The following is a 72089-nucleotide window of genomic DNA, read 5'->3' on the forward strand; positions in this document are numbered from 1 at the left end:
GGGGTTCTGGTGACCAACAAAGTGAACATGTGCCAGCAATGTGTCCCTGTGGCACAGAAGACCAACAGCCTTTTGGGCTGCATTAGGAAGAGCATCATCAGCAGGTCAAGGGAGGTGATCCTTCCCCTCTACTCAGCCCTGGTGAGGCCACACCTGGAGTGCTGGGTCCAGTGCTGGGCTTCCCAGTGTGAGAGAGACATGGAACTGCTGGAGCAAGTCCAGTGAAGGGCCACAAAGATCATAAAGGGACTGAAGCATCTTCTGTCATAGGAGGAAAGGCTGAGAGATCTGGGACTATTTAGCCTGGAGAAGAGAAAGCTCAAAAGGGATCTGATCAATGTGTATAAATATCTGAAGGGAGGGAGTAAAGAAGACAGAGCCAGACTCTTAGTGGTATCTAGAGAAAGGAGGAGAGGCAATGGACACAAATGAAATATAGCAAATTCCATTTAAAGGTAAGAAAAAAATCTTTTTACTGTGAGGGTAGTCAAATGCAGGAATAGGTTGCCCAGAGAGGCGGGGGAGTCTCCATCCTTGGAGATATTCTTGTCCACCTGGACAAGATGCTGAGCAACCTGCTGTAGCTGACCCTGTTCAAGCAAGGGGGGATTGACTAAATGATTTCCAGAGGTGCCTGCCAACCCCAACTGTCCTGTGATTCTGTGTGATTCTGAAATGGAAATGAGAGAGACTTAAAGAGGACAGAGTCCTATTAGGTCAGGTTGTCTTTGCATGTCTATGTAAGTATGTTCATGTAAAGGGTAATCAACTATAAAAAACTTTCACAATTTTCTTGCTTTTGTGGAGTCTTTCCATTCACACAGCTGTGGGCTGAGAGGCTTTAGAAATTGGTTCAGCCAGTTTTCATATGTCTGAATGAGCAGATATCTGCTTGTAGTGGGTTGGGTAGATTGAATTTCTTTTCAGACATTGTAATCACAAAACTACCATGAAAATTAATAGTATGTCATTGTTAATCTCAAAAAGAAAGAGGAAAAATACATAATCACAGCAGGAGAAAGAAAAAAAAAGAAAGAAAAGAAAAATCATAGCCTTACATGAGAAGTCCAGTAGTGCAGATGAATGACAGAAAGAACCATGCTGTTCTTTTTGGCTCACAGTAACCCTTTCTGCTGGTTAGAAAAAGACAGGAGAAAGACTGAGTTTGTGATACTTTAAAGCCCTTACAAATGACTAATCCACCTACCAGCCTTATCAAGACAGAGAATGAGGTGCACCTTCTTTAATGTCAGCTCCCAAGAACTATACACAAACAAGGAAAGCTTTATTCATGTAAAGGGAATATATTCGTAATTTAAGATAACAAATAAAGAGGAATCCAGTAATTTTGGAATCAATCTATTTAACCTCTTTTCCCCAGTATCAAAATGTACTTTCAAAGCAGTTCTTTCACCACACCTTATTATCTCCCCATTGAACACTTTTCACAGGCAGGAGATGGACAATTTTAGTTTTTCAGCGTTGTCTTCAGTGTGGTCTGAAGCTTCTGGGTGCTGCCTGCTGGTACTACTCCCTAAACTAGCCTAATGAATGATACTAAATTGCTTGGTAAGCCATACTCAACCAAGCCAATTCCATTCTCCTTTGTGTCATACCTGACTGTAGATTTCTGTATTTTATCTTCTTTGGCTCTCACCGGAAAAATGATACATTTGTGAGTATTTGGCAATTAATAACCGCTTGGATCTTTCCTTCTCCATTGAAACTCAGCGTTATCTCCTTCCCCTCAATATCCTCCTACCACCAAATCATGTTTCTTCCTGTTTACAGAGACTGCTTAGGTTACATGCTAGGACTCGTAGGCAGCTTACGCAAAGGAAGCTCTGTCTGATATCACATTTCCATTCACAGCAGACACCTCTTTCTCCTGTGGTTTGAACCAGAGTTTGGGGAATGCTTAGGTGGAAGCTGCTTCAGCTCCTCCCTGAAATCCTACAGCAGGATTAAGTACCTAGTTCTCTTAGGCTAATTTCTGTAAACACTTATGTATCTGTCTAACACTATGTGAGTAGTTCCACTGAGACTCATAAAATCACTCATAGGAATAAAGTTAAGTGATGGAGGATCAGGGTGTGATGTAGAACAGGAGGGTATTCAACAGTTGTTTAGATCCTCTGATCTAGAGGGGACGGGTGTCAGGTTATGCCTCTTCTCAGTGGCCTGGTGAACTGCTTTTTCTTTTCTAGCATTGTATGCATGTCAATTCCTCAATTATGACTGCAGAGACAGGTGCTGAATTAAATACAGAATATTTTCTTTTTACACTTAGAGTTATATTAAATAGGTTGCAAAAAACAATTACTGAAGCTAAGCTGAACTCAGTAGCTATCTGTTTTATTTAGGGAAGTAACTAGTAAATTTAAAATAAAAAAAAATGAAATAGGTACTAATTTTCTTATTTTTGAATGAATGAATGAATGAATTTCAGCCTCAGACAAAGAAATGGTACATTGGAAATGAGCCAGACTACTTAGTCATATGAAATTCTGAAGAAACTGCTGTATAAATCTGCTGCTAGTTGAACCAGGAAAATGTGTTGACCACATAGGAATCAGATATCAATTATCTCCATATGTAAACACTACATGTAACATTCTTCTGCCTCAATGTCTTTTTCTCTCCCTTGGCAAACAATATTTAGACTGGCTACTTATTAATTTCCATATACATATAAATACTAATATACACACATATCATTCTCTATGTATGTATGTAGTGTATGTATAGCATTAGTCAGACATGCTTGGACTTCTAGTTCAGTGGTGCCATTTTCATCTTATAACGTTTACTGTGTTATCTTCATCAATGTATACGATTTTGGCCTGATATATAGATAACACACAATCATGAGAAAACATGAAAATTTATTCCACTTTGAACTCCAGGTCAAGTGGTATAAGGAAGAAAGCGGTATTATACAATATCCTTGCACAAAAGAAATTGTAAGTCTAGCAGTAACTAAGGAGCTGAATTTTTTGAAAAAGTATAGAAAGTTTGGAAAATTGGTAATGAACAATGATGTTATAAAGAATAACAAATAAGAAGAAAGGAAAGACATAAATAACATAGATAAGGGTAATATATATCTTAGAGTACGAGCAGTATTATACAGCTATTGGCATCAATTTAAATTATTTCTGAAATGTCCAGCATGATAAAAAAAGTTTAATATACTGGAATACTGAAAAAAATAGAAGCAGACTGTTAAATAAACTTTGAAATGTACATATACACTCATAGACTCATCTGCTTTACTAAGAAACATCCTTTCATCTCTAACATAAAATACCTATGTAGTTCCTCAAATTTCTCAAAATGGTATTAAAAGATACCCACTTTGAAGTTTTCCCTTGCCAAGTGAAGACAGCTAACAACTTAGCCACCAAAAAAGATAAACATGAGGTCAGAACAAAGACTGTACTTTTTTTTTTTTGAAGCACTGGATATGAGGCTTGCATGGAGTTGTATGTTGAAATTAAAGGGATTTTATTATTAAACTGAGGGTGCTGAAAATAGCAATGGGTACTGTAATGTTTAGGTGGTAAGATGTGTAAACTGAGGTTGGTTAATGCTGGCTCCACTAGTGGTTTCCTTGATTTGAAATGATTGTGCTGATGGGAAGTGCACTTGAGCAACCTAACTGTAAATGAAGACTTTTGGGGGTTTGGGGATTTCCTTAGCTTATTTTTCTTTTTTTTTAAGGCTAAAGAAAAGTATTTCTCATCTCTCAACTTTTAAGCTCCTACTTACCACATGAAGTCCTCCTCTATGCTCACTGCACTCCTTCCCCTTTTACTTTAAGTTACATCCATTTCCATTCTTTGTCTTTAGTAATTTTCCTTCGCTTCACTCAGATATCTGGAGAGATACCATTCCTCCCTATTGCCACCCTTTGGCTTTCTCCATGTAATTTCTACTTGCTAAAAGTGCTCAAAGCTCCCCGTGATCTTTTCTTATTGTCTCCATTCTACCACTAAATAGGTAGCAACATCCGGATTTGTATGTAGAGCTGGGTTTTTTGAGTGTCATGGGCAGGATGAGAAAGAAGCCTGAAAAAAGGAGGAGTGTGGAAAGTGGAGCATGGTAATGGGCACAGACCTTAACCTGTAGGAAACTAAGCGGCTGTAGGAAAAGTTTCATCTGTGGAAAATGGCACTGCTACTTTCCAGTTAATAATAAATAAATAAATATATAAATATATATATATACACACACACATATCACACAGGAAAACAAAAGATCGTATATTTAATATTAATTTAATATTATTTAATATTTCATCCCACTACAACACCATCCAGTGGAGGGCACCAGCTAGGGTGAAGAAATCCCAAGCAGAATACTATTAGAATATTGATCACAAAACATCCATTCAAATCTTCAGAGAAAGACAGTCAGTATTTTGCTCATCAAAGTCATTTTGCAGCAATACTTTATTACTCTTACTTCAGTTACAGCTGGGCCTAGTAGCCTCAGTCTATCAAGGCTTAATATTTAATTACTTAAATATTGTTTATGTTGTTAAAATGTCTGTTGTTATATTAACTCAAAAAACAGAACAAAAATTTTTTTGGGGGGTTGTTTTAGTCTGTCATGTCAATACAAATGTAAGATATTTTAAAGCTGTTTATACTTGATATTATTTTTGGTATCAGCGAGCTGTCTTCATTCTGAGTGAGGTTTATACTATAATCCTAAGTACTTTAAAAATATGCTAGTGGAAGTTAGCTGGCAGACTGTGCAACATCATCTACTATTAAAATACAATGTAATATGCTATTCAGAATAATTTTATTCTTAACAAAATGTCTTGAGAAGGCTTATTCATATTTTGGGCTAGAAAGTCATTAAAAATATATTCAAATGTATACAGCAAAGCTATTATCGGAGTTCAGAGACTTAAGCAGTTCTTGCTGAGTCAAGCATTCCTGGAAAGGAGGCTGATCCTGAAAACACATCCAACATTCAAATATAGCTGCACCAGCAGGTACCTCTATAATTAAAGTCTCTTCATTCTTCAGTCAGTATCCCTGTCAATCTCTTTAAGTTCTGCTGCTGTAATCATAAACAAGAGAAAACAAGTAAGTATTTAAAGTTAGTTTTTCTTGCAGTAAACAAGAGGAGCAGAATAAACCTCATCTAAAGTTGAAAGCTACCAACTCATGGAATGTGAGTTAGTTAAACTTACTATATATTTTCTCCACTTTCACAGACAGAAATAGGTCAAAATAAAAAAAATGTGCTGTAAGCCTCCCAGAGAAATAGTCCATCATGAAGCATAAAAGAAAAAAACAAGACACATCTTTGTGCTCTATACATGCACATCCCATTTATAAGCCAGAGATTTCTGTCTGAATTCTAGGCAGGAGTTTTACAGCTGTCCTGACCATTTATTTTTATTATTATTTTTTTTTTTTTAATGAGGAAAATGTATATTAGCCTCAGTGCTTCCAGACATACCATTGATCAAAGATTAACATATGTACAGAGATCAGGAATGCTATAATTATTTCCTTTGGAGACCTTAGGGATAATATGACTGGACAGGACATTTACATTCCTAGCCAAACATACCCAAACATAGGTCAAGTTAAATGAAGTTTGAATTTCAAGAGCCATAAAATAGCCTGTTCAGCAATAAGTGGGGGGAAAAAGAAAAAGTGTCTAAGTAATCCTATACTGTTATTAAATTAAAAAAAAAAAAAGTGTTTAAGTAATGTTTAGGTTGTGACATGAACTGACAAAAGCCAGAAAATTCAACATTACGCTGACACCTCATGCCTTGCTCATGGCTTAGTGAAGAGAAGGAGAAATAGATATTACAGCATGAACTGAAGACAGTATCAGCATCAGTTTTGAATTTCCTGACTTTCTGTCAGCTTGCATCACTACGTTAGTGTTATTTAAACATAAGTTTCCTTACAGTTTAATTTTAGGGAAAGACAGACATTGCGAAGCAAACACACTCATTCTGCCCCAGAGACCAGAATCATTTTTACAACTGCTTTTGCAGATAAAATGGTATTTAAGTGATTTCAAAAAGTGTATTATTTTCTAGTAAATATATTTTTTCTGTAGTAATTTCTTAGTTATTATTACAAATATTGTTTGTGGAATTTACTTCTTATGGCCACTTATAGTTTATCAGGTAAATACACATTTTGGTGCAGGATCAAATTTTCTGTATTTGCATTATTTATGCATTAGTTTATAACTGTTCCTGAAGAAGTGATATTGCCCACTTATGTAAATCTTTATTACTTCTTGAATTTATAGGCCTTATTGACCACAACCTATTGTGCTAATCCATCTGTCACACATACCTGTTAAGCCACAGTGAAGCTGTGTAACAAAAATTCCAAAGAAATTTAATAAAGCAACTTGTTCATTCCCGTTTTGTTCTTCAACCAGCTTCCACCCACCAAATGCCTACACTTGCTATTCTAAGCTCTAAATGAAATGTTTGTAACAAGCATGAGCTTTATTTAGTCATATGGGAAAAAAATTCATATTTCACATAATCTACATGATGTTTTAACATCTCCCAGAATTTAAGAAAGCCAAGAAATTACTTCCCCTCCCTTTCAAAGCATCAAGTAGAAAGCCACACAGTTTGTAGGCTAACTACATTGTGCACAGATACAAGAAGTTTCTTCTGTCCTCCTAGAAAAGATCCTGCATGCTACCATCATACATCTCTGCTGCATTTTTCTTCCCATGTTCCAGCAACTCTTTAGTAAGGTCTGTATGAGCAGACTAAAGAGGGGCAGGGTGTTTGCTCGAGCAATGAGCCGGGCTTTTAGCATGACCCTGATGCTCTTCTTGTTCAGGTGCATCTAGCATTATCTCAGACATTCCTGGGCACAGTTTGGAGAACAGAGTGGGCCTGGGATCATTCCCAGTGGGCATTTTGGGGGTGGCCAGCCTGTTTTTTGAGAGAAAACAATTTAGTTGTATGGATGCAAGCTGTACTGTGGAATCTGGCCTCAGAGAGAGAGAATGGTGTATCCTAGTTAGTAGTATAGATGTAGCCTATATGTGCTCTCTCCATATAATTTTCCCTTCTTTACCTCAAACATCCACATGTGAAAAACAATTTCCAAGAAAGTCTCACAGGAGATTTTCTCAATTTTCCTGTTACCAAATCTGAATACCCTAATCTCTGTCTTTATAGAAATATATAGACTCATAGAATCACAGAATACTGTAGGTTGGAAGACACCTTGGGATGTCATCTGGTCTAACCCGGCTCAAAGAAAGCCAATTCTGAAGTCACATTAGGCTGCTCAGGACCTTGTCATGATATTTTCTTTGTATGTTGATCTTACAAAAAGAAATTATTTTATTCTGTTTGAAAATATCTAGACAAATTTCACTACCAAAGAGTAAACACTACATGATGAATCCTTTTGCTTCAGAATAGACTAACAACTTCACAGAAAGAACTACATATGTCTGAAAAATTCAGTTAGAGGAAAAAGTGCAAAACCACCCAACAGTGCATCACATAAGGACCAGAAAATAACATGCCTGAATTTACTTGGTGTGATAGACAGCTCTCTCTGAACTCTTCAAAAAGCACTGAGTGCCTCAAGATAGAAAGGGAGGGCAGAGGTCTCAATCTCCGTTCTTCCTTCATACAGTCAATGCCTCTGGCGTGGGGGACCAATGACGTCCTATGATGTGATGACACAAGACGTGTCCCTCTACCAAGGAGAAGCATGGGAAGTATGCCAGGTGCTCAGAAGCAAAATGCTTATTGGAGTTGTTCCTGGGTGATACCGTAAAGACAAAAATTGTCCCCCAAATTGTCTAATGCAATTCAAAATTCCATCATGACATTGATATAAAATATAGAATTGATCAAACATTTTTCCTCAAAACCAAAAATATGCCCATATTTGAAAACATATATTTTAATGACAGATGTGAATTTTAGTTTTATAAAGGCTTCCCCCGTCCCCGTCCCCGTCCCCGCCCCCCCCCCCCCCCCCAGGAAAATATTATTTTCCAATCACAAAAGGTATTGAATAGAGTGGAAAGAATGTTTAGCTTGCTCAAGCTCTTTGTATCATAGAAAAGAACAGTGTTAAAGAGAAAAAAATAGTTTTTCTCTATATGTACTTTCTCCTGGATCATCCATCCAGGATGATATGCCTCAAAATGTATGCCTCAGAATGTATGCCTCAGAATTCCTGAGACTTTTTATTTACAGAAACAGGTGCTGAGAAGCTAATGGGACTCATGTAAACCCAGTTGTATACAGTATCATAAAATTAGGCAGATATTAGAAAATATTTAAATGATAATATTTATAAAATGAAGTATACTGAGGATGCCACTAAATGCAATCACATTCAAAAACACAAATAATATCTTTTTACTTTCCCACACAACCTCCAGCATGCTAGTAGCAGAATATTTCACAATCTCTGGCTTTTCTTTTTTGCAGTTGGTCCCAGCAGAAGCACTTTGATTGGTATGTAGTTTGGGTATTCGTTGTTTCTTGTAAACATTTTATTGTTGAGCAGCAAGGTTGAAGAAATTAGCTCTTAATTTGAATCAGAAAGGAGTTTAGATGATCAGATTCTTCTACCTCTTAGAACAAGAGATTTCAAAGCTTATGAAAAAGCTCATGGGGACTTCATGGGACTCACAAAACTGATCCTGTTAATTCTGTGTGTGTGTGTGTGCACATGTGTGTGTGTGTGCATGTGTGCGCACGCATGTGTACACGTGCCTGCATGTGTGTGGACTGGGGGATGAACCAGTTTCCCAGAACCAATACTACCAAGGTAACCAGTCCTGAATGCTTAGATACTTGTCCTACATGACTGAAATGATGATGGGTTGATGGTACTGGTTTGCTTGTTTTCCAGTAAGACTATTTGAACATCCAGAGGCAAAAAGAAAATAAAACAAATAAAAAGGTATAGATGCTGAAGATCAGTTCAAAAGTCTGAGGACAAATTCTTTTCATGGGAGAGGAGACTACAGAAGAGGCAAGCTTACCCAGCCTGCTGCTGTTCTGCTACAGTTACTATTGCAGTTTAGTTTGGACCAGTCTTATCCGGCTGCTCTTCATCCAGCTGCTGATTTGGATGAGTCAAAGAGGAAGACAGGAGTAACTGTATATTTACAGTAGAATTAAGTAATGTAAAGTGGCTTCTCCAGAACTGGCTATCATCACGTTGACATTGGCTAAACATTCAGTGAGGCCAAAATGGGCAATATTTGATAATCTGTAGGTGTTACACAACAGAAACTGGAAACAGCTGAAACATCTTCATTGCAAAATCAGTCCAGCACCACTGGTCTCCCTGCCCTTCCAGCATTTCAGCAAGGAACAAAAGTGATAAAAGTGCTTGCCTATTTGGGGAAATTTATCATGAAAATTGAGTATGGTCATTATATCAAACTCTTGAGATAGTCACTAGATGGGCAGTGTGTTTACTTCATATAGTATACAGGTTTTACCTCCTAAACATTTCACTGGGTAAATGCAAAACAATTCTAAATGTTTCTAGCAACTTCTTTAATGTTTTAGTAAATTTTTTGATAATCTCTTTGGTTTTCTGTTATTTATCATAACACCACATAATCAATCGCCACGCTGTATTATAATTGGCAGTTATTTTCAGAGAAATTACATATTTCCTGATTATTACCAGTTATTCTCCATTTACAGCTTGCAAAAACACTAATGGATTCATCTTAACAACGTTTAGAAAGCTGAGAGTGAAGAGTTTAGTCCCACTGAGGCACAGAGGCTCTCACAATGGTCAGTGAGGATTTTCCCATTCCCATTTCTAGACTCAGTGCAGACAAACAAGCTATAGTATATTTAAAACTGGAGGCCACAGATTTATTAAATCTGATGGAAGAATTACCCTCAAACTACTAATGCAGCAGCTCCCATGAAAAAATTTTCTGGCTGCCAGCTTCTCCAAATCTCAGGATGAAATGTGAGGGCTACAGCTCCTCTGTATCCTGAAACTGTCCAGGAACATTTCTTTCTCTTCCTCTCTCCAGAAAAGAGAACAGATAAAAGGAGAAGGATGGCTCTGTACTGCATGACCCTTGGAGTCATCCATTATTAATTTGTAATGTCATCTTCTAGTCTCATGCTTAAAAAGTCTACAAAGTTCTAAGGATTTTAAATAAAACTGCATTCACCATTTGAACTAACAGCTTAAATTAATTTAAACACCAAGCAAAATAGAAGGAAAATGAAAGCAGTTTCTAAATTATGGTCCTAAGGGAAATCCAGAGTCAGGACAAAAGATAACCTCACATCAGAGATATGGAAAAGACTTTAAGAGTATCCTAGAATATGACTATGCTCTTCTGTTATCCCTGCTGCTTCCCTCCCAGCAAGATCAGGAACAGACGAAACAAACTCCAGGGTGAAACGTATCCTTGCCTTGCTCACCACAAAGTTGTAAAAGGAAGGAAAAAGGATGAGAAGATAAAGAACCATCTTTTATGCCACAGTACACCTAGAAGAGTAAAGAGGAGTCAAGGAATCACGTACCAATTTGTGCTGGTTCAGATAACCTCCTGCCCATTTTGGAGAGGGGTATTTCTATTACTCCTAATCCCACAAATGCACCCTGACTAGCTAGCAGAGTGCCCGTACACTCAGCAAGGTAACATTAGTTATGGAGCTGCTTATGTGTTTCAAGGAAAGCACTTGCTGCAATTCCTTGCTGAATCAGGCCCATGGTAAACTGGCGCTTATCTGGAGTTGCTGTTCCTTCTGGCATATTGTTTCAATTCCTCCTTCAAAAAAGAGAGGGAGAAACAAGTGGCTCCCTGCTAGATAAGTAACAGATCTACTCTGTCAGAAAGACTGTCTCAGACCTCACAGACAGAGCCAGTCTGGGACATTCTGCAAACTTTCCTAGACACTATCCAAAATACATGGTGCCCCGTTTTTCAAATATCACACCATTTATCTGTGCTTTCTGGAAACATTTCAGACAGACACACAACATACCAAGATGATTGCTACAAAATGGAATATTCCTTCTTCCTATCTAAATGAAAAATGGTGGCAGCTCTTTCTTTGGAGCAAAATTAATGCTCACCAGCACACACATGCAGGAAGATCAAGTCAAAGCTCAGTTTACAAAGTGAGTGCAAACATGGGAGTTTTGCATGAGGAAGGAAAGGAGAATGGAGCTGATATTTGGCCAATGTTCACTTCTAGAATTAGGCCTGCAATTTTACATGCATATGTAATTTTTCACGTTATTTTTCTATGCTTCAACTGTCAAGACATTTTTGGAGGCTACTTTGAGAAATGTAACCTACAGAACAGAATGCATGAAATGGAGCACAAAAGGGAAAGTTTCATGTATACTTAGGCTAACTTCTAATTTTTTTACCAGACTTCATTCTCGTTACTGTACATTGAAAATTTGTATATTAAGGCAGGGAATATTTCAGTAATGTGTCAAGAATTTTGCTTAATTGGGATACAATTAAACAAACAAACTTACTTTCAGCAACTGAATACCAAATGCTCAGAATACTTTGTGTAAGTAGAACTTAGGAAAAGGCCCTGTTATTAATAAATGCAACCACCACGCACTTCAGTTTGGAAGAAATTCACAAGCTATCCAGCCTTTGGACAAACTTAGTAATGGAAAAACCTTATGTGAAAGTTCTACAAACACTTTTCCCTTATATTCATTTTATTAATTTATTTATTTGTGAAACAAGATATCATATTGGAACTTAATAATTTATTTCTCATTCAAGTAAAAAAATATATATATATTTTAAACAGACTGCTACCTTATTTTTAATTGTTACAACTAGAAAATGATTAAAACTAAAGTAAAACACATGGAGAGGGTGTGGAAGAGCTTTCACAGTGCTTAGCTCAGGTGTATAAGAGGGGACTCTGGTATCCTTAAGCCTTTTACATAGTCAGTGGAGAAAAAGAGAGAAACTCTTCCCAGGGAGTGCTTCAGAAGAAGGATTAATTTTAGTGTTCTGAATTACTCTCTGTCAAAGACCCTTAAAGAAATTCAGAGAAGGTCAGCAAGGGTGAGAAATGCTCAAGGAATGAGTAAATAAGCTAGGACTCTTCAACATGGAAACAACTGGCTGAGGTGTGAATATGGCAGAGGCCTATGAAATCTTGGGTAACATGAGGAGGGTGAAGGGAGATCAATTTTTATTTGACTTCTCTACTATATGAGCTAGTGATCATCACCTAACTGAACTAGCAGTTGGCAAGTTCAAACACTGACAAAAAAGCTGATTTCTCACCTCGTGCCAAGGGAGCTGTGCAACTCTCTGCCACCAGAGGTGAAGGCTGCAAGATGTTCACACATATTAGAAAGTAAAGTGGACAAGCAAGTGAACAAGTTGAGAATGACTTTGTGACTTATGAGGCTTACTACTATCTCTGGCTCAAGAAGTCCATAAACCACAATTTACTGGAGCTGGGAGGACATACCAAGATAAATATCAAATCTGTCCTTGTTCTGGATTATACTCTTCCCTCAGCATCTACACCTGGCCATTGCCAAAGAGGGCTGAAGGGACCTTGGTCTAATTCAGCATGGCTGCCCTGTTTTTACATCTTATATTATGTCCTTCACAAACTAACCTCCTAATATAGACACCAGCATTAAAAGCTGAAGGTTGAAGTCTGGGTAAATCCTCTGCATGGGAATAGGTAAAACTCTTGTACACATGAAGACAGAGAACAATTGCAATAAATTCCTCTATGAAAAGTTAAACCCTGAAATTTTAATTAGGCCGAATGCACTCTGTTGCACTACCCTGAAGCAACCTTGGAGGCCAGCTGGCATCCTTTTAGTGACCTCTTTACTTTTATTGGGGAAATACCTGATGCCAGTTCTGTATTTGGAACATCTTTTCTTTGCTGAGTCAGCCCACACATGTTGGCTGAATCTGTTTTGGAGGAACTGGGAGGGGAAACGGGATTATTAATCTCATCAGTCTCAGTCCTGGCAAACATGCAGAGAGGAAGTAGTTACTCTCTGGAAACTATTTCTCTTGAACTTAAACCTGAGATGTCTAGAGAGTAAGAGGACAGTTTAGGACTCTCTATTTTCCTGTATGGCTGGAAGCCAGGCTATGATCCGGAAATAAGTTTTAACACTGCCTTTTCTCAGATAAACTCCAAACTTCTGCATTCAGAATTTGGCTGAGTAAGAAACACATTAAGATTAAATGTTTTACATCCTTGAATTTAAAAGCAGGATTAAGTTGAAATTAAATAAGACTTTTGTTTTGTTTTGCTTTGCTTTTTTTCTCCCTGAAAAGATAATGATAATACATTTTACTGCTCCTGAGACACTTCATTGATAAAATAATTTCTGGTGGCTTCCTTCTGCGTAGCAAATAGGACTTGAGAGAGCCAATAGCGCTGGGTCACATCTTGAACTCTGTAAGTGCATTGCTACAACTTTGGTGAGTTAGAAGGCTGTAGTGGTTAATCTGAATTTAGGAACCTAGTTCCATAGTTAAGTATTAAAATCCATCTCCAGTGATAACAGTTTCAGCTGCTTATGACTAAGAACTTTTCTCCTAATTTCTTGGAGAAAGGGTGATGATTATTTCTCTCTTGGTCAACCATGATGTTGTAGGATATATATTTGTGAGGCAAAAGTTCTCCATTTTGAAATTTTGGGACCACCTGTACTCCCTGACTATTCTGAGATTTAACATTTGCATTGAGGCACAGTCAGCTTTGTATCCAAAGGAGAAAAAACTCATTAATCCTGAATAGTAAAATTATATTAAAAAAAAAAAATGGAAACCTGCTAGATAAAATTGTGAAAAACTGCCTTTTTAATGAATAGTTGTATATTTTCAAGCATTCTTTCTATAATCATCTGTTTTTCAAGCCAGTCAATTCAGAGGCAGAGAGACATTTCCACACATGCATCTATAATGCAATTTATCCCATTCTGAAAAAGATGTCTAAGAGGGATGGGATGATCTGCTCCAGAAGTGCCTATATTTTCCTATTGACCATGGAGGGACCCTGACTCATTTAGACTCAATATCTAGCTTCTAGATGGCTGAAGCAAGGAGAGGTCCATTCTTATCCTGGTATTCAGTTTCATTTTCAATGCGAGTCTTTCTGTTCCCTCAATCTGACATCCTCACTCCTCCTCAAAGCAGTAAAGTCCTCAGCTGTAGAAGAAAATCCCTCCATAAGGTACCAGGGAAAAGATTTTGGATGCCAGACTGTCTACGACAGAGATGAATCTGAAACGCTTTGAGGTGAAGAGTCCAGTTTGACCTATACACAGCCATGGTGGGACGTTCTCTCCAGCTGGCCCTGCTGATCAGGCAAAGACAGTAAAAATGTCTCCAAGATTTCTTCAGCACAGAGCTAAAGCTGAGAGTCACCGGCTGCCTTCCAGGGATTTTTACATGAATGCAGAAGAGCAGAACAGGCTGAGGGCAGAGCTGAGCAGGACTTGGCTTATGGAGAGTTAGAAAGGAGTATAGTACAACGTGCTGGAGAAATTATGACAGTTTTTCTGCAGGCAGCTGTGCACAGGCAATCTGTCAAGGCTGTTTAATTACCAACAAGTCTATTTTAGCCCCTGGATTAGCAGGGACAGGGGAGGGTCTTTCAACCGTGGAGTGTGTTCAGTCCTGTGTCTCCAGAAACCATTATGATTTCCTTCTAGCAGTCTCTGGAACACACTTTTCACCTTTGACAGTTAACATGCAAACCCATAACTGCATTATTTAACCTCTTTCAGGTAGAATCTCCAAAATCTCTGTGATTTCATGGGCGGCCCTTCTTAAATTAAACTGGGTGTTTCCATTTTCCATTTTACTGAAGCTTCAAGGAACAGTTTGGAAAGTGTTGACATCAAGAAACAAGCTGAGAGCAAGTGGTGCATGCTTCTCCGTGTGCTGTATATAGAGAATGACACCCTTTTGCTTTATGGCATTGTGTGTTAATAAAATTATGTCAACAGCGTCAATAAACACTGTAAACCCTTTCTGAGCCTCATGATACATGTAAAAAAAATAAATCCTATAGATCTCTCACATTGGCCAAGTTCATTTCTGGTATCATGTACTTCAAGACACAATTAAAGTATTTTTTTATTATGCAAGGTAAAAAACAAAGTGATTCTAGCTCAGAGCTAACTATGAATGAGGTTAATGTATGGCAAGCTATAATGCTAAAGAATGAACTGGCAGTTGTACTGTGTGGGCTTTCTCCCGCTCTGTGAGGCTCACTCGTTGGAAGCCATAAAATCTGGCTGGTATAACAGAAGTGTTTGTAATTAGAGTTAATGGAGTTAGTTGAGACCACAGGAGGGGGAAAGTAGCTTTGATCCCAGGTGGCCTCATAGCAAGAAGGCTCACAGCAAGGGAGCATTCTGAATTGGAAAATATTAGAGGCATTTGCTGCAAAACCAAGAAGTCACTGCTGGAAAAGACCTAAGAATATAATTTACAAGCAGAACTAATTTAGTTTCTCATCTCTATCTCTTCAACATCCTTCTCTCCAGTCACAACATTCAAAATAAGGCTGTTTTTGTTTTTGAGATTTATTTTTTATTGAAAATGCTAACTTGTTCTTACAGTTTTTAAATGGTTTTTGTCAGGAAAGGAAAGGGTAGGATGAAGACAAATCATTCCTAAAAGTGTAGCGTCACATTCACTATTATTAATAATCATATAACACTCTTGCTTCATAATTAGTAATTGCTCTATCTCATAGCTTTGTGGGGTTTTCTATTACTTGATGTCATGCCATTATTACCAAGTGGACACTTTTAGAAAACCTGTGAAATAACTACTGTACTTAATGAGTATCACACTGAGATTTCAGCTCACTCAAAAGTAATATTTAGAGTATCTCTATGGTGTGATCATTCTTTGTAACAGATTTTAGGAACATTACCTAAGATATTTAAAATTACTCATTACTTAAAGACATTATGATTTACACCAATAAACTAAGTGATCATTTCAGCACAAGCAGATAGGAATTCTGTTTGCAGGATGCATTTTTTCATAAAAAAAAAACCTCCGAATTTTATTTACACTTATTCTTTTTTATCATCCCACACAGTGACTGAATGATTTTAAAATCTATCCCAAATTATTTTAGAGTAAAAAGAAAAAAAAATCAGAAGAAAGAACAAATTAAAGAAATTTGACAAAAACTGGGGAAGGACTTTGTCTTTAGCTGAGGACTAAGGCTGGAATTGGAAACTGTTGAGATGGAGGGACATGTATTCCAAATAACAAAATCTATGAAGACAATCATGATTCCAGCAGTTTTTCAACATCAGTACTTGAATATTAAAGCAAAGGGATGTAAAGTATATAAAGAGAAAGTATGCTGAGATACTTCAAACTGCCTCAGGTTCATGGAAGATTTTTTAAAAAAGGAAGGTGACTTTTAGTCAGATATGGAGATATATGGGAGAAGACCAGCAGGCATGAGCTAGTCATAGATCTCTGAATTTATGAAAAGGGAATTAGCAGGCCTGGGCTTTGAGGACCTCTCAGATGGGAAAATTTTGAAAAAAGGGTCCACAACAATCCTGCCAGAGGAGATGAAAATGTGTACAGTTCTTAGCAGAGCAAAGCTGATGTTGTACAAGTGAAGATATGCATAACTGCTGGAAAAAAAAATACTTGGAACTTAAAGTTGCAGGTGAACCCATGTGTACAGGCACTTTCCACAGGGAAATAACATCAGGCTATATACTAACCAGAAGCAGACAATCATAGGATCATGATGGGAAGCTGTCAGGAGTGATTCAGGAGCACAGAAAAAGGCAGAATGGGAAGTCATTCGGAACCACCAGCTACAAGCATGGCTGCAGGGCACATGGCCTGCGTAGACATGGCAGAAGATGACTGTGCCCTACTAAGAAAGGGTTTAATACATTTTATAGTTTCAGTAGCTCGTTATTTGGTTAATCCAAAATATTGTTGAAAATTCCTGCTAACCTGCCAGAGCTCTGAAAAGCACTAATTTGCTGAAAACAGTTCAAGCAAAGTTTGAGGCTTGGAGGTGCTTAGCACTTAAAGGGTGGATTACACATAACCAAATAAAATGTTGGCTCTGGGAGGTGGGATGAAGGCAAAGGGAATCTCAGTGCAATTAAATATAGCATCTTGAAGAAGCTTGTATAATTTTCTTACACAGACTATTGTCATTCTGTTCTCATGCTGATCTCAATATCCTGCATTAGCAATAGCGATTTAAGTATAAATATTTCAGCTTTATATTGAGTGTCAGAAGGCGCAAGGAAAAAGATGGCAAACAGGCTGATCTCAGATCTCTGCTAAATGCTCTAAGATCTCCTCTGACATTACACCACTGCTGTCACACACATACAAAGAGATTTATGTGTCCATCCAGTCCTTTAACTGAATTTATTAAAGATGGTATTTCCGTCTTAGTGAAAGTGACTGCCAGCTGAGTCCATTCCCACACTTGAACAGCATTTAGCAAAGATAAAAAGGAATTTATCAGTAAACTATTTTTCTGGTTTTCTGTGCACCTTTCACTCCCCCACCCCTTATTTTTTCACCAAATATCAGCATTCTCTATGGAAAACAGTCACTTCCTTTCCCTCTGATTAAAATCAGCAGTGAAGGAAGGCAGGCGGGAGAGGGGGGAAAGGAGGAAAGAAAGAACCATCCTACTGCACTGGCGAAAACCTGAGAATGATCAATTAATCTTCTGTTTTCAATCTGTGAGTTGTGCTGTCTCAAGCCAATAGTCTTTACTTGTACAAATAAAATAAACAAGTTACAACTGATTGACTGTGCTGGGAAAAAAAAAAAAAGTGGGAAAATGCATCAGCAGAAAGTTTAACAATGACAAGCAACCCTTGGAGTAATTAGATAAATTTCTGGGAAATCTGAGATTCTCCAAACATTTTCTTGTACCCAGTGTTCTGATTCCAGCACGCCTTATGCACTATGGCTTTGATTACAAATGAATCAAGGCTCATCTTTTTCTTGGGCCACGGCAAGTCCATTCCCAGCTTTTAAGAAAGGAGGGTTTTTACATGCTAAAATCATCTGTGATTTATTGCCTCATGGGCTCATCTGGGTTTAATTTTTTAGTCTGGCACCAATTCCCTAATTGATTTAGTCAGTTCATTCCATTTCTCAGTCCTGAGACTCCTCATCTGTAAAATTGGAGGGATGATAAACATATAAACACATCAGAAGCCCCGACAGTAACTTACTGGAGCTCTTGTGAAGATAGTGGGGACATAAATCCATGGTCTCAGAGCAACGACGTTACCCTGCAGTACCTTGCCAAATTTAGTACCCTTTCACTCCAGGTCTCTGGATGTCATCAGTGAGGTAATGAGTGCATGTTCCAACACACTGAGGTGGGAACATTCTGCAGCTTCTTGCTGCTCATATCTGTGCAGGAAAATGGAATTCCACCATGTCACCACCTGCCTGTGGTCTCCCCTCGAACAGCGCACCTGGCTCTATGCAATTACCTTCTACCAGCTGATAATGTATATTTGTAGTGCCTGATTCCAATAGAGATGACAGTCATGATGGAAAGAATAACTATTTTCCTCATGTTTAAAAAAAGTTTTCATAGGTGATTAAAAATGACCTGTAATTTAAAATAAATACAGTTTATTTCACCTGATCTCATGTTCACTGCAACTAAGTAGGGAAAAGGAAAAGAAGAAAGGGTAACAGGTGTTGAGCTGCTTCTCTGGCCTGCCATTAAACAAAAAAAAGAGTCCTTCTGCAGAAGGCTCACTGTTACTCATTTGCTTTCCAAGGAACTCTCAAGGCAGTGAATAAGCCAGGAGACAACTCTCCTTGCAGGACAGAAGTTACCAGCCTGTGCTTGGCCAGCCCAGAAACCACCTTATATTTCTGCTTCATGGCCTGCTTTTTTTTTTCTCAAAACAAAAAAATAGCAAATGACAAATTATACATATCAATGAGAATGCGAGATAAATAATTTTTGCAAACATTGTATTTAAACCATTTGTAGACTAATGCAGTTTTTCAGCAGTAATATAGGAGACACCTTGAAAATAATATGACAGCAGAAATGAGAGCAGAGAAAATGTTCTGAAAGGGCTGAAAAAAGGTATTTGTATTTGTCCCACTGTCATCCCGATTCTTCATCTTTTTTATTTCATGATTTCTTTCAATACTTTAAGTACTCAGTACAAAAGCACATAGGAACATTTTCCCACTGGCTCAGGGAACTAGAAGAAAATGATGGCAACATTACCAGGAGATAATAAACAGCACAAGTACCAGAAAGGCAGACAACGGCGCCAGTTTACAGACCGTAAAACCTGCAGACTGCTGTTCTGATGTCTCTGACAGGAACAAAACTTTCTAATTTCTCTCACCAATGAAACAGTCTTTATCCCTGAGAAACATTTCCTGAGATCACACTTTCAAGTATAAACATTATTTTGTATCCTGATAGTGGGCAGAAGGAAAAATTCCTTTTATTCTAGAAGATAAGAAAATAAGCAAACATAACTCTTCTAATCATTTTTTCTTTACATGCCCTGGATTAGAAAGAATGTAGCAGATGCTTTTTCTCAGTTACTCTTTATCAAGAATATTACATACAGATGTATTTTGGAAAGTTTATTTTTCTTTCAGTTAAAAACAAAAAAATGTTCCCTCGGATGGGGAACACCTCTTTCAAAGCTTGGCTTGCCAAAATTTTAGTGGTCACTGGGGAATTCTAGTGCATGAATTCTTAGTTAGGAAAGAAAAAAAACCCACTATATAATCTTTGTCTGAAAACGCGCAGAAAAATTCAGAAGTTATTTTCACAGCATTTAATGTAGTGAGAACTTTTATTTTCATCATGTGTCTGATTCCCAAACTTCTGCCCATCTCAGATTCATTTGCTTGGTGCAAGTTCATATTTATCTCTCTGATGTATTCAATTAAGGTTAAGATTATTTTTATATCTGGGTTTCCCAGACGTGTCCTCTTTTTCCATTACAGAGCATTGTCTGGATGGAATTTGATGTTCCTGAATATCTGTCTGACTTCTGCATGTCCAGGTGAGCAATAGATGCCAGGGAGCTGGAAATGCCAGATGTGCCCACTGCAGGCATGCATCAGCATGGCAGCAAAGAATGGGGCTGTTCAAGAGATACTGTGCCTGTTGTGGGAAAAGCATCAAACAGGCTGCACTCAACCCAAAAACTGTACAGCCCCCATGCAAGACACCAGTACTTCTGCAAAGTATCACACCTATCGACCCCATCTAGCGAGCCCACCAGACCTCCAACACTGTTTGGGTCAGAGAGGCCCAGCACTTCCTGGATGTTTGAGGTATGCTGTATATGTGCTATCTAAGTAGGCATGTTCATTTCTTTCTGGGATGTCCTGGGTATAAATGCGGTGGCCATATCTAAGGGGGCAAGACATGGTATCTCAGTAAAAAGTGACTGACTAGTGGGGAGATCAAATGGCATGCCAAAATCCTAAAGGAAGTGTGTGGCAGGGTCAGAAGTAGGCTGCCTTCAACTTCTAACTTCCAATAGATCCCTACTGAACACTTTAATCACACAGTAGTTACTAACCTGAGTGCTGCAGTCTTTGTGTCTTCAAGCCATAGGGTTGAAGAAGACATCTGTCAAATGCTTCACATGCGGTTGTACACTTTTAGTACACAGATATCTGATGACTGGTTCTATCAATTCTTAAAAAGCACAGATTTATGTCAGCTCCTATTTAGAAAGCTTCCCTAGAGTCATAGAGGAGTATTTACCCTTTTTAGACTATCATCATGAATAAAAGGAAGTGCATTTACATTTATAACAAGGAAATGACCATTTTCTAGTACCACATGAAAAAAATAAACAGATCATTTTTGTTTGAAGACTATTTTAAAATTCATGAGTCCCAGGGTGTTCTAGTGGCCTCCTTCACGTGTGAAATTATCTGAATGTTGTAACTAAGTTTTATTCTTCTTGGAGTAGTATCACTTCAAAGAAATAATGTATTTTAAACATTCTCCAAAGAACATTGCTAAAAATGTATTCTTCAGGACTTTAGAAAAGAAATATATGTTAAAACCTTGTTTCAATTTGTCTGAAATATGATTTTTTTACTGAAAAGTAATTTTGTTTTTTTAATATTAGTAACCATTGCTTGGTATTCCTTTTCATTAATCTTTTCTTATTTCAAGGATGTGAGACTGGATGTACTTACAACTAGTTCCTCTCTCCCCTTGTCCTCCAGCACACATTCACAACACAATTCATTCAGTGAAAAGCCTTGAACTTTTTTTTTTTTTTAACAGAAGGAAAGGGAGAAAAAAAAAAGCAAAGCAAAGCATTGAATTCTCATCTCTCCTCACACACTAGGAGGTAAATCCTGTCTCAGCAGTGGCCAGCCTGTTCTAAACTTTGGTAGATAATTCGAGTAGCGGCAGGCTGCACAGACTTGCTTCTCTAACTGTTGCTTTTTATACAGCTTTTCGAACTTTATTTAGAGGGCATCGGGGAGAACAAACCACAGTTTTTATTAGCTCCCACCTTACAGCAGCCCAGATCCATTCAGAGCTCTACTAAGTCAATTAAAAGTCTTCTTTTGATATCAGAGAGCTTTCAGTCTAAGGGCCCATAGAGAAATATGCTGAATGAGAAATAGATGGGAATGGAAGATGAAAATAATTACTTTGGAAAAATGTGCAGCTTGTTTTATGACATTTTTATAGGCCTTTCTTCAGAGTGAGAAGTGAGCAGCTTGACTTGTGATTATTGTTTTGGCCAGCCTAGAATCTTGCACTGAGAAACTGCAGGAGCTGACTTTCAGGGAACTGTAAATGTCATAATTTTATTAATTGTTTTAACATGTGTTTCTTTTACATGTCTGAAAGCAAATGTAATTGAAAGTTGTGGTTTCTGTGGCATTTCTGAAAATACAATATGACTAACACTGAGGACAAAATCCTATGGAATATAACGTGGAGGAGAAGCATTTATATGAATGTTAACTCTTTTAGTCTGTTTTACAAATTTATGAAAACGTGCAAAAAAATATTATTCCAATTATACTTTGAAACTAATTTTAGTGTTTATTGGATGGATAACACATCCATTAAAATACATGCTATAAATGTTGTTTTGACCCTTGTGAAAAAAGTTAATAGAAATAAAACCATGGAATTCTGTAGAACTTGAAACATTCCTACAGGAAGTGTTTAAAAAACTATATCGGAGCAGGTTTTCATTTGCCTTTTATCTTATGTGTCACACGTAGATGATTTCTCAAAATACATCACAGCCAAGAATAAACCAGGACTTACCAGAGAATACTGTGCCTAGAAAATACAAATAGTCAGAAAGGACATTTCATATTTGTCATATTTAGCTGTCTTATGAAAACATATTTTACTTGTTGTTCACTTATTCTCTCTTTGCTGTTTTCATAGATTTGCTGTGAGCCTAGTTCTCTGTACTCTTTCACATATAGAAAATAATCAGAGAAAACATCTTTTTTTTCTGATTTGTGCTATGGTGAGAATTGTGGGCTAGTGAGTAGTTATATGCTTCAGAAACAAAAACGACTGCCTAACAACAGCATGCTTTCTTTAGAAAAATCTCCCATGCTTCCTGATTTGTCTGCATCAGAAATGTTGCAAAATAATTCCCTTTTCTGATTACACACTATTTCTGCTTTCTAACCATTGTATCCCAGTCACTTCCTCAAGCAGGGTGTAAACAATAAACATCATAAAGAAGTATATTAATACATGAAATCACTAATATTTGCAAAAAGCAGCTTCCACACAGATAATTAAACACCATGCTGAGTAAATATTCAAGCAGTACTTGAGATTCTAATAGAAAGGTAGGAGAAGGGTCACTGATTTGATACTCAGTAGGCATGCAAATAAATTGTAAGATGGAGATACAGAAGAAATTACAGAAGAAATCCTTAGGAACAGGGACTGTCTTGTTTGTATAGCATCCATCATAGTGGAATATCACTTTTACCGGGAGCTTTAAGTGCTTCAGCAACATGAAGAAGAAGAATAAAAAGAATAACAGGAAGTATAATGTGGGCATAGTAAAACTGACAGTACCATGCAGTGATATTCAGCAGTGTTCATTCTCCTTTCAAATGGAAGAGCTTGGTAAATAAGAATGTAAGCTCCTACTTTGTACTAAAAATAGGAAAAATAAACTCTGCAAATAGTTGAGAATAAGAAAATTACTATATGATGGAATATTTTGACCATTAAATCGTGAAAACATGTCTGTGACATACAGACAGTTGTTATCAAATAAAAGAGGGAGTATCTTAACTGTATACTTTGCCATTTGCCATCCAACAAATGCAATTGCTTGCAGCAGGAAGTGAAAGACATTTCAGCCCCTCAGCCCCAGTCCCCCTCCCCACTCTGGAGGCAGGCACACAGCCAGCGTACTGAAAGTCTCAGGCTAGCTGTGTTAAATTGACAGCACATGCACAGCATGACTGAAGAGCTTGAATAACTGTGTGTGTATGCAAAAAGTCTCTGCTTTGCAAGTTCTTTGAGTTGGGTCCCTCTGCACAAATCATGTGGAAGTAGTGTGCCCATGTGTATATCCCTTTAGAGTCTATGGATTCCTGAATATAGCCGTGGTAAGGGGTTCACAATCAAGCCTGTTTTGTTAAGTTTAACAAGTCCTGTTTTTCATTATGGTGAGCAGTTCCTTACTCTGCTTTTTAGGCTGGAATTTCACATTAGCTGTTCTAAGAGCTACCCATCCCACCTCCCCTTCTTTTTCTTCTCCATTCCTGGCAAAATGATTCCTCTGCCTCCCTGGTATTAATGGGTGAACCAGTTTAAGGAGTTAAACCTCACTGAGCAAAAATGAAGAAAGAAAGAGGAGAGGGGAATCATTTTCTGCTGACTTAGCTTCATGGATCAGCTCACCATGTGGTGAGATGAGGCAAGAGCTGGTGTGAGGGAAGAAGAACGGGCACACAGTCAAGAGCCTTGGGTTGGAGTGGGGTTGCTGTTTGGTGGCACAACCTGTCAACTCAACTGTAATGTGAAACCTCACTTTGGCTTTCGTGAAGCAACTTGGTAAGTTGTGCCATAGTATGAGACAAGCAGGCAGAACATGGTTTTCAAAAACAAAAGGGTTCACCTTTGAGGAAATTTCCAATGATTGCTCTTTGGCACTGAAGAGAAAATACAAACTCCTGCTGTTCTGAATTTTTCCTGAAGAATGGTTCACTGAGCCCTGTTTTGGAGTTAAATGTTTTTTGTACAAGAATAGAGTACCACTCACTATTGCTAAGGCAGCTTTAGTGTGGTCTTTCTTCTTTCAAATGATGTCACTGTGTGGAAAACAGTGGATATAGGCTCATAAGTGTTGTAAAAGTTACAAAAAAACACATAAATCTGGAAGCATTTTGCTTATTCTAGCAATTACAGAGCAATACTAGAGAAGACTATTCTCCTTTCATCTGTGAAGGGTTTAGGTAACAAATTATCATTACTCAGATCACCAATGAAATGTGAATGTGCTTAGTTTGTTCTAGTAAGCTTGATTTTCACATCTTTCCTGCTTTTGGAGAACTGCTACTAGTTAAGTCTGCCAGGGGATTAAGACAATCAGAAGGTTTTCTTTGCATTAATGAAAATGCCAGTAAGATACCTCTAATATATCACTACTGACATCCAGAAATGTGACTGAAAGTTAAGGTAAATTACACCTTCAAATGAAGGCTGAAAGAAAGGAGAATGTAGCTGTTTTATGTTGGAACAGGAATCTAATAGAAAAGTGCAGGATATAGGTCTACTACTACATTTTAAGATTTGTTTCTGATCATGCAAAAATGATGCAACAAGAGATTTCCCTGAATCTTGCCCCAGACTTTATTCTTTGATCTAGTCGTGAACTTTACAACAAAATAAATGCTGAACCTCTAGGCTCTTCCAAACTTGGCAATTCAAAATCTGGGTCTGCAGTCCAGTTTTCCAGGTTGATTATTTAGTTTCAAACCATCTTAGAAGAAGGTTTGAAAGAGATGAGCATGAACCAAAACTATAAACCTGTGCTTGGACCCAAGCTGATTAACAGTTCATACTTGGTCTAAACTTTTTCCTCTTTTCTCCCCTTATTTATCAGCACAACAATGACAAACTCATTTGGTTTCTGCAAATGAGAGTTCATTCATAGCTCTTTACCTTGTTCCTACAGCATACAGTATTTCAAGGCAGTCTCCCACCCATATATTAGACTGATCTGGCAGTAATTATAATTTCCAGGTTTGGAGAAAATGAGGTGCATTCAGCCTAATATGGGTAAGCCTACAACAAACTTTAAATGTTTTTTGTGGAAAACACTGCATAGTCCCAAAAGAGAACATTTCTTGAAATCTGGATGAATGCCACTAGGCAAGAAGATCTTCCAAAAGCTATCATATTTTTGGTATAATCAAAAATAATACTCTTATGAAGTTATTGAACATAATTCTATGGTGTAGGACCACAGTGGAATGAAAGAGCCTAGCTTCAATTGAATTTAAACGCAGCCAAACAGTATGTCACAACCAATATATCCTATACTGCACTCACAACCAGTTAGCATCTTTTTTATGCCTCATCACAGCACGTGCCTCATTTGTATTTGCATCCACCTTGCCTGAGAAAGGCACGCCTCACAGGCTGAAAAGCAACACTGTAAAATAACTGAGTTCTTTACATACATTTAGCCTGACTATCTCCATTCTTCTTGGCAATATCAGAGCTCTCTGGTTTAGATTAATTTCCCCAGTTACATATAGCATTGTGTAATTAAGTGTTTTAACTTTTTTGGACTGAGAGTGAAATAAGAAAACAACCTATATCCCCATTCCAAATGTGTGGGTGGTGCAGGAAAAAAATATCTCTGTTTTCACTGGGACATGCTTTGCCTTGCCCCAGACCCTTTCTTAATCAGCCTGTAAATGATTGATCTACACATGCAGCTGCACTATGTTTCCTAAGCCCAGGAATATTAGAAGCTGACGTGGTGAGGAGATTTAATAACCTGAATGAGTGGTCTAAAGCTGAACTGAGTAAGATGTTTCTACTCCCTTGCTTCTCAAATAGCTTTCTCCCATAAGGTAGCACCTTCTGTGCATTGGTAGCCCTGCAAAACTGAGCAGAAGCTAAATCCAAAAAAGGACCAGGGTGTTGATGGAGCAGTATAAAAAGTCAACATTAGCCAAAGAAAGCTAGTGTCATCCTGTAGTCCATATAAGCAAAAAGACTCTTCCTGGGAGGAGCCCAAAGTCAAGTTCTTTCTCTGAAATGCTCTGTGGAGGAGCCAATCTCCTGCAATTGGCTATAAAGGGAGCCTAGGAAAACAACCTTCTCTATCTTTTGGAAATTGCCTTGAATACTGCAACATTAGTATTAGGTATTTTTATTAGCTTAGGTATTTTTAGGTTCTTCTGAGTGGAATATTGAACCATGCAGTAGTGTGCTGACTTCCTGTTTTGGTTTTGGGAGAATGTGGGGTGAACTAGGAAAAATGGCAGAGGGCTAGCTCTTCTTTAAAGAAAAAAAAAAAAATGTTCAGAGTTGGAAGCAACTTCCTTTTATAAAGGAGAGGAAGTTCTGATACAAGCATCCTGTGAGCCAGTCTCTATCCAGAGCAGTTTATGTATTTCACATTAAAGAGCCCTTAGGAAAGGTATCAGAGCTGAGGTTTTTTCCTTCTTCCAAGCAAGTTATTCTAATTACTAAACTAGGGTGTCCTGCTTCAACTTGTGCTTTTTATTCCTGCCCTAATTACTTCAGAATGATTTTCAGCACAGTGTAAGAACTTCAAAATATCTTCATATTCTGGCATCAAGCCAGAATTCCCTAGTGGTTTTGATATTTTCTGGGAATCTAGAAGATGTGGATTCCCAAATGCAGAGGGGAGACTTTAATCTGGGTTTTCAAATCCATCGAGGAGTGAACTGATTACTAGATTACTGTATAAACATACAAAAAAAGTGGAGGTGTGAAGTGCTGCTTTCTCTGAAGTTGTTAAAAAAGAAAGTGCCATCACAATAATATTTGCTCAGGATCCTGTTCTAATAGTTCCACATTAAGTGTACATCGATACTGACTCTGTGAAAAGGCAGGTTTCAACAATTGCCTGAAGAATGACTCTGCTTTGTCAGTTAATGCAAACAATAATTCATCAAATAAATGTGTAGCTCTGCTAGGACTGGTTTGGATTAAAATCATAATGAATTTTTGGAAAGCATCCTTGGATAATGCATTCTATAAGGCAAAAGGAAACTGAGGATTATCTAGAGACTTCCAATTCTCACTAATTTACTTAAACCACATAAACATTCCTTCTTAACACTCACAGTGAATTGTTCCAAATTAAAGAGGTCATTTCTGCTTGGAGATTGGCTGTGATTGAAAAATACTTGCTCAGTCTAAGGATCAAAGGGTTGTAGCAGAATACCCATGGATATATGTATAATTTGGCTTGTGCAAATAGTCAAGATATATTGGTTAGGGATTTCACTGAAAAAAAGCCTAGAAAAAATAAGGTTGATGATGGACAAAATATTACTCAGTTGTTAACATCAGTGAGTAAAAAATAACATTAGTCTTATGCTGAGAATGAAAAATTCTACATGTAGCCAATTCTGGACTTTTAATAGGTCTCACTGGAAAACAGAGTCTCTGAGAGCTAAGGTTACCATATGTCCAGGCTTCCCCTGACATGTCCTTCTGTTCCACACAGAAAACTGTTTGGGAAGAAAAATAAGATTGTGTCATGCTGAGATGAACAGTACAGCACATATGTGCTAGAACTGATATTTCCTGGACGTGTCAGGTTCCCTGAACATGAACACATACATACCATAGCAAAGGTTACAGAAAAATGGCAGCTGTACTGTGAGAGACGTACTTGTGATTGCAACCCATTAAGATATGGAGACACAACCTTGCCACCTTTGCCCCTCACTTTTACAAGCGGCAATAATGTTGGCTGAAGCAGCGCTTCTACCTTCCTCTTTCTAAGGAAAACCTCTGAGATATTGCAGGATAAATGGGATGTTGTTCTCCGTCTTGAATCAGCTCCCCACCACCTGTGTATTCTCACACTTCATTTTCACTGTAAAGGCAAAAGTCTGAAACCCCAGAGACAGGTAGGATATTAAGGAAGTATCAACTTGAAGAAGGGGGATACATGTGCACACACACACACACACACACACACACACACACACAAACCCACACATACATTTTTTTAAAGGTGGATCTCAATGACACACGAAACATATCTTATGGGATATTTTGGTATAAACATGGCAGGACCTAGGGCTTCTGTACTTTAAAAAAAGAATGGGTCATAGAGTTAGATCCACCTCATCTGGGTAGGGAAATCACAATTCTCCTGGCCAAACCCTTTCTTATCCTTAGGAAGTCCACCAAGGAAATGCTAAAGGAAATGCCTAAGAACATAATTATCTAAGGACCCCAGCTGGCTGATGAGGAACCTGTTGTTCTTGCAAATGCTAGATTTAAAGCATGACTCTTTCTGAGGTCTCAGGTAGGCAAATAAACACCTCAGATGGGTTTCATCTCACCAAAATTTAGACAGCTACAGCACAGAATCTCTAGACAACAGAGAGGAATAAACACCTCTGAGGGGTGTCTGCCTGGCCTATACTTGGAAACCCACTGTATGTCCATTGAAAACAGGAACATAATCGGCTTCAGGGAAGCCATGTCTACTTAAAACTATAAACAAGCAGCCATACTGTTGATAAGACTAAAATAAAAGAAGATTTCTGACTGCAGGTGGGAAGACAGATGACGTAAAATAAATTCAATATGTAAGAAATCAATTGCATTCAGAAAAGAAAGCAGGAAAACAAAACACAAAAAAACCCAATAAACTTGAAAGAGAAGGCTAAATTCGTAAGGTGGCTGCTCGGATCCCATCCACAAGATCACTCTTGAAATGAGCTGAGGCAGTCTCAGGCAGTTTATGACAAGTCAAGACAAGACATGACAGTGATCCTGTGGACACTGCTAAAACCAAGAAGTCTTCAACCCATGGAAACAGATATATGGTTAGTTAGAATAGGATTCATGGTATGAATGTGCATATGGACAGTCACTTGAAAGAAACCAAACTATTTTTTAGCAGACAAGATCCTTGATGCAGCCAGTCTGGCATCTTGCCTCTGGCAGTAAATCATACCCAGTGTTTCAGAAATAGCCTCCAAAATCTGACCATTTATGTAATGTGAAATATAAGCAAGAGGAGGAAATTCCCTCCTGATCCTTCTGTCAGCCATACATCCTGGATCATCAGATTTTTATTACCTTTATCTTAGCATGAATAACCAATAATATTGTTACTGGCAATAAGATTAGCCTGCATTAAAAAAAATCCCGTTATTGCAGTTAACTCTGACCTAATGGTGTCTACAGTGTAGTATCTCTTTTTATTTATTCTACCTTTATCTGCCATTAAAAAGCAATACACTTTTCCTGTAATATCAAAAATGGCACATAAGGAAAAGTCACTTACAGAAAATTTGCTTTTTTTTTCTTTTATAGTCAATGTGACCTCAAACATGGTATGTAATAGATTCACAAGCAAAAAGAAACATTTCATCAAATGTCACTTTTCTTCATCTGTATTCTGTATGGGTTAAAGAATGGCTGGGTCAGCTTTTTAGACCAATTCATAATTACCATACATTAATCCTTTTGAGCTCAGATTCTGAGCTGAGTGGATGCTACAGCTACCACAGAGTAGAAAAAGAATGGGGGAGGTAACAACGTCCAAGGCTGAAATAAAGACTGAAATTGCAAGCAAAGATATTTTTTGTAATTGCTTCACAAACAAAAACTCCTGCTCTAAATAGGCGCATTATCTGTAAATGTGACATACAACAATTGCTGGTCTATAATGCTTTAGTTCAGTTTTTCTGGTTCCTAACAGAAAAGTACTAATTTTCTCTTACCATATCTGAGTCAAAAGCCAGGCACTACCCTGTCCAAATTAGCTAAATTTCTAGTCCAAAAAAAGGTCATTCACTAATTCTATCGCACCAGTTTACTGGATATGTAATACCCATATCACAGACACAATAATCCATGTAGCCAACCCAGGGAACACATCCAAAGTGTCTTCAGTGCCTCCAGAAATTCATTGGATTACTGAAAAGATGCAGTATTATGGAAAGCACAGGCTGCTTTTCAAAGGAAAGGAAAGATATTTCTAAAACCAGTAAAGTTGTGTATTGAAATGAAGGGTGTCAGAATTTCCAAAATAAAGCAGTTTTTTAACTTTTCAATAAATGTTTCAACATTGCTAATGTTCTTCCTTTCTTTTTCTCCTACTGCTAGAATTATCTATTAATTTCTCTTTCAAGTATTATTTACCCCAAAATTTCATTTTCAATGAATTTTTCATTCAGCCAAAAAATTGCCTGTTTGTACAATTACAACACTATGCTCCAAGTAAGGTCTGAATTTAAGATTTTTTTTTCCCCCCACAAAGTAAATAGGAAATTTCTTGCAACAAAAAACACATACCTGTACTTTGAGGTGCAGATAATTTGCTTTAATCAAGTTACCCACCACATGGAAAAAAAATCAGTAATGATCAAGTATAATGATTTGTGTGAGTGAAGTTGAGGAGAAGGATGTTATTCTGTCAGGCAAAGTGGACACAAGTCTTTAACAGTATTCTATCAATCTGATGAGAGGTCAATCAAATCCATGTTTTACATTTTCCAGACTAATCTAACTTTGCCATCTCTTATCATATAGAAATTCTCATGCCTTTAGACATATTTATCACCCTTGTTTGGTATGTCTCTGTCTGCAATATTTTGTGTAGGTAAGGTGACAGGATGTGATAGGTGGCCATTTTAATAAGAAATGCAAAAGCATGAACTTTTAAGAAGCTAAATGACCTTTACGCATATCTTTCAGCTAGTGATTTGGGATGTGGATCTAAACCCACTCCTGACATAGATTTTGCAATTTCAGAATCATTAAATAATCCTTCACAGATAGGAATATTTGATTATCAGCCACTTATTTACCCTTGAATTTTGGTAGCTTGAAAATGAATGAAAATGAAATCAAAACCTTTGTCTAGCATGACCAGCTTGTGGCAGTGGGTTTTGCAGAGTCCAGCCTCCCCAGCCTCTCCATCAATAGCACATTTCATAGCCTAGTTTTCTTTGTCTTCCAATTCTTCCGCAGCAACAGGTATGACCCAATTCTGGCGGGATGTGAAGGGAGATGAAGTTTGCCTACAAACTTCCAGAAGGCTAAAAGGTAATGGAGAAGACATGCAAAGTGAAAAAGCATTGTGTTGTTTTAATATTGAAGAGCAATATGTAATCAGAACATGTTCTTCAAGTACAGCATTAGGGTGAGGCATTAACAGTCTTTGCAAAGGTTCTGGAGAGGAAAGACTTTTCTCAGAAAAAAAGCATGACAATCAGTTATTCTTCATGCTAGACTCCTTTTTTCTTAAAAAGAGGAAAAAGAAAGGAAAAAAAAAACAGCAGAGTTTAGTCAGAGAAGATTTCCATATGATTTATAGGAGTTGAAGAACTGAATACAAGTTGCACTAAACTGGATTCTTCAATCTGTCGCTGCCAGTGACGGTGCAGCGTTCTCTCTGTTCTCAGTGCAGTCGACTGTGATATTTTATTTCATACATAATTTCATATTTTGAAATATATAATCATACATCATACATCCAGCAAATTGCCCTGCACAGCACTGAACATGTGGTCTGATCTTGTACTGTAAGATTGCCCAGTAAAGTAAGTAAAAGAGAACAATCTGTGAAAAACTGGGTAGTCTCACTTCATTGCTCTGCTCATAACAGGGAAAAAGGTTTACAATCTAATACCCTTTTGCTCTGGTCTCTGAACACTTCTATGCTCAGTGGCCCCCAAAGTTCCATGAAGCGGCAGGGCTTGTGCTGATTTCATTTGATTCCTTCTGCAAGATTACCTTAGCACATCTGGTAAAAATTAGATAAACAGATTAGTTATGGTTCTGTTTTCAGTTAATTTCTTGAAGCTTCTGCCCTCCCTTGTCTATTGCAGAGGAAAGGCATAAATTTCTGATAGGAATAAAGGTTCTCATTACTGGCCCTAGTTAGGTATTGCACAGCCAGTGTCGAGTCTAATTAGATTTCAAGAACTCCAGGTCCATAATTTGTGACAACGGTAGCGTGTGCTGATGATGCAGCTCATGAGAGCACTGCTTGTCCAATAGAGACTCTCTAATCCACAGAAATATGTCACACACTTGTAGTTTTAATGAAACTGTAATCAGCCTAACCCCAGCTACATTTCATCTGCTATGTAAAATTATTTGGTGGCCTATAAAGCAGGCAAAGTGCTTTTTAAAATAGTCAGGCATGAGCATTTTCCTGGGTTTTAACTCTTTAAAGCCTCTTTTTTTCCCCTCATGATAGGATACCTGGTAGTTATAGCAGGGCTGCTTTAGGACAGCAGATAAAAATGTGAACATACTATTTTCTTTTACACCTTGCAGCTTGCTCGCTGCTCTGGAAAAGAATAGAGAGGCATTACCATGTCTAACAGAAGCCAGAACCCATGAAGCCTGTGAATATCTATGGCCAGGATTGCCACCTGCATAATGTTGAAAAGGACCCTTTCATATTTCCAAAGCTGTGCTACACCCTACTTCATTTAAGAACAGGACACTACTGCTATTTTGCAATTGAGAAAAATGAATAGCAGCAGTAGACAGTAAAGCTTTCAACATCCAGTTTGCCAGGAAGTCACAAGTTTTTGAACTAAGGCCCAACAGTGATGATCAGTGAACCATTACCTGAAGCAAAACCTTTTGTTACTTCCTTTGCTTGAGATTTTAAGGTTGGAGCAGTCAGGAACTCCTGCTTGCACTGCAGATGGCAACCTGTCTTTCAAGAGACACTGGTCCCTCAAAACACCACAGACAGTACCTTTTGCCCCTACTAACTTCTAGGTTTCACTTAAATACCTGATCCTAACCTCTCCAGTCTTCAGCTGGCTGAGGTCAGATTAACTTTCTGTTTACAACATTAAGCCTATGGGCAATATTAAAACAGAAGAACAAAACACTTATTTTCAATTTCCTTAAATTTAGGGTATGGTTTGTGAAAATGGGTGCACCAAACATGAGGATGTATATAGGCCTCACAGTGGCTTTCCTGAGTCTCTGTTTTCACTTGAAAAAGAAACCTTTGTCAGTTCTGAACCATCTGTTACCAAAGCAGCAAAGCTCTGCCTGAGTTTGCACAGAGCCTGAAATCTTAACTGAGTTCTGCTCATCTCGTTCAGGTGCCCATGTTGATGTTCAGTGTACCCTGAGAACAAGAGATGTATAGCCAGGGGAAAAAAAAAAATCTTTATTGCATTGCAGTTCAAAAAAATTGACTGAATCAGGAATGTTAAATGTTAAGGCCAAAGAGGGTGCAGTTGGTTCATCTTTTTAACCTGGGATTTCATTGCTAAAATGTTTGGAATTGAGAGTTTAAAATAAGATGATTAAGTGCTGTCAGGAAAGGGCTAAATTCCCTCCTGGAGCAAATCATGGCACTTTCTAGGCCTACAATGTTGCCAGGCTGTCCCAGCAGAGAATTTGGCATGTGGTGTTTACAGAGTTTCAATGCAGAAAGAGCAAAGGTAGGACTTCTCAGACCCTGTGTAAAACTCCCTGTTCTTAGGAGTTTTACTTGTAATAAACATTACAATGACAAGTACAACTATTTCTGTTCACTAAGTCAATGTTTGCAAAGCAAACAGAGCACATTTTGGGTAGTGAATTTTTACCCATAATTTTCCATGTGAACCCTTGTATACCTTTATATTTGGACTCTCTCTATATAGTTATAGTACAAACATATATATATATACATGTATATATAGGATTAGACAGGTGCTTACTTAAACAAAACGCAAATGGATGCTTAGACTCTTTCTACTGCATTTTCCTTTTTCATTTTGGAATAATGAGTTGCACTCCAGAACATCATATTAGTGTGCACTGGAAAAGCACCAAAGCACTGAACTTTAAGATAATTATAATCTTTATAGTTCCTAGTTTCTTTAGAGGGCTAATATTTTTTTTCTGATTTCAGAAAATATTCTGATTCAGAAGGAGCGCTCTTAACAGTCTTAGGGTTCAGACAGAAATGAATAGAGCCATTTAATTAATTAATTTTTTAAAGAAGTACAAAGATTTCATACTTTCTCTGTTACAGCTGACTTTGGTTCTCTTGAAATTTACCATATCATTTAATCAAATATTGGCTAGATGGCAAGCCACCTACAGCTATCAGAAACATTGTGAAACTAAACTCTTTTGCAGCTGCAAACTGTGGACAGTGAATAAGCCTCTACTGAAGGAATGATTTTCATTACAAAAACTTTTCTGGACTTTTTATATCCATCTGATTGTTTCTGTCCCTCTGTCAAAGCTGATTGTGGTATTGCCATCCGAAGGTCATATGGCTGTGTCCGAGTTAAATAAATGGCACATTTCTCTCTTAACATAAACATTGCACCCCCGCTGAGATGAATGTTGTAGTGTCTGTGTTGTGCATGCTGTGGTTCAGCTGATTCGCCTGCTTTCCAGAACAGGAAATTAGAGTAAGGAGAGCGAAAGTAATATAATCATTTATTCACCTCCCCATAAGTTTTTTTGTCTCAAAATAAATAATGACATTTGACCTTTCTCTGAGACAACATGGAAATTAAGACACATGACAATCTTTCTTATGCCTTACCCTTTAGGCGACTACAACCATTTCTCACAACATGCTCTGACTCTCTTATTCCTAGATAAAAATCCAGCCATAAAAGTAACAAACCTTTCATGTCAGCTCGTAGAGCAGTTAACCCAAAAGTCTAGCAATTTTTTTTTCTTCTTTATCTTGGGCCTAGGGAGAGTTTACAAGCCTTTTACAGGTGGGAGCATAGAAATCTCAGATAGAAATTGCTCCTCTGCTCTGCAAAAGGATGGGGAAGGAGGAGCCTTGCTGCCTGCAGCGTGGATCTCTCAGGCTCTGCGTGCACCGAGGGGTCACAGTATTACGCTGCGCGTAGCTCTAACACGGGGCGACAAAGGAGTGAATCCAGCTGATGAGATAAGGAGAGGCTATGCCTGCAAAACTGTGAAAGCATAACTTTCGATTTTGGGGTTAAAATACTAGGCCCATAGAAAGTACATTGGATAGTATGTATAGGGTGCAGTCTGTGTGCGACTGCACAGCGACATTTGTTCTTCCTGGAAGGTTTCCAGATGAAATTAACATCAGATCTGAGAAAAGACAGAGAGTTGTAGCCTTTTGCAGGCAACTGCTCAGCTGCATCACAGGCTATATCTTGTTGAAAAGCAGGGAAAATCAGAGTGTCAGACTGTATCAATTCAGTCTGTTGACAGCTGAGGACAGGACCCTTTCATTTTCCAAAGAGGCTGCTAATTAAAGCAAAGGCAGTAGGAGAGCAAAGGAAGGATGTATTTTGAGTGCAACTGTACTGGAGATGTTATGATACGAAAAATACGAACTGACTAGAAACAAACAAGAAAACATAGAAAACTGGCAGAGTATAATCTTAGTAAAAAAGAAAAAAAAAGAAAAAAAAATCTTTTTTTCCACCCTCTGACAAACCTACCAACTCTGCTCCCTGTCCCCTTACAGGTTCAGCCTGTTGAAGGGTATCCTGCCCCTCTCATTTCTCAGTTCTCTGCATAGCATTGTGCTGGAGTCTGAAATTTGATATGCTGACCACTGACTCACAAATATACAGTGCTGGTTTGTTTTTTGTTGTTGTTGTTGTTACCTTGCTAGCTTCACAAGCTATTGATGTAAATCTAATAATTCCACAATCATGGGGAAGATAATGTTAATGCAAAAGACAGATTCCTGTCAGTATGAGCTCTAGGTGCTGGAGATCAAGTCCTGGATCTACTGGGTGTACGTCCTAACAAATCATAGTGTATCAGTGTCCTTTTGCCCAGCATATACCCATTGGGGCAGCTGCCTGGCATCTGTAATTCTGTTTCAGTGCAGCTCTACCAGAGAAATATTTGATCAGTTGTGAATGTATTTATTCAAAGAATGGCATTCCCTAATACTGTCTATGGAAACTATTTTAATCACCCTATCAGGTTAAGCTACTGGCAATTCATTTAAAGAAAAGAAATAGCATGTACAAAATATATTGGGTGAAGTTTTCTGGCTTGTGTTTTTCAGGAAGCAAATTCTGGCCCTTAAAGTCTATGACTCCATGAAGAGGGAATGATTCGCCTTCATGACAACACACATATGTTCTTAAAATCACCATAAATGCCTGGCTTTTATATTTACAATTTCCTGAGAACTTGTTGTTCGGTAATGGAATCTCTGTAGATAACCTTAAAGTGAATACAACTCAGTTTTACTTTAGGGCTTATCAGATAGTCTTTTAAAGAACTTTCTGCTTCTCATCATGCACAATTTCCACTCATGAGATATGGAAGGCTTCACAACAGGACTATGGAATTTTTAAAAGAAAGATGAAACAAGCAAACAACAGTAACAACAGATCCAAGCATTTCTTCCTTAACGAAATATTGACCATAAATCCAAAGCTGTGGTATTTCAGACTCTATAGCAGAAAACCCAACCTATGGACTATTGTTGTTTTCAGGATAAAGGTTCTGAGCCCTTGAGATGCTGGACTTTTCAAGAGACATGTAGCTTTACCATGCACTATAAAAGCTGAGAGTGGCTGAGGACTTTCAGAAAGTATTTTGCAGTTTGAAATATTAAGCTCAAAGAAAAAAAGCAAAATGTGGCTGTATTGAAGAGCTAAAGCCAAGAGGGTACAGTAGATTTCTTATGTGCTGAGTTTCACTTGGAGGTTTGAGTTAACTTTGGTTTGGTTGCCTGTGTTAACTAGCTAAATTTTGTTAACTTTGAAATTTCAGCATCCTTCTGCAGAATATACTCATGATATCATAAAGATTTGACATGTGTACACAATAGGCCATTTTCTCCACTTCAGCATAGACTGACCGTAGCAGGGAAAGGTGCAGGGCAAGATTCAGGAGTATTTTCTATGTTTAAATGTATGTGTGGCCCCTAAATTATCCAGTGAATTAGAGCATTCTTACGATTTCTTCTTTGGATTGGCATCCTCTCCAGCCCACTATTAAAATTTTTAAATGCAGTAAGAAATAGTTGCACTTTTGCTTCCTTTGCAGAGCTATTATTTTCACGTGTGGGTACTGAATCCTTCAATCCAACAATCTTCTTGGAAGAACTCCTGTCAAGGTGGGAACTCAGGCTCAGATGTGTCTGAAAGAGTATGACAGCTGCTACAAAACAGGATAGCATGATCTGTCGTGACAGCAAGGTGACATGATAACTAGTTGCTCACTAAGGGGCATATGAGTCCTTCATATATGTCCAGATTGATCAATCCCTATGATTTAAATAGGAAAACTATTACAGTAAGGCATCCTTTAGTAGAAATTTCCAAAGATTCAGATGGCAGCAGCAACATACAGAGCGGAGTTATTCAATGATTGGCCTTTCCACTGGCACTGCTTAAGCCTGAGAACTGCCACACACTCACTACTAGGCCACTGAAAATGACTTTGACCTTTGTGATGCACAGACTGATCTCTAAAAAAATTTTAAACATCCTTAAATACTGGAGCGCTGTCTGGCACCCTGTCACTTGTTTTTTGTTTGTGAATTCCTTCTGCACACTGATGCTAGCTGGACATTTTTCTAGTAAGAAGAGCACATCCAATATTGAACATTTCACTCTTGTACAGAATGTCACATGTTCCAACAATTTTGCTTAGGCCATTTTGCATTTGTCTTTCATACATAAAGGAAAGAGCAGGATTTTTGCCCCCACTATAAAAAGTGATCAAGATAATCCCTTGCTGGCAGGTCCATGCTCTTCTCCCTGCTCCCTGCCCCCCTCAGCTCTAGGAACGAAATGCCAGAATAGATAGCAGAATATTAAACAGGAAAAGCTACAGAGAGGCAGAGCAGTTTCTGCTATGCCATTGCAAACCACTGGAGAACAAGTCGAAGCCCCTTTCATGTACCTGGAGAAGGCATATCTTGCCAAGACAACTGCATAAAGCTAATCAGATCTGAACCTAGGCAGTAAAATATGTGAAGCTTCAAATATATTCAGTAGATTACAATCAGGGAGCGCATCTATTTTGCAGAAGTCCTTTTTTCCTATCTATTTATGCTCCATTAACATTCTATACTTTTCCCTTCCAAAATGCTTTTATTTTCTTGAAATGTCCAGCCTGGGACAAATCCATTAGGAAAAAAAAAAGTCTTAATTTTGAATTTCATCATCTTTATAGCTAAATCAGGGCTTGTTGATGGAAATTTTGAAATTTCACTCGGGAGCAAAGGCCTGAATTCTGGCAAGTATATAATTTTTGTCTGTTAGCACTGACAAGGCTGAGCTTGGCAGTTTTGCACAGCTCTAATTCAACACATGAGCATATTCTGGCATGTGTGGAGGTGAGAGACTCAGTCCTTACAGGCCAGCTTTCCCATTTTAACTGTGAGAAGACCTGAGGGAAAGGGAAGGGAAGGGAAGGGAAAGATTCATTCACATTCTTACTACATAGAACCTTCCCCAAGACTTTTTGAGGCCCCATGTGGTGCCTCTTTGGCCCTGGGACAAGATTATTAGATTTTGTGTACATCTTTTGCAGCCCAAAGCATTGAGAATAACCAAAGGATTATGTTATTACCTAGTAGAGTGGACTTCCTGTAATGTAATGCCAAAGGTCTATGTGTGATGGACAGGAAATGAAGATGTGTAGAGACCTGAAGCAATCTCAGAGAGCAGATTGGATTCAAGGAGCCAAAGTTGGTGAAGTCAGCATCTGCCTGGGTGGGTCTATGAGTGAACCATTTGGTTAACTGTGCCTTGATTTTCCCTGGATAAAACTATTTGACTCACTCTAGAAAGAAGCCATGATCAATCTAGCATATGCACAGTGTTGATGATCAGAGGACTAAGATCCTGGAATGAAACAGGAAAAGCCAAAATGACAATGCAGACAGCTGTGATCACCCAAAGGTGCCTGTTTTGTTCTGCTCTGGACCTACTTTTGCCGGTGGATCATCCTAAATTAATGTGACTGACATAGTCTGGGTTTGAGGGCTTTCAGAGCCATTAGGGAGGATGTGTATCTGAGGCTGATGGGAGTGAAGGTTATTTGGGTGGCTGCTGTGTTACAGACATCACCCACCACATTGTGCTTTGGCCACTTGTGCAGTTGTTTCTACCTGGCCTCTCCTTCTCTCTCACACAAAATTAAGAGTATGCTGTAGCTAACACTTTCTGTATATTAACAGGTAAAGTTTATTAAGAGAGCACAAATTCTTACCATGTCATAGAGTTGAGCTGTAATTTGTGCGGTCAAAACCACAGAAGCTTAAACAAAAATTTAAATCAGAATGAAACTAAATCAGAAATGCATGTGTTTTTAAACATCCTTTTTGATTTGGTCTTGTTTGTTACCTCTCATCATATCTAAATACAATGTTATTTTTCACTTTTTGCACAGAAGCTTGTTTATTAAGGATAAGGTGAAATGCAGGTAAGAAAACAAGAACTTAAGAAATGTCCTGCTGCAGCAGACCCATGCATCTCTATTAAGGTATTCTGTCTCTGGCAGTGACTATAGGAGCTGTTATTGAAGGTTACTTCCTGCAGTCCACTCCCTTACACTCCCTCCGCATCCCCATCTGTATCAAGGACCATACGTTCCTGCCTCATTCTTTTAATATCCATGCATGAAGGCACCTTTTTGAACCTGCTGGTCCTGTCTGCCTCCCTCACCCTCCCGTGGCAGACCTCACACTCCTGAAGTTTACCACCTGTTGTATAAAGAAGTATGAAGTACTGCTATTATTTCTTCCCTTAGCATTCTTGTACTGTGGGATGTCCTACCAGGTTTTGTGTTGCGAGGTTGGTCAACAGCAGTTCCACATCCAGCGCCTCCATGATTTCATGAACATTCATCATATCCTCCTCTACCTGTCTCTTCTCCAAACCTGAAAAGTACCAATTTACTTTTGAAAAACAAACAAACAAACAAACAAACAAGCAACCCCCCCCCCCAAAATGACCTCCCTAACAACAACCAGAAACAAGTCTTTTATGTTTACTGGAAGTGGCATTTATCTCACAGCAGTGTTACACAAATGCAATTTCCTTGATTTCTTATAACTGCTGGTTTTGTCTTGTGTAAAAGGCAGAATATTCAGAGCTATTATTTTCACTAAGATAATTAACTAAATAGTTATATCTGTAATTCAGCAGCAGTTTTAATATGTTCTAGAAATATACAGTATCTCTTCGGGCATTCTCTTCATTTCATCCTAAAAAGTTAATAGTGTCATGTTACATTAGAAAAAATATGGTACAATTATTGACAAAGACTTCATAAGAGAGGATGATAATAATAATACCTGGGGGAAATTTCTGTTTCTCTAAGTACAGAGGCATAAGACATTAAAACCAGTGTGATATTCATTTGAACAAAATAGAAGAAGTCTTTACACTAGAGTATGATCCTCATCAGAGTTTTCTTCCCTTTGTTTAAGATGGAAGTATGCTTTGGGGAAAAGCAAGATAAGATACTGGCTGTGGTCAAAATGTGTGTCAAAAAGGGATTCTAATCAGCTACAGATTTTTTACTTCACTCCCTGGAGCTGGAGTGGGGGATTATAGATTGAGCCTGCTGTGTCCTCACTGCTTCATGAAGAGGAATCTTTCCCTTTAGCCCCTGTTTAACTTTCCAACACAGTTATATATGCGTAGGGGAAAGGTGGAAATACAAATGTCTTCACAGTTCTTAACAAATGTTAGGGGAAGAATTACTGTTTGGACTGATTCAGCATTTAATGTCTTCGCAGTTAAGTAATCCTCTGGAAAGCTTGTGAGGGAGGGATTCAAGCATTGCAGTACTCACTTTACAGGTGAAGAAACTCGGGGCATAGGTAATCAAGGAAATTACTACACAGTAAACTCAGCTGTGAATTACAGCATGCCCACTACTACACGGTAACTTCTGGATGTTGCCTCTTTTCAGGCTCTCTCCCATTCAGTATGTGCTAGGGGAGCTAGTGAGGATGAGCTAAAATGAGAAAGAAGAAAATTAAAGGTTTTTTTTTAAAGATGCAAAAATACCTTAGACATACAGACAGATAATATACCTAGACTGTCAGGCAACATTTTTGAAGATATTTAGCTGCACAGTTGGAATTGATTAGGAACTTTAGTCTCATTTCAGCAAATGACTTTTCCTGTTTTACAGACTGTTCCCAATTTCTAATTTCAGTAAGAAGTAATCAGTCAGTTCTTTTTAAAATTTCACCACATCTTGCCTGTGCACCTTTGTACATATTACTGGTTTCTCTTCTGCATCTTTAGTACTAAAATTCCTTCTTTCCAGCTTGCCAGAGGCCAGATAGATTTGTGGCAGAGGCAGGAGTAAAATGCAGAATTCAGTGTCTAGTCCATCCTTCATGAAATCACCTACTGCATGTATTACGCCTGTATTGTATTCTAAGCATTGTTCATCATCAGTTTAAAGTACAATAAGGTGAAGGAAAGTGTGATGAATGCTTATGGCACATGGCAGGCTATCTTTTGACTTACTCTTTTGGAAAACAATAGGGCAGTCATATTTCTCATTTAATTCTTTGTGGTAGGCATTCATTTAACAGACCACTAAATAAAAAGTGGGGCACACTCATTGCTTCAATTTTAACTGCCTTAGCCAGAAAACAAGCATGTTTCTGCTCTAGTTTCCGTATTTTGCACCTAGAGAAACTATTTTCTTAAATGACAGCTCAGCTGAGGGAGTCTCTTGTTTTGCATTTTTTCAGAAATGTACTCCTTTAACAATTACCCTTTTGAGTGGGCTCCAGTTGATTGGCCCATTTGGAACCATCTGAGGCAATGGATAATTTAATGCTATAGATTAATGTGTGGTTGGTTGTTTTGTTTTGTTTTGTTTTGCTTTCCTTTTCCCAACGGCTACTCAAGATGGTAGCTAAATAATTACTAACTAAACATGAGTTCCTTGTATGACCTAGTTCTAATCTTAACATCTTATCTCATATCAGGCATAGCTTCAACATGGAGAGGCAAGGGGCTGTAGGGAGCAGTCCAATTCCAAACACTGTTAATTACAATGATATCGCTTCTAATGGATTTCATGTTTTTATTTCAAGCCCTGCCTCCAATCCCACCTAATAGAAAGAGATGTTTGTTAGGCCACATGTTTCAAAGATGGACGTTAAATGCAGGATTGCTCAGGCCCAAACCAAAATGATTGAATAGCAGTTCAAAGGGAAAAGGAGACAGGGGAGAAAAGGTGCTCACTGGAAAACTCCAGGAACCAGGCGCTAACACAGTCTGGAGTTCTTATACTAATAACCCAACAACATTGCCACTGTGAAATTATTTTTATCTGATGAGCTTATTCTCTCCCCATCTTGGAATCACTTTTGGAATTATCAGTCTTCAGTTGCACCCTTTTTTCCTTCGAAACCTGCCATTCTTTCTGTACAAGGGTGGATTAGCAACAATCAAGGGCAAAGATCTGAACTTCTGACCTTTTGACTGTTGTACACCAGTCAGGCTCTTTTGCTTCCACTTTCCCCCCTTCAGATTAGTTGGCAATCTTTTTCTTTTTTTTAACCAGTCTTTCAACAGATGAGCTTGCAGAAAGAAAATGTTGCCATAATGGCATTTTAAAAATACCACTGGCAATTGCTGATATGACACTACTTTCAGCAGAAATACTTCTCCTTTCCAGATGGGCAGAAACTTGCCACTTTTTTCATCTAAAAGTTTCCTACCATGTGATGTTGACACACATCACTTTTTTTTCCCCCAATACCATTCGAGTATTTTATTTTAACCCTTTCCCTTAAATATCTTAATATCTTAAAATATAAATAAAAGCCAATGAAAGCCCGCAATAGTTACTCTTCCTATAATACATGGTTTTCCAGATACTTGCATTACAGGAGTTCAGTCCAATGATGCCAGCACTGAATCAGTGCCCCTGATTCTGTAGCAATACTTCTCTTCCCTCTTGAAGTGCTCCAGTATACCATGTTGACTGATGAGATAAGTCTTCCATGTGATGGAAAGGCTATGTTTCATACCTCTTAGAGTGAGGAAGGAAATGAGAAGAGATATTCCACTTTCACTAGAAGTATGCCAATAACTAGGCTATTGTCCAAGCAGTAAAAATGTTTCCTGCAGCTGCCATTTTAAACAAGAATGAGCACTGCTCAGCCTGGCACCTTGCTTCAGGAGGGGAATCCATGCTGTGGATCTTCTCAGAAGAAATCACAGAATGACTAGGCTACCTAATATCCATCAAGAGGAAGTAATTCAGATACAGCCCTTTTCAGGGTTTCCTGTTGTCTTCCTTAGTATAAGCTTTCATGCACACCAATCTCCTCCAAAAACTTTCTAGAGAGATCTTGGGGCTTTAAATCACCATGATGGTGTCAGGTCCTTTTATGACAACTGGCTAGGTATTCTGGATTTCTTTTAATGTGGCTTGGGATCCCAAGTCCTGTTATCACAACAAACCTGTCGCAGGTCGTTTAGGCAGATAAGTCTTGCTTCAGTTTAGGTGATTTTGAAAGTGTCCTGCTTTATAAAATGCCAGGCCTCTTCTGAAAGGCTTCACGCTTTCTGAAGTTGCGGCATTTCAGATGGGATCCCTGGAAACTGAGATAAGTCCTAAAACTTAATGCCTAAACTTCAGGCATTCATTAGAGAGCGTTTAGTAAATTAGTTAGTTACCTGTTGGATTCACTATTTCTTTAAACACAGATGTGTGTGAAGGAATGGACTATTAAAAGGCCTGAGCTAAGAAGCTGGCTGCTTAGTGACAGTATGAGATCTCTTCTGTCTCCACCTATGGCCAGTCAGTCCCTGAAGCTGTGGCAAAGAGAGGTATAGAGGGGAATTTCAAAGTACCCAAAACATCACTCACCAAATATAGTTACTAATTTGTCAACAGTAGTTTGATAAAATAAATTTTCCACTTCACTTCCTTATAAATTGTCAAGAAAGAAAGAGTGGAATTCTTTTATTGATTTATTCAAAATGTCTTGTTATTTTCTCCAAAATTCGCCTTTGGTCTGTATTTCTTTCATGCTAAGCTTATCACTCACTCCCTACCATCTAAAAACTATGATGCATTAGCCACACAGAATTATTTCTGTCTTGTGTCACATATTTCTTGGGCAAAACATCTGACACAGGAGTCCTGAAAACAACACAAACTTAATCTGTTTTCTCCAGTTCCATTCTCAAAGGTCAGGGATCAGGGAAGAGGTATTATCATGTGTATACACCGTTGTTTAGTTTCATACTTTATGTAGCTACACACACAACAACAGTACACATTTTCATTGTGTAAGCACATATGAAAACAAAATTCACAGCCTGCCTTAGTTTAATTGAGCCTGCAATTTGAACAGTGCTTTCAGAAGATGCTTAAGGTCAGCACTCCTTTTTTGCAGATATTAAGCTTGTTTGTTAGATTTGCCGTGGAAAGTGGGCAGAAAAAACCTACGTGGATGAATGTGAAGCAAATGCATTGAAACAACTGGAACAGCTCTCTGTGGAAAGTGCTTTGCTCAGCAGTAAGGATAATGCATTAATATTTCCAGGCTAAAAGGAGTTGGAGAAGAACCCACTTGAAAAAAAACAAGCCAGAATATGCCCAATTACTGGGCCTTGAATGCTTCCAGAATTTTTGAGAAGGTTGTGCTGGTTCACGCCGACAAGTGTTCCTTTTTTGGCATTCCAGCCCTTCCCTGGCATACCAGCCGCATAAGTGTGTAACAGCGTGACTTCATCAGTGGAGGGCACCAGTCCAGTCTTCTCCTCCTAGCTATTTCCCAATTGTCTTCACTATTACTCTCCCAAGAGAGAGCTCTTATAGAAGCATTAAAAACATTTAGGCAACTATTTGAATTGACTTTGAAATAAGGTTGTCCTGTAAGCTACAGAGAGATTAAAGACAATGAAATCATGCTATTTCATAAACACATTGTCATTACCTTTAACTTAGTGCATTAAATTGTGGCAATATATCACAGTGAGACATTTTGTTCCTATTACAGCATGTACAGCATGTAGTAGGAATTTGATATCCAAACCAGACATGCAAAAGTTGGCTTGAAACACCACTATCTTAAATGTATAGTATTCTTTGTGCAGTAAAATGAGTCAAACATTAAAGTGAATAGTGGAGAGACACCAACTGTAGCTGATAAACATGAGCCTGGTTTTATAACCAAACAAATTTGCACAAACAGGTTACAGTAAGAATCACGAGTAGTAACACTGCCAATATTTAATGGCCAATTTCTCAGCCAAATTTGTCAGAGGTCTGTCAATTGCCATTAACTGAGGCCCTGGATGTCCACTCTCCATCCACTGCCTTAGCCTTACATAAGCTACTTCCACCCAAGCATGAAGTGAATTGTGAAAAAGAATAAGGAATCAAGCCCTTCAACTGGGCTATTACTCTGACATATTTGAGTGTTCATCTCTCCATCTATACCACCCCAATAAACAGAGCATCTAAACTCAAGGTTTCTGAGAAGATCTTTGAAGGGGCCATCAGTCCTATGTAGGTCTCATTTACCCCCATAATTTCAGGTAGTATTTTAAGGCTGATGAAACAAAAACTTCACTCTTCCTCATCAGTCTCTCACTTTTTAAGCAGACATGTCTCTCCTACACTGACATTTACAGTGATCATCTTGCTGCCACCACAGATTTCATATATCAAATATTTAACTTGTTATCTCAAGCCTCCTAATCCTTCCCTTCTGTCTTTCTCTTTATCATCAATATTATCTTCAGACGTGAAATGTCAGTGTCCTCAGTCATCTCTTCCCATCCATTGCATTTAAACACAAGGTCTTTCTAACACAAGCCACTTCAGACCATTAAAAGCTCTTTTGTCATCTTTATGCAATGGAAAGTGCATTGATTTGCATTTCACTCCAGCTAAACATATAATTATGAACAAATAACTCATATGAACTGCAATTGTAAATTGAAAAATTTCCATCTGAATGTACACACTTCTTTTAGGCAAATGTTAGAAATAAAGGGTCATCAGTATGGTCAGAATTAAATTCATGTTCAAATCCAAATGAATATTCATGGAAAAAGTTTCCACTGCTCTGTCTAGCAGAATACACAACAGAGTAAAACTTTTCACAGCCATTTCTCCATAGAATATGATGATCCAAATCCTTTTGGAAAGATTAGAAAAACTGGACACAAGTCTCTATATACCTCTGAGCCAGTCCCTGCCAAGGAGCATCTATGGCAGAGTCCTTTGTTCCCTCTCGCTGTGGTTGATGGCCTGTTTCAATTTAGACCCATATCTCTCAATCTCTTGCCATGCACCTCAATAAAAAGCCTGTCGAGTGATCCCATGTACCATGCAGTCTCCATAAAACTAAGTAAGTTTTAAGAGGAGAAAAATCCTCTTAGGACACAAAATTATAAGATACATACTTATGTGACTGACTTATGGTCTGACTTTGGAAAGCAAGGAGGTGGAATAGGGCTGAGGAGTAAATAAGTAGCTGAAGATGATTTCCCAGTGGAATGGGATAGTTAAGGGAACAAATTCATAAAGGAAATATGTGGGAAGTTGGAAATGTCACGCAAAGGAGGATGGTCTTCTTACTCTACGTGCAGGTTATAAGGCCATCAATAGCTTACTATCTCCAGTTCTGATATTCTCTTGGATATTTTTAAAATAAAGTTGACTAGTTGGAGGGCCTTCGTAAAAGAAACGCACAGTTTCAGCCTTAAGTCAGAAGGTTCGTATAGGAATTCTGGATGACCTTGCAATACTTAAATTACATGAAATTTCACATGAGATAATTATGAACTCTACTCTAAGAAATATACCTCTTCTGATTGTGCAAGCTTGTTAGAGTCCACCTGTTCTGTGCTACTATATGCACTAAATAATATATATATGCATATTAATAATAATACACTGAATTTTCCCTAGAAAATACCAGGAGACTGCCATACTTTCAGATGTTTTGTCCTAAATTCTGTTATGCAGTTTTTGAAAAATCAATGCAAAGAACTGAATTCCATTCTAAAAGATTCATTAAAATTATGCTGAAAACCGATTCCATACCTTATTTTACATGTTCAGTTTAGATATAATCTCTGATGCAATATATTCTGTCTATTATCAGCATTTTGCCATGTTCAAAAGTTACTTCTAATTTTAATTTTCATTTCTTGTCCTGGGAGTGCTTGTTCCTTCTTTTTCTCTTTCTGGAGGAGGAAGTACACTGCAAGATCAGACCACAGCAGTCCTGACTTGTAATAACCTCAGCAAAGGAGCTCTGATTTGACAGATCTGCAGCCATAATCAATTTGGAGATTGCATTCATGAACCAGGAAGCTTCTTTGATTGGAGACATGCTTTCACAGTTAATGACTTCAATCCACATAGGAAATTTAACTAGTGTAAAACACTGTGATATGTCTCCTCAGCAGCAAAGGCTACAATGGACATAAAAGATCTGTCCTTTTCTGATTTTTCAGAGAATATCAAATGCAGCCCAATGCCACAGGTACAGTTTCTCAATGGTACTTATGCTCCTAACTCTCTTTGATTTCAATGAGACATAAGCAAAAAAGATATTGTAAAAGTTCTAGGCTGAGGCCTTGTTTTAAAAATACTGAATGGCCAGGATTTCTGAAGGTACCGTATAACGGTTAGGTATTTAATAGTTCTGTAGACTTTCTGTAGAGTTAAAGGAGTACCAAGAGAAGTTGTTTAATCCCAGCTATAAGATTATTGTCTCAGGGAGAATGACTTGCCTTCTGGCAGGCCTCCTTTCTCTACAGAAGGAGCTTAGACAAATAGTTTGGGCCAAACATCTAGCACTGACGCAGATAGGGCAAGCTGAGATGTAGCCACCCTAAAAAGTAAGTGTGAAAACAAATGATCCACCTATAAAGTAAGACAAGACTAAGATCAAACTGTGATTTATAATCACAGTGAAATTCTCTGTAATAAATTGCAGTTTTATCCTTATGGAAGACAACTTCCCCAAGACTGGTCAGAAAGTTTGGAATGGGTTTTGACAGGAAATAAAGAAGCATCACTACCTTGCCTTCATCTTTTCCTCTAGGTGCATGGAACATTTCTCCACTGCTGTAACACAGGAAGCACCCAGACATACACAAGTAAAAAAAACCAAAAAAACCGCACACACACACGTGTGTGTATATATATGTATAAAATATATATACATACACATATGTATATACACATGAGCGCACACACACACACACATATATATATCTCCCAGTAAAGTATTCCATTCCAATGTACACAATTTGTGCAACTGGTTAATACATAGATATTTAGAGATACATGTGAACTAAAAACCTCAGAGAATAGAACAGAAATACTTCCGTTAAGACCTCATTTCAAGGGACTATCATCTCATTTCAAGTTTCAAGACTATGACTCAGACTGCATTCATAGGAAACTACTGTAATGGTCACAAGCTTTCAAAAGAATCCAAACCCATTTTCACAATACTAGATGATGAATCATAGATTTCTAACAAAATCAAGCAAATGTAGTGGTTTTAGATGGAGTTCTTCTTTCAGATTTTGAAGCAAAACTTGAGGATCAGCTGTAAACAAATGTTGGTACAGTCTCTTTCAAACAGGCTGCTAGATTTTAAACAGCTCTGGAACTGACAACAAAAGGAACTCCATCATGTAGAGGGCAATTTTATTCACTTGTGGCCATTGACAATAATTACATTCTCTCAATGGTTAGATTTAGTACCTAGAGTTGTAAAATGTATGAAATGATCATAGACACTAGCAGAAATAACAACAGCACCATCTCTAATGCTATAAAATATGTCTATGAATCTATAATTATTTCAGTTGTATTGAATAAGAGCAGTTTGACTCTTCAATTAATTTTTTTATGGTGAGTAATAAATATGGCTTTCAAATAGTTGCAAAATGCTAATTTTATTAAAAAGTGCTATTCATTAAGCTCTTGAACTGCTTTGGTTATGAAGCACATATTTCTAGAGTTGATGAATTTGATTAAAAACAAAACAAAAAAAAACTTTGAAAAAGTCTAATAACACCAGAACCAAAGAAAAACAATGAAACTCTGCTCTTTTATTGCTGATGAATAGCTTGTTCCTTCCTCACAGCTGAAGAATGGATTTCAGTAACTGGAACCTGAGTGTCTTATTTCGATCCTAAGCTACCTAGATCTGCAGGTTTCAAAGGAAAAGAAGGAAACTATATGGCAGGTGTATTATCCTATACAGCCAAAGGTTGAATTTGTGAATAAAACGAATGCTCTAATGAGCAGCAGTAAAACTCCTGTCTTCCAGTGTCATATTTGCAGATGATAACATGATCCAGGTGCTCCTGTATTCATTGGTGTTGCTGATTAGAGCCAAAGAAAGCCAGTGTAACTTTGCAATCTTTGTTTGCAGTCCCAAGAACTTTTCCAATTTAAAATAAGTGTTTACCTTGACATTCTTATGTCATTTTGTATATAATAACAATAAATGTCATTGCTAACTTCCTGATCTAAGTGCATAACCATGGTACAGACAACATTCTGAACCCATTAAGAAATGAAATAATGAAAATACATTTACATATATTCTGTATACATATACATAGATTCATAAATATCACACAAGTATGTGGATGTGTTAGGTGTACAGGTGTGTATAAATATATATATGAGGAAAACCTGACATTCTAAGTCAATGATTTTGTTTTGCCATTTATTTTAATACTTATAAGTTTACATGATATATTCTGCAATGACATATTATTAATACTGGGCTAGATGCTGAAGTCCTTAATTAACTAATCTCCTATAAAAAACAATTTACCTTATGCCTAAAATCAATAAAAATTAAGTAAAGTTCTAACTTAATTAAGTAAACCTCTAGTGATTGAAAAGATGAGGGCATGATTTTTCTCTAGCGACATGGGAGACACAAAAACACATTTCCACATATAAGTAGATTTAGTTACACCTGTACTGATTTAGTATACTTCTGGGATCCACTGCATACGTGTTCACACATACTGAATACTGGCGCGTAACCTCCCCATGCCTGCGTAAATGTGTAACTTGAACCTACTGAATGGGTATACACAATAGCTTTTATTGAATTGTTTCAGGTTTTCTATCAAGGCTTTGTTTTCCCCCTTCTATCTGAGTGTTCAGATTTCTAGAAGTGGTTCTTTGATGCGTGCTCATAAACACTGAAGGATTTCCCCTCCCTCCTCCTTTCCTTCAATTCCCTCTTTGTGCTTTGAACAGTAATTCAACAACCACCCTTTGTCCATGTTGTATTTACAGCTACACTCATCTCAAAGGACTGACTTATTTATTTATTTAAGCTGGGAGGGGTTGTGATGAGAAAAATGTTTTTTAGCTTTCTTGCAGGCACTGTACAGAGGAGAGCAAATGAGCAGGGCAGACCCTCCAATACTGGGATTTTTTTTCCTGTCACTTTTATTGTTTCCAAACAGCTGATGCACAGTAATGCTGTTATCGTATTTTAGATGTGCCCTCATGGTTTTAGAGGTGAGACTTTTCGTCATAATATTTGTAGTGAAAAAGGCCCCTCTCTTCTCTTTTATTTTGATATTACTTGTTCCTGAACTGGTTTGGCAAGTCAGTTAAAATTACTTCTGTACCCCTGTATATGTGCAAAGTGTTCTCCAGAAATTGGAAACTTTTCTTGTCTGTTGTTGAATGCTCTCATAAAGCATATAACCAAAGCAGTGCTCTCCACCCAAAAACAAAGGAACTGCCCTCCCCACAAATCTTAGTAGAAAAGACCTTAGCAGAATAGATCAGCTTTTGAGGGAAGACAACCTGAGTACCCAAGAGCCTCACATATGGCCCTCTTTCTCCACCACAATATTAGCTTCAAGGAAGATTTGTGGCACTTTATATGTTTCTTTTGTTGAGAAAATTGTAGTATCTTTTTTTTACTGTTTTGTTAGCATGAAGGCTTGAATTATACGGTTTCTAATCTATTTGTCCCTCTTTAGACATGCAGTACTCCAGCTGGCATGAAATCTATGCTTTCTTTTTTACTAAAGCTCTTACAGTGTGTGCCATTAAAAACATTTGCTCCTCTGAAGTGATTACAATCCCAGAGCATCTCCTGCTCCATAAAAATACTATGGCTATTGGCATGATGGACTAAATAGTTATTCTTCAGTAAGATCTACTGTGTCTTCTCTCTGCTGTAGAAATCATACCTTCTGTGAGCTATGGTGATGTTTTCTAATTAAATATTAAAGATAAACCTCCCTGATGAAGAACATAATTATTAGTAGATGTTATTCCAGACCCTTATATTATCATTTTTCAGACTGACATTTCATCATAATAATTCATGACTAAATGTATTCAACTTTACTACTATACAATTGATTCTCCTCTTACTCACACTGTTTTTACACCTGATATATTGTCAGTGTTATATCTAGCTCACAAATATGTAAGAGGATCAGGGCTATAGTCTTTTGCCTAAAACAATATCTATGCAACACTTCTCTGAAAAGTTTTAAACTCAGTAACGCTTGCCCTTGCTGCTATCATCCCTCATCTGATCTAAGGAAATAACATCATTGGGGTAAATTACATAAAAGCTTAAGACCACTGTTGCCAAATTCACCTTATAGAGTTTCACAGAATCACAGAATCGCTGAGGTTGGAAGGGACCTCTGGAGATCATCTAGTCCAACCCCCCTGCTCAAGCAGGGTCACCTAGAGCACGTTGCACAGGATTGCATCCAGGTGCGTTTTGAATATCTCCAGAGAAGGAGACTCTACAACCTCTCTGGGCAACCTGTTCCAGTGCTCTGTCACCCTCACAGTGAAAAAGTATTTCCTCATGTTCAGATGGAAGTGTCTGTGTTTCAGTTTGTGCCCGTTGCCTCGCGTCCTGTCGCTCGGCACCACTGAAAAGAGTCTGGCCCCATCCTCTTGACACCCTCCCTTCAGATACTTGTACACATTGATAAGATCTCCTCTCAGCCTTCTCTTCTCCAGGCTAAACAGGCCCAGCTCTCTCAGCCTTTCCTCATAAGAGAGATGCTCCAGTCCCCTAATCATCTTTGTGGCCCTTCGCTGGACTTGCTCCAGTAGTGCCACATCCCTCTTGTACTGGGGAGCCCAGAACTGGACGCAGGACTCCAGATGTGGCCTCACCAGGGCTGAGTAGAGGGGGAGAATCACCTCCCTCGACCTGCTGGCAACACTCTTCCTGATGCAGCCCAGCATACCATTGGCCTTCTTGGCCACAAGGGCACATTGCTGCCTCATGCTTAACTTGGTGTCCACCAGCACTCCCAGGTCCTTCTCCGCAGAGCTGCTTTCCAGCAGGTCAACCCCCAACCTGTACTGGTGCAGGGAGTTATTCCTCCCCAGGTGCAGGACCCTGCACTTGCCTTTGTTGAACTTCATGAGGTTCCTCTCTGCCCACCTCTCCAGCCTCTCCAGGTCTCTCTGAATGGCAGCACAGCCCTCTGGTGTATCGGCCACTGCTCCCAGTTTTGTATCATCAGCAAACTTGCTGAGGGTGCACTCTGTGCCTTCATCCAGGTCATTGATGAAGAAGTTGAACAAGACTGGACCCAGTACTGACCCCTGGGGGACACCGCTAGCTACAGGCCTCCAACTAGACTCTGTGCCACTGATCACAACTCTCTGAGCTCTGCCGTTCAGCCAGTTCTCAATCCACCTCACTCTCCACTCATCTAGCCCACACTTCCTGAGCTTGTCTATGAGGATGCTATGGGAGACAGTGTCAAAAGCCTTGCTGAAGTCAAGGTAGACAACATCCACTGCTCTCCCCTCATCTACCCAGCCAGTCATTCCATCATAGAAGGCTATCAGATTGGTTAAGCATGATTTCCCCTTGGTGAAGCCATGCTGACTACTCCTGATCACCTTCTTGTCCTCCACATGCGTGGAGATGGCCTCCAGGATGAGCTGCTCCATTACCTTTCCAGGGATGCAGCTGAGGCTGACTGGCCTGTAGTTCCCTGAGTCCTCCTTCTTGCCCTTTTTGAAGACTGGGGTGACAGTGGCTTTCTTCCAGTCCTCAGGCACCTCTCCTGTTCTCCATGACCTTTCAAAGATGATGGAGAGTGGCTTAGCAATAACGTCCGCCAGCTCCCTCAGCATTCGTGGGTGCATCCCATCGGGGCCCATGGATTTGTGGGCATCAAGTTTGCTTAAATGATCTCTAACCCGATCCTCCTTGACCAAGGGAAAGTCTTCCTTCCTCCAGACTTTCTCTCTTGCCTCCAGGGTCTGGGGTTCCTGAGGGCTGGCCTGACCAGTAAAGACTGAAGCAAAGAAGGCATTCAGTAACTCTGCCTTCTCTGCATCCTTCGTCACCAGGGCACCCACCCCGTTCAGCAAAGGGCCCACATTTTCCCTAGTCTTCCTCTTGCTACTGATGTATTTGAAGAAGCCCTTCTTGTTATCCTTGACATCTCTAGCCAGATTTAATTCCAAACGGGCCTTAGCCTTCCTTGTCACATCCCTGCATACTCTGACAATGTTCCTATATTCCTCCCAAGTGGCCTGTCCCCCTTTCCACTTTCTGTATACTTCCTTCTTCTGGTTGAGTTTTGCCAGGCAGGAGCTCCTTGCTCATCCATGCAGGTCTCCTACCTCTTTGCTTGACTTCCTACTCATAGGGATGCACCGCTCTTGAGCCTGGAGGAGGTGATGTTTGAATATTAACCAGCTCTCTTGAACACTCCTTCCTTCTAGGGCCCTAACCCATGGGATTCCTCCAAGTAGGTCCCTGAAGAGGCCAAAGTTTGCTCTCCTGAAGTCCAGGGTTGCGATCCTACTTGGTGCCCTGCTGCCTCCTCGCAGGATCCTGAACTCCACCATCTCATGGTCACTGCAGCCAAGGCAGCCCCCGACCTTCACATCTTCCACCAGTCCTTCTTTGTTTGTTAGTACGAGGTCCAGCAGCACACCTCTCCTTGTTGGCTCCTCCACCACCTGGGTCAAGAAGTTGTCACCAATGCTCTGCAGGAATCTCCAGGACTGTTTGTGCCTAGCTGTGTTGTCTTTCCAGCAGATATCGGGGTGGTTGAAGTCCCCCATGAGAACCAGGGCCTGGGATCGTGAGGCTACTTCCAGCTGTCTGTAGAAGGCCTCATCGACTTCCTCATCCTGATCAGGTGGCCTGTAGTAAACACCCACAACAGTGTCACCCATGCTAGCCTGCCCTTTGATCCTTACGCATAAGCTCTCGACTCGCTCTTCATCCACCCCTAGGCACAGCTCCATACATTCCAGTTGCTCTCTCACATAAAGAGCAACTCCACCACCTCCCTTTCCTGGCCTGTCTTTCCTAAAAAGCACGTAGCCATCCATGACAGCACTCCAGTCACGCGAGCTATCCCACCATGTCTCTGTAATGGCAATAAGATCATGGCCCTGCGACCGCACACATATCTCTAGTTCTTCCTGTTTGTTCCCCAAGCTGCATGCATTGGTGTACAGGCATTTCAGGGAGGTGATCGAGCATGCAGGTTTCCCAGGAGGGGTAAAAGAGGGTCCTCCAGAGCCACATCCCATGCGCACTTCCCTGGCTGCATTCACCTGTTGGAGGCATCCTGACTTGAGCAGTCTTTTGCCAACTACCCTGGCACTATAACTCTCCCCTTCCCCCATCTTTCCTAGTTTAAAGCCCTCCTTACCAGGTTGGCCAACCTGTTGGCAAAGACCCGCGTGCCCCGCCTCGTGAGGTGGATCCCATCTCTCGCCATCAGTTGTTGATCTTCAAACAGGGTCCCATGGTCGTAGAAACCAAAACCCTGTTGCCAACACCAGCGGCGCAGCCAGTCGTTAACCTGGAAAGTCCGTCTCTTCCTCCTCTCATCCATCCCCCTCACTGGCAGGATTGAGGAGAAGATGACCTGGGCTCCCAGACCCTTGACCACCATCCCCAGAGCTCTGAAATCCTGCTTGATGGTCTCCAGTTTGCCCTTGGTGTCATTGGCGCCCACATGAAAGAGCAGCAGTGGGTAATAGTCCGAAGAATGGACGAGCCTAGGCAGTCTTTGCATGACATCTCTCACACGAGCCCCCGGCAGGCCACAAACCTCTCTAGACATGAGGTCAGGTCGGCAGATAGATGCCTCCGTCCCCTGCAGCAGGGAGTCCCCCACAACAATCACCCGCCGCTTTTTCCGGGCGTTCCAGCAGGGCACAGGGTCTGTTGTCCCAGGTACTTCCCTTGCAGCCATGCCCATCTCCTCCTCATCCTGGAGGGCACTAAACCTGTTCTTCAGCTTCAGGTCTTCAGGAGGAGTAGGAGCCTTTCTCCTCCCACGAGCAGTGACCAGTTTCCAGCCTTATTCTATGATGTTATGATGTACCGTTTCACACGGCACAGAGCCCTCTGGCAACTCCACTGCTGCAGGGGGTTGGGACTCCCGAAGCTGCACAGTCTCCGAGAATACCCTGTCTATCTCTTGCTCTGCTTCTCGGATGCTGCGCAGCCTACTGACCTCCTCCCGTAACTCCCTTACCTGACGACACAACTCGCCAACAGCAGCACACCTCCTGCAGGAGAGCTGGCTGCCAGCCCAGGCCTCCCGGAGAGGCCCCAAGCCATTCTATTTTCTATGTCAAATTTCTGCACCAAAGAGTTAAAGAAACTAGGAACCATATGTGATATCCAGTGCCTCAGTTTATACTATTCAGAAAGCAAACCATTTTCCAGAGGTAAAAATTAGGGATTTTTGGGAAAAAAAAAAAGAAAAGAAAAAGAAAAAAACAGGTGGATATCATATGCTGCTCTCCTGTTATATAATTACTTTCTGATCATATAGACAGGTTTTCTTTTTTTCTCTTTATTTTTTTCTTCCTGTCTTTCTTTCTTGGGGGAGATTTACTTGCACACTCAGTAGTTTCCTCTGCCCCTTAGCAATCTAGTCTAGTTCCAGTCACGTAATGGGGAGCAGTTCCGTGCTGCACTATGGCTGTTTGCAGCTCTGTTCAGTGCTGTTCTTTTGGATAAGCGATAGCTTAAAATACTTCTTTTTCTTTTTCTCTGTAATAGACTTGTGTGATTCCTTCCTCCTCTTCCCCAACTTGTTGGCGAATTTTCCTAAAGAGACAATAATGTGATATGTGTATGCATATACTTTGTATATGCATAAAGAAATACTGAATTTATAAAATATTTAGGATCTATAGAACTTGCTATGCATAAACAATGTTACTTGTCTGTGGGAAGAAAGCCTACACTTACTTTTTGAAGGCATACCAGAAATGAACAATGTTTAAACATAAAGAAGAAAGGCTTATTTCTGTTTTTTGAAGGTAGTGTACCTTCTGTGTTCAGGTATAATTTACCTTGTAAATTAACTGATGCTGTTAGGAGAAGAGTTGACTGGCCTCTCTTGAAAATGATCTGCCATGACAGGGCGCTATCTACATTATCTGTAGTATGTTGTTGCTTGCCTTCATGAATGACTGCTAGCCAGCACAGACTGAAGCTAAAGCAGGGCCCAGGCTCACATTTGCACCTAAAAGCTGAGGCAATGAAATAGAGAAGTCTATTCAAGCGTATTATATGCATGTCATTGGCTGCCACTCAGCCAGCCAGCTGTGGGGCTTTCTTTTTTATTCCTGCTACTACTCTTATTATTATTATTACTATTATTGCAACTCTGTTTTCCTTCACAGATAATATTGTGAATTTACTTTTCCAGCAGCAAGAACACTGATAGAAAGAAATAAAAGGATGTACAAGTGCGGGAGCACCCAGCAGGGCAAACTGGAGCCTAAAAGAGATAGTCTGCTCCCTGTGTAGTTTTGTGAAACTAATCTCAGCACACTGGAAATGATATGAATAGCTAATGCTATCCACTAATACTGAAAGGAGATGAACAGCATACGACTCTCCCCTGACTGCCTCCTGCTCCCATCATCAGTGTGAGCTCTGGGTAGTGAAAGGTCACGGGGATAATCCTGCACCTGCAGCCCATGGAGGGCCGGGCTTGCCATCCCCCACCAGTCCTACCATAATTGGTGCTAATTGTTACGGAGCTGATGCCCCCTCCCCGGAGGAGCAGGTGGGAGGCTTTGCTGCTGGCAGGACCATTATACTAATAACAAGCTTAGGATTCTTTGCACAGACGTAGAAATACAAAGGCCCAGGCAATACTTTGGGGAGCCCCTTAAAAGGTTTTATTGGGCATCTCCTAGCCTGATGAAGGAAAAGTCCCTGAGAGTGAAAGGGCAGAACAAACTGAATAGAAATAGAAAGAAGAAGAGTAGAAAGGGCAGTACCTGGCTGGTGAAGCCCTGAACAAATCTGGGGGCATGACTTTATGAGCCCTAAACTACACCTGACAGCTTCTGTGGAGACAGATTCTGCACCCTGTCATCTGTGAGGACAGTCAAGTGTAAGCAGCTACTTCAGGGACCAAGAGAGCTCCCAGAGGAATCTTATCTGGAGCTGCCCATCTGTTTGCAAGTCTTGATATGGAAGGATAGTCTCAGAAAGCAGCCTGAAAAATGAGAAGAAATGAAAGCAAACTAGTCCAGCTGCTGATATGATATTGGATTTTGGTCAGGCAAAGAGTCAATAACTATTAATACTAAAATGACTTTTTTTCTTTTCTCTATGCTTAAGGCAGTTGTTAACTGTGCTGCAGAATGCCAGATATCCAGCTGGAAGAAATGAGTGCAGCTCTTACGAATTTGAAAGCGTGAAATCAGTTCATATTGGAAGATACATCTTAGGATTTTACAATCATATCAGTGGCATTTTAATAAGTATCAGAACATTTTAGAGAAAAGGAGGAGCAAACACTTAGAACACAATAAAGAAAAAATAAACTCCTTAAAAAGGGGAAGGAGTAGGCTAAATCAGTATTTTTCAGTATATGATCATGTATCCTGTTTGGTATATAAAATGATTGCAAAAACAGTAAAGCACCTCTCCCCAAAAGCCCACACATGCAGTCCTGCATATTCAAGCAAACAAACAAACAAAATGGGGGAAATAAAAGAAGGAAAAAAAAGAGAGTGTAGGCTAATTCTAATAGCTTTGTAAATAAAAGACTGGAAACCATGCAAAATTGCCTGTGGATTTCTCTGAAATCAATTAGGGAGTCCTTTTAGAAACCCTGGAGTAGATGACCTTTTGGATAGGCTTGTCTCATCACTGATACACACAAATATGTGATTTATAATGCAATCAGTGGATTGCATTAAAAAGTTAATGCATGCTGCTTGAGGATGTCACATCCTGCATCGGGTGGTATAGATTATATTGACCATTTTATGTAATTTACTCTTATATTTTTCAGAGCCTGACACTGAGGTGTAGTTAAGCTCCTAATTTAATCATATGTCTCTTAGCTTTATGGGATTACTGTGCCTAGAGAAGTTGACATGATGACCATTAAAAAAGCAGTTATACCTTTAAAATTTAGAAAAAAAGAAGAAGGAAAGAAATATTCTTGAAGGCATTAGGTTAAAAGCAGAAATGGGAGAAATCATTTATGGAAAATCATAAACCCATTCAGACTTCACAAGGAGACACTTTCAGAGACAGGAGCCAGGTTACTCAGGGGTCAACAGTCACAGTCAAACATCACTTACTCCTCCAAATACCTTCCAATGGTCCTAGAAGTATTAGCAACCTTTGCAATCTGAAGAATGGAACACAAATCCTTGAAATCAGGCTGCAGAAGTCAGGAGTCTGCCTTAAGAATCAGGGAGATAAAAACAAAACAAAAACCCCAAACAAGCTCAAAAATGTTGGCTGCAGTTCATTTTTCTCCTCGAAGCTTAAGCCTTTGGGGCTTGACTTTCCTCGTATCCAGAATGTTAGAAACTGATTTTCTCTCTTGAAGAAAATATTTTTGAAGAACTTTCTGAAGATTCACAGAGTTCTAGGAAATGGAAAATTCCAGCTCCCACAGCATTGATTGATATACAGCAGAGTTGGCTACCATCTGTGCTGTTAGCACACCTGGAAAATTCAGAGCCAAGATTTAAGTCACCAAGACATTGGAAGGGAAAAGTCACCTGTAATAAATTTTTAAAGATATATCGTGACTGAAGTATGATGTTGGCTACTCTGTGCTGCGTTACACAAATTCATTAATGGGTTTGCTGGGAAATGAACCCACAAAAAAAGATATGGTTCCTGTCCCTTGCATCTAATCAGCTGGAAGCGATGAAGTGACTTTGGGTGGCCTGTCCTGGCCCGGCCTACTGAACCTAGCAGACAACATTTTTTCTAGGAAGATTTAAATCCTGAAACCACTCAGGAGAGGAACAGTGAAGTTTCAGACAGATACATGTTCTTGTGTAGGGAGACTGGCTTCCTAAGTAGCTCAGCAAGCTGTCCACTAAGGGAATGAAGGTATAAAACATTGCCTTGCTACAGGTAAGCCAATGGCTGCAGATAAGAGAAAGCTGTTCTGGGCAGGGACTTCATCTGAGGGCTTGCTCTTCAGCTGCAGCTCAGTGCCACCGAATCTCCCCCAGTCTGTGCCCTCAAGCTCAAGAAAAAAAATGCTTAGTGGACCCTAGGTAAGGCTGACAATCTGTACCTGGCATGTGGGTGACAGAGGAAGAGAGATAAAGGCTTAGCTGCAAGATTAAGTGAAATAGAAACCAGCTGTGTGAACTCCATGCTCAGAGTAAGCTTTAATGGGTCTTTTTAGGTCTCCATACCATGGGCTTCACTGCATGTTCATGGCTGGACCATGGAGCAAAGAGCTGTAGCCTGTTCCCCACCATCCAGAGCTGGGAAAATTGCATCAGGCCACTCAGGGAGGCAACAGATATGCCAACCATCCTGAGGATATTGCCTTTGAGCTGATGCAGAGTGGAGTTAGCCTTGAATGGCAGTGGAGATGAGGGACTTAACCAGCGAGGAAGGAGATAATATTCATCTCCTTAAAAGCATCCCCGAGATGCGATACGGACTGTGCCTTAACATTGCAGTGTTAGTTGCAAAACTTCTCATTTAGTGGTCTTATTGGCTGCCACTCACTACCAACTCCAGCAGCACGTAAAGGAAGCAACAGGGTGGTCACCTGCAAAGCAAATTAGAATAGAGGTGACATCAAAGCAGTGCAGTGCAGTCATATAATTGCCTGAAAATTATAATGCTGTGCAAGAAGCTAATATTTTGTATTCATTCTAGGTACTGAGGACCAATTTTCTGATGCAAATGCCAATAATTAGGATATTATTTTCGCACATTCCCTCAGCAGACTGGTTAAAAGATGAGACTATACAAATCAGCAGGGATGGTAAGTGATCTGCATTCACTTTCTTCATATTTAGACAAGAATCTTTCATAAAGAAGAAATATACTCCTTTCAAGGGAAATAATGTTTTCAGGGGTTCCATGTTCTCATTTATGTTTTGAGACTGCAGTACTGATTAGAGAGAGGAGTCAAGGGTAGTCAAAAAAGAGAAAAGCAGCCACACAAAAATAAAAAGGTTATTATGTGTGTGCTCATATCCTCTGCACCCACAACATGATGCCTTTCAGAATTTCCTGCCATACTGCTAGTATATGGCTGTTTTACTAGCAACAACGGACGAGGAGTAGATGTGCTTTTGTCCAAGTATTTGAACAGACATTCTGGAGAGCTGCAGATGCTCTCCTGTACTGCTAGGTGGAAGAGAAACAGGGGTTCTAAATACGCTGTCTGGGAAATACTCATTTTCAATGTTCTATCCCTTTACTTGTCAATATATAATTGTAAAGAAAATTCTTGCTCTTTGTGAAACCCCAAGGAAATATATTTTAGACAGACTTGCCATGCAAACAAAAATTTGGCATGTTGCTTTGAATTTTCATGGATACTCATGTGCTGACAGGCAATTTTCACTGGGATAAAAGGTCTTTAATCTTAGTGAATGTCTCCCTACTATTTTCAGTAATGCAATAAGCCCTTTTCTTTTCTGGCAAAGGTAGCTCCACAGAAATATGCTCAATTTGCTTTCATGAAAATAATAGGAATTAGTCACAAAGTCATATTGGCCAAACGTCAAAGGGATCAAATGGCTTTGATTTAACAAAAACCTAATGATTAACATAGGCATTAACATAACTAACAAAAAATGTGACCAGGAACATTTTACCTGGCTTGGGACTGTTTATGTAACTGGAATTCACCTTAGCTTTACCAAAGTTTGGAAATGTTTCAACAATCTGAGGTCAAATTTTAAATAATTTTGTTGGACATTTTCCATGGAAATGTTTCTGGTCTAAAGAAGTCATTATCAGTTCTGACTGACTTTTGCTTTGAGATAATTAATCACTTTTAAATTCAAACTTTAAAGCAACAATTCATATGTTAACTGTCTTACAGTTGCTCAGAAATACTATTGCAGAAGGAACTTGTTGGTGAGAAGAGAGGTTATAAGTGTGGCACACATTCAGTTTACAGTCACTGCAGGTTTTTGCCTCCAGTAGTTGGCAACTGAAATGACTAGATTGTTCTGACTTCTTATTTCTTCTTGCTACAGATTTATTCAGTCATGCTTGTGTCTGAACAGATACAGGAAACACCATTAATACCATTGCACTGATTGCTGTATTTCTGCCTTTCAATGCTACAGAATCTATTAATGTATTTCGAACACTGTGGTGAGAAACAGCTCATACAATTTTGGGACTGCTTTGAGGACCATTAGTTATTAAATGTGCATTGCTAATAATGGATTAGACTGAGAACTAGTGTAGTAGGCATTATTTCCATTGAGGATAATGGCTCTTTGCCAAATGAGTTTGCAGTAATGTTGCCAATTGTGAAATCTACCGGGCATAAGCTGGAAAAAAAAAAAAAAAGGGAATTGCTCTTCAATATATTCAGTAATTATTTTCTTAACTACATTTTAAAAGTGCGTCTGGACACTGGACAAAGTCTTCAGAATCCAAATGAGCCAAAGACAAGCTCTCCTCACAGCACAACAGGGGAATTCAACCACATGCATTTATTATACTCTGAAATCACAGCTGACTTCTAGTAGTGCCAAGAAAAGAGAGGTTTACACAAACTGCTCATAATTTTTTAAGTACTGATTACAGCTGAAGTGCAATTTTTTTATGTGAACAGAATTTGTTATCCAAGTGCCATGTCATAGAATATAAACTTTGCGTAAGTCCAGAGACTCAGATGTTTTTGAAAATGTAGTTAAAGAAGATATAAGCAAAAGGGGTTTTATCAGGACTCTAAAAAAATGTATTCATTTGCTAAGTTATCCTTGCACAACTGTAACTTGTAAAGAAAAAGGGACAGAAGTTTTACTTTATAAAACTACTGCCAGTTAAGACAAATTTAGCTGGTTTTCTTGTTTTATTATTTCTCAGAGTTAATGAACCCAAAGTACCTAGTAAAAAACCCTGAAGTTCCTAATCAACAACCATAGCTGCAATAGAGTTAATTTTTTTCTAAAGACTGTACAGCTACTGAAAGGCAGACTGTAATTTCAAAGATATCTTCTTATACCTTCATGAAATCTCACTTCTACAACTGGTTGAAGCTTAGAGCTATGGAAAAAATGAAATTTCTATTAATTAAATTCTAGAGGTGATGAAAGCAGAGCTTGTGCCTTAAAAGAATTAGTGAGAAGTCTGCAGATCAAGATGTCTTTGTGCATAATCATCAGAGATGTTTATACAGGTGAGGAACATCTTTCAAAATGTTTTGCAGTGATTTGGACATGTTTGATTCCATACAATTATTCCATGAATGATTTTCCACATTCTCTATTATGTCAAAGCCTCCTAGGAACATTTTTCTTCACCTATGGGCCACTATCACCTCACAAATTAAATACATTGCAAAAAGATTTGCTGAGTGGCCATTAACACATGTATTCTGTGAACCTACATGGCTACCAAAAGGGCAACCCCCCCAAATCTTTGATGTTAATCATAATTTCTATTAACTTTACTCTCTCAGTGATCTGTTTCACCCTCATTACCCTGCTTTAATACTTGTATTCCTTCACCAAGTCATAGAAATAGAGAGTACAAAATAAATATCTCAGTTCCTTCTTAGTCAGGTTTGTTCAAAACAAAATTTTCTCCATTTTTTTTGAGTCATTTCTTTAAAAAAATCAGGTTTATACCAATATTACATCAGGCTGAATAAGTAAACAAGTGCAGAAAGTTCTAAGAACTTCCCTTAACTTTGCTCATATATTCTAGGTTCGATTATCAGCCAGAAGCATTTTGGGGTTTCTAGCATACAGAATTTAGTGTCATTTCTTCCCAGTCCTAGACTTAAGTAGAAAGAAGACATTAAGTGTCAAAATTTCAATTTTATTATTCTGTCCCCTGAAGTTCACCTCATTTGCTTTTTGATGGGTGGACATACCTTTGATTCAAGGATTGCTGTCTGTGCAAACTGCAGAGGAGAATTAATAACAAGTAAGACTGTGATGATGTCTTCGTCCTCAGTAAACTTCAGGACACAGTGCTTCACTAAAACATTGCTTTATTCTTTGATATTTTTAGAGATGCCCTGGGGGAACAAAGAACAGATCAGAAGAGGTTAGGTTCCAAGCTTCAGACTGGAGGCCAGAAGATGTTAACAAGCAGATTAAAGAGGTACTTGACAGCACTTCCAAAATTGCTGATTTATTTCTGGAAAAAAAATAGCCTGCAATGAAGGCTGAAAACTCTTCAGTTCAGAAGACCTGGACCAAAACACTCATGTCACAAAGGGTCAAAGGCTGAGCAGTGCCCTAGGCTCAGAAACAACAATCACATAACAAGCCTGCCAGTTTGAATAGCAAGTATGTCAAACGGCAAGTATGCCAAATAACATCTTTAGTCTGGGAAAACAGCTCTCCATCACCTGGGAAAAAACAGAAAGTTCCACTTTTAAAGAGTTTGACATATTGTCTCTCACCATGAGGAATGATAGTTGGCTTACAGACATTTCCTATTGTTTTGCCTGTTGAAGAGCACACTTTCTAAAACTATATGTTGCATGACTGACACTTGTTAAAATACCAGTAGTACCAAATCACACAGCCCTTTAGTACCCCAGTTTTCCCAAAGGTTCATGTTTATTTGGGGTGAAGAGTCAAGATCAAGGTATATGTGCATAAAGCCTCTGGAGAGATTGAAAGGCAACATATTCCAAGCCTATTTGCTGTTACAAGTACTTTTAATGGAGTAACTTTCTAAAGGGCCAAAGTAGTAACGTGTCCCTCTGGGAAAATATGTAGTGCAGTGGAAATAAAAGGCTTGTAATTATGTGCTGAAATAGCCTTAAACTTCTAGAAAAGTTTGAAAAATTCAGAAGTCAAGATAATATCAAGTCTTCTGATTACTGGCTTGAAATACATCTGCCTTTTTTTTTTTTTTTTTTGCCATATTTTCCTTTGAGCCTTCTGTAACTTTTTTATGTGAATAATTGTAGTATATACAGCAACATTCACTTTCTTGGATGTTTGCAGTCTCTCCATGTCTTTGGAAAGTCGCTTGGTTGCACAGTTCCCAGTCCAAGCAGGTAGGAGTTCTCCTGCTGCTTCAGTCAGCTCAAAACCCCAAATAAAAAATGACAACTTCCATCCCTGCACTGCTCAACTCTTCTCCCCATACACAGTGCATGGCAAAAAGAAGATGGAAAAGCATTCTGAAGATCCAGCCCTCAGTCCTAACTGAACACTGGCAATGGACAAGCTACAATGGACGATGATGAGGTTGTGGGGAAGGACTGCCGACAGCTACAGAGGCTTCCTTACATTAAAAAAAAAAAAAAAAGGCAAAGCAAAGGGCAGTTACTTTGCTTGAACCTTTGCAAATGTATGTGTATTCTATGAGTTGGAAAGACATTACGTAATTCCTTGTGAATTGTGATGACTTTTTTGATCAACACAGAACTTGCCATACCATTTCATTTTAATGATAAATTTGACTAAGCTTCTACTAACGGAAACTCATTCAGCTACTGTGAAGTCGCGCAAATGCAGAATCTCAGTTTACTGCAGCTAAGCAAACTCACACGATGGTTTTGTCTTTGAAACCATGAAATTCTGGTGCAGATCTCATATCTTTTGACAGAGGAAATAGCCTCTGGTTCCTTAGCCTAAATATATGACTATCTCTCTTTGGTTCCAGAAACTGCCCATCTCTTGCAAACTGCCCAGAGTCCACCAACAGCATATATCCATCTGGTTTGTACCTTCTGGGTTAAGATATAAGTAAAAAGAGAGGAAAATATGCACAGACTTTGCTCAGGAATTCTGTTCCTCTTGTAATAGCACAACACCTAAAAAATACATACAAATACAACCAAAACACCTTCCTACATGCATTTTCCTTCTGAAGTTTTGTCATCACGTTGGCCTGGAATCAAAATATTTAGTCATTGTCCTTTTTGTCCTCTGGCTCAGAGCTTGCCTTCTGAACCACAGAGTATTTTCAAATTGGCTCACTTTCTCTAGCCATGGCTGATTCCACAGTTCATGACCTTTCTCCTCCCCTTCCTGTTCATCTCATCTTCTTTTCCCAGAATTTGTTTAGTCAGTTAAGCTTTCTGTGTGGTTTTGTGGCTCCAGCATCTTGGGTTTTATTTTACTTATTTACCATTTCCCCAAAATTGAAGACATATTAGTGTCTCTGTCCAGCTCTACTTTCGCTTTGCATTTGTTTGGTGAGAGAATAGTTATTAGATTTAACATTTGTTCCTTGTGTGTGTCTTGGACACACATGAAACAATAGTGTTTCCATGATACAGCAGTTTTCTTGGTGACAACTTTGTAAATTCAGTCATAAATCATAGATTGGACAGTGAGAAATTCTTTAAAACCTTGCCTCTTCTATGTGAATTGTGTGGATTATATTGCATTTTAACAGAATTATAATAGTCTGATGATGTGGCAATGAATGGGACTTGATGCATGTCTTCCACCCCTAAGTGGTGAACATTGAAATACTGAATCATGATTTCAGCTCAAAGACATTTTTTCTGGTTTAAAGGCAAAGTTTTTATTTTGAACGTACACAGAAGTCCAAATTCTAGGTCTGATCATATAGCCACTTCTAACATCAGCATCCCCATTTTCTCCTATGCAGTTTTATTGATAAATATAAACTTAAATACCTATTTATTTGATAAAGTGTAACTGATAGAGCTTGAGAGATGGACAGAAACAATAAGTCACATCATTACAGCATATAAGAATACTAGTTTCTGTCAATGTTGATTTTACCACTTCTTATTGGTGCAAGGCAAGTTGTTCTTCTGAAAACCATCTATGGTTTTAAGTACAGAAATGTCTTGAAAATACAGAGAGAACAATGTGCCAGTTAACTTAGATCTATATGCTATATCCCACTCAGAAATAACTCGATAGATAAATATAAATACAGATAAAAATAGATTGTGTTTGTTCATTTACCATGCAAAGTTTAGCTTTGCATGACAATACCCTGGGTTGTGTGCAGTTATCTCGGATCTCATGCCTTAGTGTGCTGCCTTTTTTCTACTCTCATGTTGCTTTGTTTTCCTTGGGTGATCTTCTTGAAGAAAATTCTTGCATGGAATCACTTGGACAGTACAGATTCCCATTCTCCAGGTCTCAATGTCTCAGGACCTCCACATGCACCAGCAGGAAAACAAAAACAAAAAACAACAGAGGAATCATTTGAATGAGTATCTGTACAGTTCCTGAAAATGGACATCAGCTAAACAGAAATTTCTCCAAGCAAATGCAGTTGAATAATGCTGGATCACAATTAACCCTTAATCTCTTCTTGTTGTGGTCAGATTCAATGGAAACTTTAAGCATGGGCTTTCATTCCTTGGGAAGGTAAATGGAACAGATCTGCTAAAAGTTAAGCATGTGCTTAAAATATTTAAGTCCTGCTAAACATGTGTTTTTTTCATAATCACAAATAAATACCTTTTAAAATCACTATATCCTGGGCAGATATAATGATTATCTAAAATAAAGCTTTCTCTTTCTGCAGAGTTGCAGCTCTGGCTATTCAAAAAGATGCAGTGCTGATTTGAACTAGATCCACACCAGAGTAAATAAAGGCAATCTCAACAACTTTAGCATTCAACATCCTGAGCTCACTCTCTCTGCTGCTGTAAGACATCAGTACAGTTTTTCTAACACACCAATATGATGCTATGGTCTCATGTCTCGTACATTAACAAGTACAATGTCAATGCTTGCCGAAGAATCAACAGTGATAACAGCATCAGCTGATGATATAACACAGACATGAGGAGTAGAAAAATGCTTACATTAATAAGTCAATGACTGGCAGTCGGACATATGTTAGAAGGTGTTATATTGGAATATAATGTAATGATATTGAAGCAGTAGGTTGCTCTGAATTACATGTATGCATTTAGTGTAGACTGGTCATTTATACCAATTTAGTGAAACACTCTTACTTGTTTTAACTTGTCAAATTCAAGAACAACATTGAAGAAATCATTGTCATCTGCATTTATGACAACTCCTGGCCATTAAAAAAAAAAAAATGCTCAGGAAGTGAACACCAAAGTTTGTCTGCTTTAGAGACACGAATCACTCCAAGCAAGCAGCATGAGAACTACTCAGACCAGAGCAGAATATTAAGCTCTGTAGAAGACAATGGCACACAACAAGAGAAGAATAAAGTAAGGGGAAGATTTATGTTCAAAGTAGAAAAAACTCATGCATTGCTAATTAGACTATTGAGGACAAAGCAAGAAATGGAGGTTTTCAGATTTACAATTGCTTCTGCAAAATTCATATTCCTACATTTTGTAGTTTTACCATAGCTTTCCTTGTTTATTTTTCAAATTGTTATTTTAAAAGAGTTATTTAATTTTTTAAAAAAACAGTATATTATTCCTTGATTCTCTATGAAAGCTATTCATGGAAGATACATATTAGCATAATGAACAGAATTATAAGTATATGTAGACTTTCCTAATTTTCTGCTGAAATCATTAAGAGATTCTTTACAAATGAGAAAAGCATTATTGTTCAAGAGTGAAACCTTCCTTGCCTTGCCTTGCTTTGCTTCATCCCTTCTTTCCCTCCACCTCTTTGTCTATATTTTTTTTAAACCAGGGCCACCAATATAGAACGTGAGTTCATTCCTTGGGACATGCTGGACCTGTCCAGGTAAGCACACACATTTTGGGGGCATTTTCTATTGAATTTTCAGAAGTCAAAAGGTCAGATCAATTTTGAAAGCATCTGGACAGCAGCCTCAGAACTTACTGATTGATAAGGTCTGTGGCTTCCTCAGGCAATACCTCGCTGAGATACAGCTTACACCAGCAAAATAAGCAAACCTGTCAAAGGAAAGCTTTTGCTACTATACCTGCTACTATACCTGTATACCTGTACTAGAGTATCTGCCAACACAAGAATCTTTCACATATTTTAATTACAAATATGAGTAAATATTGACCAGGTCATAGATCTCAGTCTTCAGAAGAATGTTGTCCTGCAAGGACATTGCATGAGTGGCAGAGCTAACTTATAGAGAAGATTGCTCCTCCTTGAGCTAGGGTGTGTTATGAAGATAGGAGCAAGAGGAGCCCAGACAGAGGTCCATCATTATATAGCCTTCTGAGGCTTAGGAATGGCAGAGATTACTTTTGCCTGGAGGGAAGAGAAGGCTGGGAATCCACCAGTGAGTTTCAGAGTGTGTTGTCATTGCAGAGTTAGCCTGTGCCAGCTCCACTCAAATTAGGGATCTGATTCACAATCACAGATAACAAACTTTGGTCACTGAGAGTCACTCCAGCTGTGCTGCCACTGACTGCTGGGAGGTTATTATGACAAACAGGGATGGCTGATGCATCTCCTGTTCAGACGTTCCTACCTTTGGTGGCACCCTTGGAAGAGGAGGGGCGTACTGCCTGAAGTCATGAGCATGTTAGCCACCACAGCTACGACTCCCCTCAATTTCAAATCAGAGCCCTGTGCTTGCCTCAGGGGAGAGATGTTTGACTACGAAAGGCTAAAACTGCAGAGGAACATATTAGCAAGGCAGAGTAGCTACATCTCTGCTGCATTGCCAGTCCAAACATCATCATTTGCCATCAACCTCTGCTCCAATGGGCCAACTAGCTCAAGTTTAAAGCATCACTCAGTTCAATCTAGGAAGTGCTGTGAGTGGGATTAAACTATGTGGAAACAATTTCATTCTGCACTGCCATGAAGCAATTGATTTTGCCATCTAGTTTCTACCCTATTTCTGGAGCACCTGCACATTCCTTACTCCTGAAAGTCTGTAACATATCTACGGTGCTTCTGGCAATGTAAAAATTGTTCAGAACATACTCCCTCTTTCAAAACTCTTATATTCTACTATGTCTTTATAAGAGAGTATTAAAACAAAATGGATTTATATCAAAATCAGAAGTCATAATGAGGTAGTAAAATTGAATCTTAAAAATATGAGTCTTTAGTGCATTTTCATAGTGTAATTCCATTCAGGCATAGTCCATATAAAGCATTTTCATGATTCCTACCAAAACAGCATGAAAAAAATTAGAGACAATGTTTTAGTTTTACAAGAATCTTTTTTTGCTAATTGTAGCCTCTGATTTAGAGACCATCAAGCATTTTACTTAGATTAATTACAGTAGTAAATTTGAGTATATCAATAAGAGCTTGAAATAGATTGCTATTCATAAAAACCCTTACTGCTCTCTTGAAAAATATACTTCTAAATAACTTGCAAAGGAGCATCCCTAAAAAAACAAACAAGCCTCATATCAAGACATATGTCAGCTCTACCACTTTCATGGTAAAAATTAGAGAAAACATAGTGGCAACTCAAAATATAAGTCTTAATTAATTTATTCTAATAAACATGAAATTGCAAGTTTTAGAACTAAATGCAATAACATCTGCGAGGCTGCATATGTATATGTGTGTACAGACACATAGAGAGTGAGAGAAATAAAGCTGCTATCAAAACATATATTAAGAGTTTAAATTGTTGCATTAATGTAGAAATACTGGACTTCTCACCAAAACAAACTGAGTTTACATTGAGTGTATACTGAGTACAGATGCACTCAGTCTTGTGTGGCTAATATTGTACTGTATTACTCTAACTTTCTTCCACCAGATGCATATTGTTAGAAACAGTCATTTCCTTATGCAGATGAGAGGGACAGGGTATAACTGCAAACACTTCCTATTGCACTAAAAATCATATACTCTAGAAAGACTAAGATTTTACTCTGAAGCTGTAAGGATACCTGAAAGAAAAACCCTCCCCCCCCCCCCCCGCCCCAGCTATTTCAGGGGTGGTATAAAGATATCCTGGGGTCTAGCACTAAATTCACTACATTTTTGCATTAACATACTGCTGCCTTTGCCTTCTCTTTCAGATTGTTTTGCAAAGCACACTTTTCTCTTACAGTTTTTCAGGTAACCAGAATAATGAAATCAATATCAAAGCAAATGCAGGAGAAGAAATAGCAATGATGAGTTCTGTGCCACACTGACCTGACAACCTCATTTCAGACTTTTGCTTTTCCCCTTGGGTCCTTAGGTCCTTTCCATTTGCCTGAAATGCAATTTCTCCCAGATCTTTTTTATTATTTTCAAGCCTATTCTTGCAAATGATTTTCTAAGATGCAGTAAGACTAGTCATGGCAGGAAAAAATTATAGAACAGATCTGCAACTAATATAAGTCAGCATAGCTGATAACTAAGGGTCTGCATTGAAGGTGCTGTTGGGGCCCAGGCTGTCCTTGGACACTGGGACAGATCTTGCACTGGGGACTGGTTCTGGCTGAAGATCTGCTCACGTATCTCTTCAAACCTCTAGAAAGTTCCATGCTAACCTATCATGCTTTGTACAAATGTTAAATAATAACAGCACTAATGGAGAATGTCAATAATATTGCAGTTGTAACCTATTTCAGTTTAAGCCTATTATCCAGTCCAAAGGAAACCTATCTGTACATGCAGAACAGTTTTGGCTAGCAGCACACGTTGTTTTGTGACCTAGCTTTCTTTTCCAGAGTTTTGAAATTCAAGAAATATTCCTGTGAGTTGAAATGCTGGAGTGCAATGTTCTCTGCTGAGACTAAAATGCATCAAGTCCTTCAAATTCTATGAAGCTACTCAATTTTGGTATTATCTCTGGCTACTGTATTTGACTTCTGCTGTAATGTAAAAGGCTGACTAATGCAATGAATCACTGGTGTTCCACTAACCTAAATCATACTGGATTTGTCCTATTTTCAGCCAATAACCTTTTTAAGAGGTGCTTCCTGCTTTCAAACTCTGTAAGTTCCTAAGCAAAATACTATTTTATGGCTTCACCCTTAGGTTTTTATTTCCTTTCATTTATTTTTTTTTAATTCAGCTTCCATTCAAGGAAAAATAGATGACATTTTCAGCCTATTATCGGTAAGACTCACCTCATCTGTAAAATATGATTGATAATGGGGAGGGCAGGATGCAGGGGTGCTGGACAAAGGTACGGTTGTTCTGACAGTCCATCAGAGGCAGCGCTCTGATGGGCTACAGCCCCAAGCTCCTCACCTTTGCAGTAAATCTGCCCATGAAGTTTGTTCTAACAGAGCTGCCAGTGACTTTATTTATGCTGCTAGCAGTGTGTCATAACTCTGACCTCTTCACTACAGCCCCTCTCACAAAGTCCTTTACTTGAAGTCATCAATCCATCCACAGACACTCACTCAGCTCTGGAGATCAGGATGTGCTGATTTCTTCCTTCTTGATTGACTGTCAGCTTAAACTGAGGGCTTCACATGGGAAATAAGGCCCCCTTTCATTCAAAATTTCAATTTGTTTGGAAATTTTTGTTTTTTGGTTGAAAAATGACATCTTTGTTGAAGAAATCTGAGAGTGT

The 72089-nt window shown here is 38.8% G+C and overlaps 1 long non-coding RNA gene across 2 annotated transcripts; it reads right to left on the reverse strand.

Annotated features, from left to right (window-relative positions):
- Positions 1-4307: 4307 nt before the first annotated feature.
- Positions 4308-58947, reverse strand: LOC136991679 (uncharacterized). 2 transcript variants are annotated; one of them, XR_010883893.1, is made up of 4 exons: positions 58850-58947; positions 40024-40127; positions 7552-7792; positions 4308-5076 (listed from the first exon to the last, which is right to left on the reverse strand). It is a non-coding gene; the product is annotated as an uncharacterized lncRNA (long non-coding RNA). The 2 variants fall into 2 exon arrangements; XR_010883894.1 differs by lacking the exon at positions 58850-58947 and adding an exon at positions 41048-41069.
- Positions 58948-72089: the final 13142 nt, after the last annotated feature.

This window comes from Apteryx mantelli, chromosome 3 (genome assembly GCF_036417845.1).
Source record: "Apteryx mantelli isolate bAptMan1 chromosome 3, bAptMan1.hap1, whole genome shotgun sequence".
Lineage (NCBI taxonomy): Eukaryota > Metazoa > Chordata > Aves > Apterygiformes > Apterygidae > Apteryx > Apteryx mantelli.